This window comes from Eufriesea mexicana, unplaced genomic scaffold, assembly GCF_001483705.2.
Source record: "Eufriesea mexicana isolate 0111107269 unplaced genomic scaffold, ASM148370v2 scaffold395, whole genome shotgun sequence".
Lineage (NCBI taxonomy): Eukaryota > Metazoa > Arthropoda > Insecta > Hymenoptera > Apidae > Eufriesea > Eufriesea mexicana.
In genome coordinates this window covers 1094864-1161623 of record NW_016908583.1, presented here as the reverse complement: position 1 = coordinate 1161623, position 66760 = coordinate 1094864, and the positions used below count along the sequence as shown (strand labels likewise).

The 66760-nt window shown below is 30.5% G+C and overlaps 12 protein-coding genes across 22 annotated transcripts in view; 5 read left to right on the top strand and 7 right to left on the bottom strand.

The window, feature by feature from the left end:
* Positions 1 to 6146: 6146 nt before the first annotated feature.
* On the bottom strand, positions 6147 to 8000 carry LOC108545320 (Multiple inositol polyphosphate phosphatase 2). The gene is made up of 8 exons (XM_017896866.1): positions 7829 to 8000; positions 7430 to 7740; positions 7230 to 7355; positions 7013 to 7157; positions 6832 to 6932; positions 6661 to 6770; positions 6389 to 6583; positions 6147 to 6315 (listed from the first exon to the last, which is right to left on the bottom strand). The coding sequence occupies exons 1-8, from the start codon at positions 7998 to 8000 to the stop codon at positions 6147 to 6149; spliced, it is 1329 nt and encodes a 442-aa protein (XP_017752355.1).
* A 134-nt stretch (positions 8001 to 8134) lies between these two features.
* Positions 8135 to 10299, top strand: mip40 (Myb-interacting protein 40). The gene is made up of 6 exons (XM_017896828.1): positions 8135 to 8177; positions 8937 to 9015; positions 9128 to 9266; positions 9337 to 9555; positions 9837 to 10020; positions 10126 to 10299. The coding sequence occupies exons 2-6, from the start codon at positions 8937 to 8939 to the stop codon at positions 10297 to 10299; spliced, it is 795 nt and encodes a 264-aa protein (XP_017752317.1). The 5' UTR covers positions 8135 to 8177.
* Positions 10300 to 11746: 1447 nt separating this feature from the next.
* Positions 11747 to 16610, bottom strand: LOC108545307 (ankyrin repeat domain-containing protein 13D). 3 transcript variants are annotated; one of them, XM_017896851.1, is made up of 15 exons: positions 16332 to 16610; positions 15452 to 15587; positions 15249 to 15373; positions 15051 to 15096; positions 14834 to 14977; positions 14620 to 14691; positions 13993 to 14173; positions 13683 to 13908; positions 13479 to 13607; positions 13244 to 13394; positions 13003 to 13164; positions 12773 to 12876; positions 12600 to 12688; positions 12486 to 12489; positions 12090 to 12239 (listed from the first exon to the last, which is right to left on the bottom strand). In XM_017896851.1, the coding sequence occupies exons 1-15, from the start codon at positions 16428 to 16430 to the stop codon at positions 12174 to 12176; spliced, it is 1734 nt and encodes a 577-aa protein (XP_017752340.1). In that variant the 5' UTR covers positions 16431 to 16610; the 3' UTR covers positions 12090 to 12173. The 3 variants fall into 3 exon arrangements, with proteins under 3 accessions (XP_017752338.1, XP_017752339.1, XP_017752340.1); XM_017896849.1 differs by lacking the exon at positions 12486 to 12489 and having other exon boundaries at positions 11747 to 12239; positions 16332 to 16430; XM_017896850.1 differs by lacking the exons at positions 12486 to 12489; positions 14620 to 14691 and having other exon boundaries at positions 11747 to 12239.
* Positions 16611 to 17085: 475 nt separating this feature from the next.
* ksr (kinase suppressor of ras) lies at positions 17086 to 21896 on the top strand. The gene is made up of 16 exons (XM_017896847.1): positions 17086 to 17410; positions 17945 to 18088; positions 18170 to 18317; positions 18399 to 18662; positions 18754 to 18907; positions 19012 to 19190; positions 19293 to 19556; positions 19664 to 19803; positions 19909 to 20032; positions 20093 to 20301; positions 20359 to 20535; positions 20786 to 20971; positions 21070 to 21203; positions 21281 to 21418; positions 21496 to 21625; positions 21744 to 21896. Exons 1-16 carry the CDS (start codon positions 17258 to 17260, stop codon positions 21894 to 21896), a joined length of 2697 nt encoding a protein of 898 aa, XP_017752336.1. The 5' UTR covers positions 17086 to 17257.
* Positions 21897 to 22269: 373 nt separating this feature from the next.
* On the bottom strand, positions 22270 to 23472 carry LOC108545324 (lys-63-specific deubiquitinase BRCC36). Its single transcript, XM_017896871.1, has 6 exons — positions 23313 to 23472; positions 23013 to 23217; positions 22841 to 22929; positions 22671 to 22775; positions 22485 to 22587; positions 22270 to 22412 (listed from the first exon to the last, which is right to left on the bottom strand). The coding sequence occupies exons 1-6, from the start codon at positions 23427 to 23429 to the stop codon at positions 22270 to 22272; spliced, it is 762 nt and encodes a 253-aa protein (XP_017752360.1). The 5' UTR covers positions 23430 to 23472.
* A 1322-nt stretch (positions 23473 to 24794) lies between these two features.
* Positions 24795 to 29998, top strand: LOC108545305 (uncharacterized). 3 transcript variants are annotated; one of them, XM_017896845.1, is made up of 16 exons: positions 24795 to 25028; positions 25307 to 25572; positions 25666 to 25876; positions 25951 to 26267; positions 26352 to 26561; positions 26630 to 26809; positions 26877 to 26991; positions 27054 to 27244; positions 27338 to 27680; positions 27799 to 27913; positions 28469 to 28571; positions 28642 to 29102; positions 29274 to 29463; positions 29535 to 29710; positions 29774 to 29843; positions 29950 to 29998. In XM_017896845.1, exons 1-16 carry the CDS (start codon positions 24960 to 24962, stop codon positions 29972 to 29974), a joined length of 3042 nt encoding a protein of 1013 aa, XP_017752334.1. In that variant the 5' UTR covers positions 24795 to 24959; the 3' UTR covers positions 29975 to 29998. The 3 variants fall into 3 exon arrangements, with proteins under 3 accessions (XP_017752334.1, XP_017752333.1, XP_017752335.1); XM_017896844.1 differs by having other exon boundaries at positions 29271 to 29463; XM_017896846.1 differs by lacking the exons at positions 29774 to 29843; positions 29950 to 29998 and having other exon boundaries at positions 29271 to 29347; positions 29535 to 29644.
* Positions 29999 to 31487: 1489 nt separating this feature from the next.
* On the bottom strand, positions 31488 to 34661 carry LOC108545310 (F-box only protein 21). The gene is made up of 9 exons (XM_017896854.1): positions 34246 to 34661; positions 33624 to 33896; positions 33086 to 33521; positions 32859 to 32989; positions 32541 to 32691; positions 32253 to 32462; positions 32094 to 32180; positions 31772 to 31997; positions 31488 to 31685 (listed from the first exon to the last, which is right to left on the bottom strand). The coding sequence occupies exons 1-9, from the start codon at positions 34410 to 34412 to the stop codon at positions 31525 to 31527; spliced, it is 1842 nt and encodes a 613-aa protein (XP_017752343.1). The 5' UTR covers positions 34413 to 34661; the 3' UTR covers positions 31488 to 31524.
* An 816-nt stretch (positions 34662 to 35477) lies between these two features.
* LOC108545293 (F-box only protein 21-like) lies at positions 35478 to 36304 on the bottom strand. The gene is made up of 2 exons (XM_017896827.1): positions 35888 to 36304; positions 35478 to 35538 (listed from the first exon to the last, which is right to left on the bottom strand). Exons 1-2 carry the CDS (start codon positions 36052 to 36054, stop codon positions 35478 to 35480), a joined length of 228 nt encoding a protein of 75 aa, XP_017752316.1. The 5' UTR covers positions 36055 to 36304.
* Positions 36305 to 36671: 367 nt separating this feature from the next.
* Tektin-C (Tektin C) lies at positions 36672 to 38608 on the bottom strand. The gene is made up of 6 exons (XM_017896880.1): positions 38413 to 38608; positions 38010 to 38300; positions 37651 to 37923; positions 37329 to 37551; positions 36905 to 37123; positions 36672 to 36809 (listed from the first exon to the last, which is right to left on the bottom strand). The coding sequence occupies exons 1-6, from the start codon at positions 38523 to 38525 to the stop codon at positions 36672 to 36674; spliced, it is 1257 nt and encodes a 418-aa protein (XP_017752369.1). The 5' UTR covers positions 38526 to 38608.
* A 459-nt stretch (positions 38609 to 39067) lies between these two features.
* On the top strand, positions 39068 to 44020 carry Bre1 (E3 ubiquitin-protein ligase Bre1). 3 transcript variants are annotated; one of them, XM_017896842.1, is made up of 16 exons: positions 39068 to 39240; positions 39348 to 39521; positions 40048 to 40234; positions 40316 to 40504; positions 40595 to 40716; positions 40787 to 41023; positions 41116 to 41241; positions 41464 to 41637; positions 41724 to 41981; positions 42071 to 42202; positions 42298 to 42566; positions 42645 to 42798; positions 42876 to 42989; positions 43085 to 43469; positions 43546 to 43640; positions 43739 to 44020. In XM_017896842.1, the coding sequence occupies exons 2-16, from the start codon at positions 39372 to 39374 to the stop codon at positions 44018 to 44020; spliced, it is 2874 nt and encodes a 957-aa protein (XP_017752331.1). In that variant the 5' UTR covers positions 39068 to 39240; positions 39348 to 39371. The 3 variants fall into 3 exon arrangements, with proteins under 3 accessions (XP_017752331.1, XP_017752330.1, XP_017752332.1); XM_017896841.1 differs by having other exon boundaries at positions 43067 to 43469; XM_017896843.1 differs by lacking the exon at positions 41116 to 41241 and having other exon boundaries at positions 43067 to 43469.
* A 5979-nt stretch (positions 44021 to 49999) lies between these two features.
* LOC108545361 (ATP-binding cassette sub-family A member 2) overlaps positions 50000 to 66760 on the bottom strand; it is a 24468-nt gene continuing 7707 nt past the window's right edge. For 4 of the 5 annotated variants that reach the window (XM_017896930.1, XM_017896929.1, XM_017896926.1 and 1 more), the window contains exons 2-26: positions 66500 to 66674; positions 65656 to 65953; positions 62321 to 62442; positions 57320 to 57493; positions 57038 to 57219; positions 56738 to 56942; positions 56509 to 56584; positions 56190 to 56343; positions 55870 to 56056; positions 55651 to 55794; positions 55424 to 55574; positions 55267 to 55340; positions 54735 to 55187; positions 54299 to 54648; positions 53809 to 54215; positions 53479 to 53739; positions 53132 to 53399; positions 52879 to 53053; positions 52463 to 52799; positions 52055 to 52329; positions 51831 to 51977; positions 51372 to 51751; positions 51073 to 51280; positions 50648 to 50987; positions 50476 to 50579 (exon numbers count right to left, since the gene is read on the bottom strand). In XM_017896930.1, the coding sequence (XP_017752419.1) occupies positions 50476 to 50579; positions 50648 to 50987; positions 51073 to 51280; positions 51372 to 51751; positions 51831 to 51977; positions 52055 to 52329; positions 52463 to 52799; positions 52879 to 53053; positions 53132 to 53399; positions 53479 to 53739; positions 53809 to 54215; positions 54299 to 54648; positions 54735 to 55187; positions 55267 to 55340; positions 55424 to 55574; positions 55651 to 55794; positions 55870 to 56056; positions 56190 to 56343; positions 56509 to 56584; positions 56738 to 56942; positions 57038 to 57219; positions 57320 to 57493; positions 62321 to 62413 (5145 nt within the window). In that variant the 5' untranslated portion in view covers positions 62414 to 62442; positions 65656 to 65953; positions 66500 to 66674. Of the gene's footprint in view, positions 50580 to 50647; positions 50988 to 51072; positions 51281 to 51371; positions 51752 to 51830; positions 51978 to 52054; positions 52330 to 52462; positions 52800 to 52878; positions 53054 to 53131; positions 53400 to 53478; positions 53740 to 53808; positions 54216 to 54298; positions 54649 to 54734; positions 55188 to 55266; positions 55341 to 55423; positions 55575 to 55650; positions 55795 to 55869; positions 56057 to 56189; positions 56344 to 56508; positions 56585 to 56737; positions 56943 to 57037; positions 57220 to 57319; positions 57494 to 62320; positions 62443 to 65655; positions 65954 to 66499; positions 66675 to 66760 lie in introns of all 5 variants that reach the window. The other variant, XM_017896928.1, reaches the window with a different exon arrangement.
* On the top strand, positions 58519 to 59985 carry LOC108545363 (tubulin polyglutamylase complex subunit 2). Its single transcript, XM_017896931.1, has 2 exons — positions 58519 to 58801; positions 59381 to 59985. The coding sequence occupies exons 1-2, from the start codon at positions 58558 to 58560 to the stop codon at positions 59983 to 59985; spliced, it is 849 nt and encodes a 282-aa protein (XP_017752420.1). The 5' UTR covers positions 58519 to 58557.

Genomic DNA, 66760 nt, shown 5'->3' with positions numbered 1-66760 from the left:
AGCAACGTGGCGTTACGCGAGTGGGCGTTAAAGATGAAGAAGGGAAATATATCTAGACTCGAACACCCTCGCTGATCAATTCCATCCACGTTCACCGCGGGAACGTAAGTACGTTCGAACGCTTATGGCGAATATTTATGAAAGTACACATCCGCGCAGTGTCCATAACGGATGCAGAATTTTACGAGAAGGCAGGGTGTCGTAAAAACCAGACGGAATCCTTCGCGACACGGAAGGACGGACGCCGGGCTAATGTAGAACGCGCGTCACGCTTTAGTACATGGAGTTTAGCAATGCGTCGCTGCAACGTAGCGACGTCGAACATTAAACTGCATCGTGAGCAAGCCAGTTCATCCTGCCGAGGTAGTTTATCGTTGCAGGATTTCCTCCTTTCGTCGTTTGCCCGCCGCAGCCTAATGGGAAACATTTACTCCGAAGGGCTAGGCTAAACCGCCTCTGAGCCGACATTCAGCCATTTTAGAGGATAGATCCCCGTGGAAGATCAATACTCGTATAACCCCGTTGTTGAGTTGTTTAAGCTTGTTTAGAGTGATAAACAAGTACATCGAGATAGGTGAAAGGCTCTATTTTAAAGCAGCTTTGATAGAACGATCTATTTGGTGTCCCAAAATTCACGCAAAGAACGACAGAAGACACAGATTTTTAATTAATAATTGTAAATATTGCTCAACAATGAAGACGCATTGTTATTCCATGTAGCGTTCCTGTTTTGATAACTCCGAACTGTCAACTGTCACGCTATTTTTGTCTTTTTTTCGTGAGCAACACTTTATCACACAAATGGTGAAAATTCAAATCCTTTGTGAATTCTGGAACACCCTATATATATACTATATGTACATAGTTTGAGATGGAAGTGTTTCCGAATGTTCTTCCACCTTGAACAATTATAGTTGAGGATTATAAACTGAAATAACACATTGTTATTTGTAGATAATTTTATTTCACTGCTCTGGTACACAAGAAAGCTCTGTTTTATTTTTGTACTGCTATAACATATATTAGAAGATAGGAAGGTAATCAGAAGGGAAGAGAAAGTCTTAGGACCTGGTTTACACTGTTAAGTGAAATTATATTATACGAGATACTTGTCTGGAACGTCATATTTGTATAAACAGATGGTTAAGCGAGTACTGTGCGTTCGAGAAAAGAAGGTGAGGATGTAAACACGCTATGCCTTCTTTTCTCGAACGCACAGTACTTACTTTCGCAAAAGCATTGATCGATGAGCATCCCTCGGGTGTCGAGTGAGGGGTGGTCACCGCAGTTTCGAATTTATTTTCGTTCGATTTCATAAAATTTACTATGCGCTGTTACGCGATAACGCACAGTACTTACTTTCGCAAAAGCATTGATCGATGAGCATCCCTCGGGTGTCGAGTGAGGAGCGGTCACCGCAGTTTCGAATTTATTTTCGTTCGATTTCATAAAATTTGCTATGCGCTGTTACACGAAACCACATTGAACTCGAAATTTAAAGTAAAGCACAAAATTTGATTTTCTTCGGAGCATCGAGCTTTCGCGATGATAAACTGGACGCGATCAATTTAAAAAAGGTATCTCCGGAGAGTTGATTCTTCCTTTGAAAAATGATGTATGAGTATGTACGTACGAGCGCAAAAAATGTTCAATATATCGGCGTTTCCCTCTCGTCCAGACGACCCTTCGGGCGACACGAAAATATCACTCGAAAATTCAACCGCAAGCGCGCGACTTTCTCGTTTAACCGGTAACCACCGGAAGGGAACGGTCTGCTGCGTTGCAAGTGAATCTTTTAGCCTGTCGAATGCGAAATCGTAGCTAGACAGCTGCCCCTAGAGTCCCTTCCGATATATTTCATTCCTATCTATATTTCAACCTAGAGGTCATTTCTTGCATAGCTATCGGTGACCTTCAGCCCAACACTTTCAATGTCAGGTATAAAATTATTACGCAAGCGTGACAAGGATCAACAGACAATAAAAATATATGAAGGTCGCTTTAAGGTCACTGAAATAATTTTATATTTTAGTAAAATCAAAATCAGATTGATTGGAATTTATTTATTTAGAAATTCTTCGAATTCTGTGCGAAATATAATATTAGTCACGTGGTTAGTTATAATCATAAGATTTGACATGAAGAATCGGTGACAAGTTAGTCTTGTCATTGTAGTATAATGGGTTAACCATGAACTATGTAAAAATTTCTAAGCATATCAGATGAGAAAAGAATAGAAGAGTGGAGAATGATGGGATAATTCAAACTCCGTATCCCCTTACAGCGACTTCCGTTTCTGCGTGGGGAAATCTGATCGGCATCAGCTCCTTATAACGCCGGAAAAACGCTGATCCCTGGACACACAGCGTCCGGTTAACGATGCAACTCTGTCCGGCCAGAGGTAAATTGAAATTGGACTCAGTGACGTGAATTATTATAATCTCGGGGTCGTTTGGAGCCCCCGCGGCCATTTTTCCCGGACTCTCTTCTTTCGCAGCGTCGGTGTATAAAATTCAGAGGCAACATTTCCATTTGCGTCCCACGATCATCGCTTGTGTTGCATACGTTGATCAAAAGTTATGCGAACGTTTCAGGTCTACACGGTGCGAAACGGAACGTTTCACCGCTTAATTTTTCGCCAGACTGTTACGAACGTCGCTTCTCTTTCTCCCGTCGTGAATCACGACAGGGATAACGCACGATCTTCGTAATCTTGATGTATGATACCTCTAATTATCACGGTCGATAATTTTTTTCCTTTTTCTTTTTTGTGGTTCCTATAAAAAATTCAAACATTTAAAAATCTAGACATTTAATAATTCTCCATCTCTTCCTTTTACCGAGAAATCGAATAATTTATATAATCTCTGAATCGATGCTGATACGCAGATACTTTATCTAATGGTACTGTATAATTCTACTTTACCGATCAGTGAAAGTAGAACGTCGGGGATATAAAGCCGATTAACATTGTCGGTAAAGTGGTACTACAGGTCAATTTCGATCTTATTCGTTAGATGGGAGCAATGGTCATAGTCATTCTTCTAATTCCAGGCAGTTTATCTGTCACTTTAATAGCGTGCGATAAATACGAAGACAACGCAATATGTGCTGGAAGAAATATTAAAGCAATCATTTCTATGTCCCATTAATTCAGATGCAGGAAAAACCGACTAATAGTTGGATATAATACTTAACCTAGATTTGTCAAACGTAGCAAGAAATGGTGACAGAAAAGCAAGAAAAATTGAGAAATAAATGGAAAGAGAATGTGTGACAAGCAGATAGAAGTAAAACGAGATTGCTGGGAAATAGACGAAGAAGACAGAGAAATTCCAACTCTACGCGGAGCAACGCGTAGTCAGTGATTTGCGACTAGTCCTTTGGGTATTTCTGTGGCCCCGTCAAAATAAATTGTTGTTTCCTCTTGAGAATTCGCGGAAGACGAACGTGGTACCCACGAATGCCCCGGACAATATCGTTAGTACCTTCGAGAACTAAGGGAAATCTTCTCTTTCTCTTTCATCCGTCTTTTTCTCTCTTTCTATGTTTCCCATTCATTGTCTCGCTCCGACCACGTCCAACAGCAAAATTTATGATACGTCGCACATTTATATACCCACACCCTCCATAAATTTTGCTTTACGCGCATGTAAGTGGCTCCACTTTTGTTCATAGATTCCTACGACTGTCAGATTTATACCCGCGTACGTGCCACGATTCGATGCCCAAAACATGGTAGGGGCGGGTACGGAAATGGAAGGATACTGTCCTGGTATTATGCGATAAAGCTACCAAATTATCCGTGTCTATAGTACGCTGTAAAAAATAAACCATATAAAGAATTATCACCATTCCAATTATTTCGTTGTTCTTTCATGCATTTTCTTTTGACAAATGGCACACGAAGAAATTTCGAAAATTTGAATGACACGAAAATTAAAATGTTGGGAAGTTCTGTCTTACCTTAATAGTTAAGTGAGAGTTTGTCGAGTTTATCGATATCCATAATTATCGTCGAAATTCAAAAATAAGTCGCCAAGCGTACTTTCTACGCATCATTCTTACATTTTTGCAGCAAGTTCTTTATCCAGCACGAATTTGCTATACGGCATGGTATTCTGTTAGCTTCTTTGAAGAAGAAAATATTCGTCGGCAACGTGTATAGGATGTTTTACCGCCATGCAGCCATTGCTCGGTTCTGTAGCCTGATCAGTGCCGTAACTACGCGTAATCCGAGTACCAAGTGGAATCGAGCTAATATATAACAAGCTACGAAAAAAAATACAATTCGTTATAACTTTATAGTGAAACAACATAAGTATGTATATATATCTGTTTTTTGTATTTATAACAATATTATTTATTCATTGTTTCAGTCTTTGTTTGTGATTTTTTACTGTCCAAATTCTAGAAAACCAATAATATATTAATTACTAATTAATAATACTTAAGGTATTATTATTGAAGACACTCTTGAAATTAATAATAAATATTGTTTACATATAATTACTGTATATCCTTTTATGTTATTACAATAAAAGGCAAAGAATTAAAAAAAAATTATCGTTTGAAATTTGCAGCAAAATATGATATATAATACGAATCCTGTTAATAAATAAACTCAATATGCCCCTAATGTAACCCGTTGATACCGCACTGATTCCCTCAATAAGATAGACAAGAATGAAAAATCGAGCGTCATTCGATCAGCGCCATCTATTATTTTGGACCCGAAGCTCAGAAAAGTAACAGGAACATAGAATACACGTGGAGGTTGACTAAACCTCGACACGTGATAGACAAGGACAGCAAGCGATTAGAAAAGAATAGAGAGGATACGAAAGCGAAAAATCATATATTTCCACGTTTCTGTGATTAATTTATAAACTTTTGTAGTTGCATCGTAAAGCTGGAACTGTAGCGAACATTCCTATATATTTTTTGTATATAATTTGTTACTAATGAGTTTGTTATTAATAATTATTTCTTGGCTTTCGTGATTTAGCAACAATGGCCGGCATGATTGTCAGTGAAAATATTTAATTATGAACAAAACTAAAACTAAAATGTAAACAGAAGTAATATGTGAATGTGCCTAAGAGTATGGTATTTATGATGCGTTCATGAATATTCACAAATTAATTTCCTAAATGATAGTAATCAATAACAAACTATTGGTATCTTCGGCAACAGTTCAAACATTCCGTGCGATAATTATTAATAATTAATTAATTAAGGAAAAATTTATTTCCAAAGCTAGGCTGGAAAGTTCTTTAAGGATGCGCCTTCAGGATGCAATTATAAAAGTTCATAAATTAATCGTAGAAATTGAATAATTCGTTAATTCATCACTGCCGAATGAAAAATTAAACAACAACGATCAACGCCATTTATGACTTTGTGACTAGAACACAAACTTTTAGTCCAAAGTCAGAGATGGCGTTAACCGTTGTCACTTAATTTTTCATGTGTACCTCCTCGCATTCTGTGTTCCTGTTACTTTCTTGAACTTTGAGTCCAAAATCATACATGGTGTTGATCGAAGTCGCTTAAAATTTTATTGATTTTATTTGAATAGGTTACTAATTCTGGTTATGTGCTTCTAATACCTCCTAATAAATTAATTCGGCAGTTGAAAATTAACAAATCACCAAGTTTCTGTAATTAATTCATGAACTTTTATAGCTGCATCTTAAAATTGGAACTGTCAGCAATATTCCTATATAATTTCCGTACATAATTTGATGCTGATTAGTTTGTTATTAATATTTATTTTACTGTGGTCGTAATTTCGTAATAACAACCGGCATGATTTTTGGTTAAAATACTTAATATGTGCGAAACTTGAAAGTAAAATATGAACGGAAATGTTACGTAAACATGCCCAATCTTATTGTTTTTATAATGTGTGCATATGATTCATAAATTCTTTGCAGTGGACAGAAAAATCTGCTGTCAATTTTCCAATATTTTATAACAAAATTGTACTTCTGTATTTTTAAACATTGTTTATAAAATACAATAAATTAATGCGCCAATAAAATACGAAAATAAAACATTCGATTCACACACTTTATTTTATTCAAATACAATAAATAGTAAAAATATATAACAAACTATATCATTCAAGATTTTGTAAGATTTTATGATGATTCCTCTATCGAACACATAGCTTCAAATTGGCACTCTTCTTCTTGGTCAGGATAAAGTGCCTTCATAATAGACAGTGGACATGGCACATTTATAGGACAACCTGATAAATATAATGGTCTTTCCTGATGCATAAAAAGAACGCTTGGAATTCCAGTACAGCTAAAATACACAAAAGAACATTAGAATTGTATGATACTTATATTATATGTAATACATATAAATAAATAATTACTTATATAAAACAAATGCAATATTTGATGCAAAAGTATCGATAATTCCAGTTCTCCAGGCTCTGTCTTCTACGTATAATGAAAATAAATCGTGTGTTAAATGTTGATCATCTTTAGCAACCCCTAATAAAGCCAATAATTTCAAAATAGTGCCTGAATGAGTAAAATATGCCGACACCAATGGTCCATCAACTAATCTATAAATTAGAGATAAAACTTTAATAATGTAGTGTTTGATATGAATAAATTTTAATAAGAAAAAATATATTCTTACGCAAAAAAATTAAAGACATCTCTCAAAGCAGGACAAGCTTGTTCATAAGATAATTTATAGCCATACCCATCATTCCAATAATATTTTAAATCGTCAGCAAATTCGAGTACCTAAAAGATATTAATTAGTTTCAACATTTTTTAATAAGTACTTTAATTTCAAAAAACTTACTTTGAAGTCGTGTAGTGAAAATATTTTACACCATGGTGAATCAAAATTTCTTTCCCATGCAGTTTCAAATCCACACATCAAATACATCAAATATACATTTTCTGAAATGTAAATATTTAATACATTTAATCTGTTTTTCCTACCATCTTTACATTTTGGAATTATTACATGTATTACTTACCATAGTCAACCTGATAACCAGTACGTATAGAAACATTTGCTAACATCTTCTTATAAATTTCACTTTTTAAGAATTTTTGTTTTTCTATTTGTGAATTCAAATTTTTATCTACTTCAGAACGCCAACGTTGACAATGTTTATAAAACTATAAACTTAAAACAAAATGATCAAATAACAGAAAATTATGGAACTATTAAATTATTTGATTGTAAATTACTCTTAACACAGGATCCTTATGTTCTGCTTGTGGATATTGAACTTGATAACTATTGTATCTTCCAAATAAACCAGTAGCAAAGTACTTAGCACTTTCCTCTGTACGTTGAGTAGCAGTGTACTTAAACTAAAAGTTAATATTTTTATTTAATAAATATAATAAGAAAATATGTTGAAAATAAAATATTTATTTTTCTTTACCTTGTAAATTTGATTATTATAGATCTCTGACATAATAGTGGGGAATCTGGATTGATATCTTTCCGCAAGATCAATCATTTCAAGTTCACCTTCTTCTGTTAAGTTCATAACATCATCTTTGTTGAAAGTAATTTTCCATTGTTTGAATAAAGCTGCATCTTCTTCTGTAAATTGTGTTTTGTTTCCTTCATAATTATAGAGAATAATTTTTTGTAACTCTGGCAATTTTTCAATTATGGATGATATATATTTCCTTCCAGGATACCTTGTACCATGTCTTAAAATTAACCATATCTTTTCTGGAATACAACCTGTAATTAACATTAATAAAAAGTTTTTTGTTTATATTAAATAGAAAGGAAAATAAAATTTAGTTCTTTATAAAAGAATAAATATTACCTAAGTATTCAGGAGGAGAATCATCCTGATATGATATAAATCTATATGGTGTTTTTGTTCCCAATCTACATCTATAATCTTTATTATTCAAAAAGCAATTGTGTGCCAGGATGAATGTTACACTTATTGCATTGATAATAAAAAGTACCTGAATATTTAATAAGCACTGCATGATTTAATAACTCCTTCTTAGTTTTTGTCTATCAAAAAAACATGAAATTTTATTTAATGTATATTATTAAAGCATTGTATATATTATAAATCTCTTTAACAAAAATTTACATAAAACTATTCAAAGCAGCTTAACCTTTATATTGTACAACCTCACAACACCTACATTTTTTAACAAGTATTCTAGAATAGTAAATTCAATTAAAATTATGCACATTTTAACACTTAATATTGATTAAGACGAAGTTTGATAAATCTTTAATTACTATTTTTCATAAATTTAAATCGTACTGTAAAGACATATATATATATAACCAACTAAATTAATAATTGATGTAAAAATAAAAGATTAAAGAAAAATCAAATTAAAATAATTTTATAACAACATACTACTAATAAGAATCGTTGAAAATTGACTAATCCAATAATAATAATCCTATATCATTAAGATAGAAATTAACGATTTTCACTAAGCATATAACATTACTGAAAAAAGTTCGTACTCCTATATTCTATCTTTAATAATTCATTATTCAATTAAAATGACATAACTTTCACTAAAGGAATTCAAAATAAAACGAGCATAAAATTAAACATTATTTTATCTTTTCTTTACATCGAAATATTATAAAATTAAATTTTAACTTATGCTCTAACCTCGTCTTTTGAATTGCCTATGTTACAATATTTATTGATAAATAAATGAATATTAATTTATCCTATCTTTTCTTTGTAATAATAGTTAATTTTAATTCATATAATTTTTATAGTAAAAAAAAAAGTATGACTTATATTATTTAATGTTTAAATAAATTAAACTTCTTTGTGTGAAGTATGTTTGTAACAAATTATAAGCTATTATGAAAATTAGAAAAACTATTATATAGATGTTTGTATGGTGTAATAAATGCTATAATTAAATAATTTTATAATTTAGATGGGGAAGAAAAGAAATATTCCACCAACACCTATACCGGTACCTAGTCGTGTAAAGGTAGAAATAAAAGATGAATTAGGTAATAGAAAGTATTATTTATATTTAATCATTTTACTAGTAGTTAATGGTGTATTACAGTTCATTTTATTAATTTCATATTATAATTGATATTAAAATATGTTTTATTATAGGTGATAGTGATGTATTGGTTGCAAGGGATCGTTTAAAAGGAGCTCTCAGAGAATTGTTGCAACACAGTGATACAGGATCATCAGCAGATTCAAGTGAAGAAAGTTCTACACAAGATTATAAACATCAAATGAAAAAGATGTAACTTTTTTTTAATATGTATAGTCTTCTGTTTGTTATTTGTTATTAATCAATGAATTCTTATTTGTAGTGATAACATGTATAGAACAAAATCAATGGGTTTTCAACAACCACGTAAAGTACGACGTCGTAGACAAGTGCAAATGGATACTGCATTTCATCACACTTATGTAATGAAGTTATTTGATAGAAGTGTTGATTTAGCACAGTTTCAAGAAGATACACCACTTTATCCCATATGTAGAGCATGGATGGCAAATCAACCAAGAAATCCCAATCTTGTTCCCAAGTAAGTAATAGAAAACAATTATAGAAATGCAAGTATTTAAATGTTATTCTTTCATTTAAGTTTTATTTTATAGTCTTTGATTACTTTGATCACATATTATAGTTAGTTTCATACATAATGATAATAACATTGTCATAATTATAAGCAACGTTATTCGTAAAATAATGTTACTTATAATATCTTAGAAGAAATCATACAATTGTCTCATCACTGATATTTATATATATATTTTCTAAAAATTTTAGAAAATGTTGAATAATTTATATACTGTTTTTATTTAGGATACGTAGTCCAAGTCCAGAAATAGTAAATGAAATCAATATAAGTAATAACATATTGGACAGTAATGGAGAAGTTCGTGATGTTTATTATTTACCACCTCCATTACCTTGTGAAGAGGCTATACCTAGGAATCGTATACCCTCACCAATAAATAGAGATAAGGAAGAATTGAATTTAGATTATGTAAGATATCTATTTTGATAAATTTGGCTGATTTAAGCATCTAATATAACATTATGACTATTAGTTGTATCATGATAAATACATGTTATACATAATATTTTATAGGATGGTCAAACTCTAAAATCACGAGAAACGTTGTTAAGAGAACATCGAATTCATTGGAATACTGTGCGTAAAAAGTGGCATCAGCAGGCATATAAAAATGAACAACGTTTTACGCAAAGTGGAAATATATTAAACACTATATTTAAAAGGTACATAATAAAGATATTAAAATGATGTGGATAAATAAGTGGAATAACAAAAATATTGCTCAGATTATATTTTATACTGTGAAATGTAATTTTATTATAAAAAGATTACTCTTATTTCAGGGCACAATCAGAATTTGAGTAACCTATTACCTGACAGATTGATCACTGTCATCTATTGGTAATAAATATAATTTTTGCTTAAGTGTCATAAATATTTCTTTTTTGTTCATATTTTTCTACACACGTTTTATTTTATACATGGAATTATACCTGATATATACTACTTGTAGAAATATACCTTTTATTACAATATAATTATTGTACTGCAATTACATTTTGTTAAGAGTAATTGTGTTATTTATAAAAGAAATCCTGTGATAAGGAATAAAAATTTTTATAGATCAATGATATGTAATATAATCATGTCTACTTTTTATTAAATTGTTGGTATACTAATAACAAGTTAATAATTTTTTCTCTTTTTTATTTCGTACAATTGTACTAAACATTTCAACGAAATTACTCGTCCACGACGAATAAACTATAAGGAATAAATAATACATTTTTAATACACTGTCATTTTTAATACCATACACTATCCTCAATTAATCAAAACGCTACTTATATTTATTTTATCACGGGTATAAAAAGGAACTTGGAATAGTTTTAATTGCCCAAACATTAAGAGAGGCAGTTTTTTTAGTAGGTTATTACATAGAACATTAATTAAAATATTAATCCGATATATATCCTTAGATTTTGATGCTAGAAATTTTTGAAAATTCAAATCTAATTACTAGAAGTAAGGACAAAACGAATAACCGTTGAAGACTTGAGAATTACAAGCTTTCTTTTTGAAACATTAACAACCGTAACTTATAGTACATACTTTCAACGAGATTTTATCTCTGTTTAATATAATTTGATTCGAGCATATTTTGCACAGCGAAAATATTTTGACCTTTTTGTCAGAACAATTGTAATTTTCAAGACTTCTGAGTATATACCATAATATATCATTATGTATATATCATGTTCCTCCATTACTATTTAATCTTTTCATTCATATAAAATATAGTTAAGAAATAAATAACATAATTTAAATCATTTACTTTCATAGTTAATGTTATATTACCTCCACTATTTGACCTGGATTTCCTAACTATAATATATATAATACATACAATATATGTACAATATATTTATTTTATATATATATAGCACATACAAATGTATGTATATTGTATGTGTATATATATTGAAAGTTCATATCTTAAGAATGGTTTATGCAAAAGATACGAGTAGGTAGTGTTTTAAAAACACTTTGATATCAGCTATAATAGCATGCAGTAAAAAATATAAATTCCAATTTAAAAACTTAGAGTTGATCATAGTCAAACTTTTCAAAGTTAACGCAAGTTTCAAATAAATATCAACATGATCTATCCCTCTTTATATCCTACAACGTTCGTTTGAAATATTTCTCGGTATTTTTTATGTCGTAGGGATATTTGCCTGGGAAGATTAAAATGGGACACCCTGTATATATGTTATAATAACAAATGTTTCTTGTAAACAACAAGTTTACTTATTTAATGTTTTATGAATTGTAGGAAATGATCTCGCACTTAACAGTCACATGATGTTTGCGAAGGTGGAAGATTTCACATAGTCGTGGAAGTATAGTTTGAACAAATTTTTTAATGACTATTGCACATTTTTAAAGTTCACTTGTCTGTAAGAGATAATTTCAACACTTGCCGGAACGTTTCTTCTTCTAATAATCGACGCTGTTCCTCTTCCAATTGTTGTAATTCTGAAAGTCTTAATGCCAGTCTTAATTGTTCCGCTGTATCTTCAAGCGAATCAGCGTCTTCTACGTCATTCGTCTTATCCGAGTTACTTTGACCGCTCGCACACCCAGTAGTACTGTCCTGGCATAGCGCCAGACTTGCTTGAATCGCACTGTATTAAACACGAAAGCAAAAATTTACAATTACTTATTGAAAAGATATCTTAATAATATTATCCTATGCACATTAAATTATTACGTCATATATACAAAAGACAGGGCATCAACGTAAATTAAAAAACGTATTTTTTTCCCTAACATTTCCTGCAATTCCTTGAATTTTCTGTAAAAATACGTATATATATTGTTAAGTAAAGTATTCATTATGTATCTAATATTTATAACAATCCATCACCCACCTTTCTGAATTTGAATTGTTGGGCAAGAATACATGCAAAATAAAATATTTAGAACTTTTAAAATAAAAGCAAAATATTTGCAACAACATTCCTATACACGACACATTTCCATACCTCTGTAGTTGCCTTTCTTCTTCTGTTGTCATATTTGGTGTCGTGGGTCGTGATGGTTTTTGCGCTCTTAAGGCCTCCCATATATCAACCTTGGTAAAAGAAATTACACTATTAGAATTCACTTATATAGGACTCTCGGTAAAAACAATTTAAAAGGATTTAGGTATTTATACCTCATCACGTTCACTTCCAACTTCCAATAAACTTTGCTGAATAGCAAATTGTAATAAATCGTCTTCTTCTTCCATACTAAATTGTGTCCGAACTTCAGCACCCGCTAAGTAGGTGTAATTACATAATATAAATATTAAGTAGATACTGATAATTACATAATATAAATCGTACTTAAAATGTACATTTACTATCTTTTTTAGTATTTAATTTACACAAATATAAAACTTACCTAGTTTTACATATCCTACAGGTGCTTCAAAACAAATGTCATCAACCAAGCAAGTCATTCTATTAGTTTCTTGCAAATGCCCTACATGTGGTACTTCTTGATCCATGCCAAAAATATTTCCGAATGTTATCCTTGCATTTAATATATGAAAAAGTGGAATTTCTACGAAAAAAAGAAAAGGTACATAATTGTAACATTTATGAAATATGATTCCCATCATAAAAGATTAATTTAAAATTACCAATTTTAACAGGAAATCCAGCTGGTAACTGCATTTGAATGAAATCTTTTAATTTCGCAAAATGTGAACTAGATATTGCCATAAGATCAACAATTGGCATGATCTGTTCTTGAAGACTTAATGGATACTGTTCACTAAGCCATAAAGTTGCCTGTAGTTGTATTTGATTATATTTATTATATATATATATATATAGATATCAGTTTAATATCATATTTTACTTGTAATGTAATACCTTAAATTTTTGAATTTTTGTATTAACTTCCTTTGGTCTACCTATATCCCTTCCACTTAAATCAACGTCTGGATCAAAATATTCCTCAGGTGTTATGTTAGAAGGATTTCCAATATTGTTATATTCTTCCTAAAACGAATAGTAAATCAATTTTATTATGATCATACAGTATATGAAATGAGATATACGAAAAAAGAAAATTACACTAGTAGTAGCGCTATTACTGTTCTCTTGTTGTTGTTCCGCCATACCAAGAAATGATTGAAGAGGCGTACGAGGAGCACGAGCCCGTGCCTTGTCAGGCTCAGATAAATGTTCTAGTCGAGTTTTCGTTATTAATTCTACGTTGCATGCACTAAACACTTTACACTCATGTCCGTTAACTACTTCACTTTTATCAGAACGCCATCCCCATAAACCAGCTTTATTGCTAATTGGACATAAACAATTGTTAATAAATACACATGACTGTATTAGCTGTGACAAGCTAGAGGTACTGAAGGAGTATAATTACCGTTCAAAACTAATTTTATCTGTATCTATATATGTAGTAACTATCGGATTCGTAAGTCGAGCTAATACACCTTCTTCAGAAGGCTCCATTAATTGCATATCGTCAATATCTACGAGTTTAATATGTTCAACATATACTTTTCTTGTTTTGTGATCTACTTCCATCATTGTTGCGCCATCATCTGTATAAATAGAGTTTATTTATTTTATTATTAAAAACATTCAAAAAAATTTATTAAATTAAAATGCTCTATTTAACTTTATAGTTTCCTATTATTAATTATATAAACACTAATTAATAATTTTAAAATATCTTTTTCATTTAAATACATTAAACTACTAAAAAAATTCCATAAAATATACAATTTTTAAATAGTTATACATATATAATGATATATTAATTGTTATCACACTTAATATCTAAATTATACTTACCATACAAAATTTCAATTTATCATATCAGCTTTTTAAAAGTAATAAAATTGCAAGGAAATGATAACAAATATAAATAGAAACAAATACATGTATAAGAAATATACAAGGAAACTTTTTTCTACTTTGTAAAAATGTTCTATAATATTCTCTACAATTCTGTATACCACATTAATTTTAAGAGTAATTCTGTCACCTGACTCTTGACCCATCATACTGAACACATAACTCCGTTCACATCTAATTGCCACAGGTACATTTGATGCAGCTTGCATTTAATATATATGATTAAAGAACAAATAAAAAATTCTACTATTAATACAGAAGAAAAACATATAAAAAATTCTGATGATTAAAATGAACTTAACATATATTAACATTCATGCAAAAAATCACATTTAAATACTCACTTTGTCCTTTAAAAACATAACTACGATTTCCACGTTGCCACTTTTTATGGTCAAATCCTAATAATGTTGTATCAATTCGCACATTGCTGCCTTGTTTATATACTTTGTATGTGTCACTTGGACATATTCTGGAGGCAAGAGGAACTAATAATAAATTAAATATTAGTTTAATGCTTCTAAGTGAAAATAATTAGAAAATTATGCAATATGTAGTTACCCCAACTAGTAAACTCCCATTTCATTTCTACATAAAAATCAGGTGCCTAAAAATATTATTTGATTTTAGTTTACATATGTAAAAATTACTACCAACCATGTGATTGGCTCATAAAGATTTTTATATTTATGCAAATGCTCATTAATTTGTAATTATTTTCAAATAATATCTCAAAAAACATATTTATAATCAACTCACTTGTTTAAGTTTATGAAGCAGTTCTGGAATACCAGCTACACGATTACAGTATCTTTGATAATCCCTATGTGCTAGCACCATTTGTATTAGCTCAGGATTTCCTGTGCCAACTGCTTCTTGAACCACTACAAGAATGGTAAAATTACAATTTTAATATTAATTAACTTGGTAGATTAATAGATAAAATTATATATGGTAATTACCAGTCCATCCTTGAGTGTTTTCCGTATTAACATTAGCTTCATGCTGCAATAATACTCCAACAGATTCAATATAACCCAAAGTCACAGCTAACATTAATGGTGTTCTTCCCCTATTATCAACTTTTTCAATGTCATGCTATAAAAAATATCATATTATTACTATGTAAATATGGAATAATATATGCTCAATAATTATTAAGATGTTTAGAATATATTTATTTAAGTTTTGCCTATATATACATATACATACATATATATATAAACATTAAAAGACATTTTAGGTTTTTCTTATTATAGATGACATTCAGTGCTGTCAATATTAATAGTTAGCACAATAGTCCTTTTATGAGCTTTGTCAAATCTATCAATGTTATATTGAACATATAATATCAAAAGTTACAAGTCAGTGAACATTTATGGTTTCTAACTCATGCAAGGCTTCACTCATCAGATTCTATGACAGTGTATCAAATGATTTTCTTAGATCAATATGATAATATGTAATTGCTTTTAATAATTTATAAATCATTAATTAATTTGTATCACAAAGCTAATATCTTACAATATAACTAGAAAAGGTAGAAAATTCATATCATATTTGATAATTAATATAGAAAATAATTTCTTCATTTAAATATCAATAAAGATATTTTTATACTTTCTTTTTCATCTTAATTACAAAGCACTTTAATACCTAGTATAAAATACAAACTGTCATCTGTCACATATTCATTTCATAAAAAAAAACAATTGATAAATAGTTAATTTTTGTGTCTTTATTGTCACCATCTGTTTAATCACAGGTACGACATACAATAACGTTTAAATGCAATCAATGTTCGAATGACACTTTTCTTTTTTTTTCTGTTTTTTTACCAACCAGCTTTGTAGATAATTCCTCTTCAAGTTCTACATAATTGTTATTCCACACAAGCCAATGCAGCGGATAATTTTTTTGTATCGTGTCTATATTCACCATTTCTACAATGTCTTGTTAACGCTAACATACAACACCAACAATTATTATAAATTCCACGTCTCGGACGCACAACACAAAATTTCGTCTAACAAATACATGACACCGAACGAGTAAGCAACGAATGAATTTGATCATTCATCGACCGGGAAGAGAGCTAGATAAGAAACCTCGAATATCATATTGAATATACCAAATGAACGGAAGAAATGTTGCAAGTGGCGCTTATATATGCTCAATCGAGCAAACGTTCCAAAACCAATGCACTTTAGTTTCTGTTTTAAATAGCCCCTTAACTTTTATCTATCTATACTTTAAAATTAAATTTAGTCAAAAAGAAATTATTTACCTATATATGCATAATTTTCATGATATTAATATTAAGCATGAATTTGTTACATATTTAAAAAAATTGTTGCTTAATAGAAAAGAATGTGATAGAACGACATATTCTGTATCATTATATATTATTATACTAATTGCAATATTTAAACAGTAAATCTTTCAAATATAACATAAAAAATTAAACGTAAAATTAAATATATCATTAAAAAGATATTTCACAAAGCAAAAAGTGATCGAAGAGAACAATTTTGCGAACGCAACAGTATCGCTCGAATGAACGCGCTGAGATCCCGGATTGTCGGGCACCGATTGACGTCACCGATAGGCGGCCAAGATGGTTGTCAATGTTGATAAGTGGTTTGGTTACACGGAGAATCAGTAATAAAGCCGCGACCGATAGGTGCCTCGTGCGAGCGAAATTATGCCTGTGAAATAGGGATCGGCCTCGAATAGAACGAAACAAAAGGCCGTCATCGTGGCGCGGGATGGCGGACGGTGAAGATGCGGAACAAGAAATTCGTCGAGCGTTAGATGTCATTCAATCTATGATTGACATCTCTGCTGAACGACTCGAAGGCTTGAGGACCCAATGTTCCACCAGTGCAGAACTCACTCAACAGGAAATTCGAACGCTCGAGGTACATCCAAGAGCGTGCAATCCTTTCGATCCTTTCCTATTCCTTCTTTTATTACCTTCAGCACCATCGCCTTGACCTCGTGAAGGGTTGCTTTGTGGTTATCAACAAGTTGCAAATATATTTCTTTATTGACTTAGAAATTAAGTCTATATGTTTGTTGACAATTTATGCACGCGAATATTTCAATATTTTTTTCTTTAAAAATACTAATTTTTAGTTCTTTTATTATGTATTCATGGTAATGATTTTAATAAAAATGAAGGACTTGTGTCTTACATCTCCTAGAATTAGATGTTCCTTAATACTTTAGAAAAACTTGTTTCATTTTTTAAATAAATTTTAATGAGTCTAATAAGGAGTATTTTAAAACTTTTTATTTATGGTTTAAGAATGACTGACTAAATTATGTTTTTAATAATCATAAGGTTAAACCAAAAATGTAATAAAATAACATAATCTAATGCCAAAAAGTTATAAATCTTATGCCTTTTTTTATTTATTTTGTATTATTTATGTGATCAAAATGAATTTCAGGGAAAACTTATCAAATTATATTCAAAGCAACTTGTAAACAAAGCCAAATTGGCTTTAGAAGAGTCATTACCTGCAGAGATGAAACAATATCCATCTTTGCAGCAATGGTTGAGAGTAGTGGGTCTTACTCAAGAATCTATTCAGGTATAAATTTTTAACAATGATTTTTATAATCTTATTTGAATAATAATTTAATTTTTCAATTTCTATGTTAATGAATTTTAGATGATTTGTTCTAAAGCTAACTCGCTTGAAGCTCTTAAAGAGAAATCTGAGCATGAGTTAGGTAGTATGTTGGGAGAAAGTAATATTAAACACGAAGAAGAATTACGTAGATTATGTAGGGCATTGCGCAATCTTCGTCGATATATGGGTAATAATTTAACTTTGTAGTAATTAACAAGATTGTTATTAAATATACATTAGGATATACATTTTATATAACATTATTCAGATGTTCTCCTAAGGGGAGATAAAGATAACAGTGATATGAATTTATATTGGGATTCTTGGGATAGTCATCACTTACGCACTGGAGCATCTCCAAGGCCAGCAAGATCCCGTACAACAAGATGCTCTGTTCCTTCAGAAGACAGCATTCCATATCATAATAATAACAACAATCTTAACAGTGATATATTAGCACAAGCTTCTTCCGTTACATCTTTATCTTCAACTAGTCCTCCTTCTACCCCCCTTTTACAAAGACCAGGACGTGGTAAGTAGTACATTCAGGTGTTCCTTATTTTTCTTATTAGTTAGAAGTATAGTGTGAAACAGTTGCACGAAATTTTATTTTTTCAAAACAGGAATTAAATTTCCAACAACTCCTCCTCCTTGTAAAAAACATCAGATAGGTTTACAGAATACAATATCACAACCAGAAGTGTTTCCTTTAACTAAGTCAAAGTCTCATGAATCACAATTAGCAAACCGTCTTGAAAATGGGGATACAGCTTCAAGGTAACATAATTTTTAATAACATTTCTTTTTGTTACTAGGGAACATTTTTTTAACTGAAAAAATAGGAAAGTTAATATTTAATATTGTTTTTCCTATTTTTGCAGTTGTGGGAATGATCCTGTTGGTTCTGTAGGAAGAAGAAACCGTTTACCTACAGAATCAGGATCTTGTAGTAGTAATGCAGACATCACAGCAGAAAATCTACTGCTAAATAGTAATAGTCCTGTTAAGTCACCACCTTATTCTAGTGCAGAAAGCGATGATAACAGTTTTAAGGGAACAGGTAAGTATAATTCTCTATTTTAGAAATTTTGTGTGGTGCGTGCATGCGTGCGTGTGTGTGCGTGCACGTGTGTGAAATTGTTATTTTTTCAATTTTTGATAGTAACAAGTCTCCAAGTGCCAAAGTCACCGCGTACTCCGACTGTAACCCGGGGAATGGGCCATATAATTGCTCACCGCTTTACCAAAACATTTAAGATGATGACAACATGCGACTATTGCGATAAGCAGATGTTTATAGGCACTGGTTTGAAATGCAAAGAATGTAAATACAAGTGTCATCGAGATTGTGAATCCAAAGTACCACCGTCTTGTGGCCTACCTCAAGAACTTTTTGACGAGTTTAAAAGAACCGTACAAGGTGACGGTACGTACCTACAATATTTCTTTTTTTTTTTTATCAATATTTAAAAATCTAGTTTTATCAAAATTCACGAAGTGTTTTTGTAAATTATTTTAAAATTTTAACTTTAGGTATGGTAAACGTTTCTCCAATATTAAGCAAACCTGGTATAACATCTCCTAATCATCATAATTCAAATTTATTGAGCTCCTTAAATCGAAGAGATCGAAAACGATCGCATCCACATTCTTCTATGAATATACCTTTTCAGGTATATTAACTATGCTTTCATCTTTCTTCTTTTTTTACTTTATTTTAATTTCTTTTAATATTAAGGACTAACTGCAGACATTAACTTACAATCTTGTACCTATAGGGCGCAGATTCTAGTTCAAATACCTCGAGCTGTAACAGCTCAACGCCTTCTAGTCCAGCTTTGCTACCTGCCAATACTAGCCAAACTCCACAGGCACCTGCCAAACAACAGTTCCATTTTCCAGGTAATTAAATGAAAGCATTTTATTATGATAAATGATAAATTCACGATGTGTTTTTTTTAGATGTTCTGCTCAATGAAAAAGGTGTTACATTAGAGACTCATCGACTGGAAGGAACGACTATGTCAAGTGATAGTGAAAGAACAGTGAGCGTTTCAGGATCAGGTAGCGTTAGCACAGATTCAGAACGAACACCGGTTAGAGTTGATTCGCTAGATTCTCAAGTCTCTGATGGAGAACCAGGAGACAGTCGTTGGCCACGACAGAATAGTGTACGTAATTTTAATGTTTTTAAATATTAGTATATTTGAATCGATTTGACATTACAGTTATCTATGCGAGAATGGGACATTCCTTATGATGAACTAAAAATTGGAGAACCTATAGGTACTGGAAGATTTGGTACAGTGTACAGAGGCTATTGGCATGGTAATGTTGCAATTAAAGTCCTAAATATGGACTATTATTTAGACGATGACAAAACGTTGGAAGCGTTTAAATTGGAGGTATGTATAAATAAATATATATCTTATAATTTATGCGTTCCTATTAATTAAGTAAATAAAGTTAATAAAGAAATAACTAGAAAAATAACTTCTTTGAACACATATGTATTTGGTTATATGTAAAATGAATTAATTGATTAACCATACTATAATTGAAATATTTCTAATTTATATACACTTATATTGTAATATTATCTTTTGAAATTACTTGACAGTCATTATTGAAATTATATTCCATTTAAATTTATAGGTAGCTACATTCCGAAAAACTAGACATGAAAATCTAGTTTTATTTATGGGAGCTTGCATGAAGCCTCCGCGTTTGGCGATAGTGACTAGTATGAGCAAAGGCATGACTCTTTACACTCATATTCATTTGCGTAAAGATAAATTTAATATGAATAAAACCACTATTATCGCTCAGCAGATTTCTCAGGTATATGCATTTAAAAAAAAATAGATGTAAATACTAAAATAATGATACTTCCGAGTATCATTATTTTAATGAATTTTAATATGATTCTTATTATTTAGGGAATGGGTTATCTTCATGCTCGTGGTATAATTCATAAAGATCTCAAGAGCAAAAACATATTTTTAGAAAACGGAAAAGTTGTAATTACTGATTTCGGTTTATTTAGTGTTACGAAGCTTTGTTATGGAAATAGGTAAATTTTTTATTGAATTATATCTGACATGAAATATCATCATACATTTATATTTATTGATTTTCATTTACAAACAGAAAAGGAAATGCATTGAGTATACCACCAGGGTGGTTATGTTATTTAGCTCCTGAAATTGTTCGACGATTAAGACCGCAACAGAATCGAGATCAGGAAGAATTACCTTTTACAGAAGCTTCTGATGTTTATGCATTTGGGTTAGTGTAAAAATATGATAAGATATATAATTTTCGGTACTGTTCCCTTTTTAAATATAATTTGAAAATTATTATAGGACAGTATGGTATGAGCTTTTATGTGGAGAGTGGCCATTTAAAGGACAACCTCCTGAAGCAATCATTTGGCAAGTTGGGAAAGGAATGAAGCAAACTTTAGCTAATTTGCAAGCCTCCCGTGATGTAAAGGTATAAAGTATAATTAAATATTATTTCATGAAGTTTGAATTAAATATATTTTCAAACTTTCCCAAAAGTTTATAAACTTTATAATTATTTATTACTAATATTTTTTATACATTTATAGGACATCCTAATGCTTTGCTGGTCATACCATGCAGAAAATCGGCCCGACTTTGCAAAATTGTTAACTACTTTGGAAAAGCTGCCTCGCAAAAGGTTAGCACGTAGTCCTTCTCATCCTATACATCTTTCTCGTTCTGCAGAATCCGTGTTTTGAATACATTTAAGTCTATTTAAATACACTGTTGTTCTCGTAGTGTAAATATAGAACTGTGCAAGTATTGCCAGATCTTTGTTCGTGAAAGGTAAAATAAAAATAATAACTGAAAAATCGTTTCGTTTATCCTTCATTTGGACTAACAAAATAATTAAAATAAACATGTGAAAAAATTAATGATATTTTATTTCTTATGTAACACTACAGTTTGTATATAGAACATCATTTTATCTTCTATAACAATAAATAGTACGAAAACTAACCAGGATTTTATTGCTATAGAGTAAAAAAATACTGAACTTAATATATTTTTATGACACATAACACATAAAAAATGGAGAAACATTGTTTTTCATCACAACTAGAACTTTCATCAGTTACACACTTTTTGTAGTTCTTGTAGTTGTCTTCGAAGATATGCAGCGCGTAATTCATTTAAAGCTATCCTTTTCTTGAACATTAGTACTAATGGCTTAGTAATTATGTCCGTTATATGAACTAATGTTCGTGTCCTTACTGTAATTAATAATTAAATTAGTTTCTTTTTTAGTAAATAAAAGCTTTAAACACTAAAATAAATAAACCAACCAGCATTATTGTGTATGCTGGCAAGAATATCCTGGTGATCTTTGTATGATTCTGCCATCTCTTCTTCTTCTTGTACCAAAATTTTTAATAAATTTGTCATTGTCTAAAAAATGTATATAAATTAAATTAATATTGAAATTTAATCGTAGATAAAATTAACTAAATTTGTATTATTTAAATGCTTACTTTTAAACATGTATTTGATATTATTGGCGTATGTACAATTTCTAATGGAATTTCTATTGCTTTGTCATTGTGAGATTGGAAACAAATTAAAGAAATTTCCTGTTCCTATGAAACATTTCATTTAGAAATGTGAAAATTATAGTTATTATAACCATTTATTTATTATTTACCTTAGATTCTTTACTTTCTGAAAATACTGAAAATATTAAACCCACGAAACCATCTTCTAATTTCTGGTAAGCTGTTTGAGTTCTAACATCTAAAGAACCATTTGTTATATTAAAATTATATTTTTTATTATAATCTATTATTATATCAACATAACACAATTTCTATACTAACCAAGATGTGATGGACAAACTGTAATATGGGGATGAGAATGATACCATCCAAGTACACGCACAGGACGTTTTAATTCCTCACATAAACGATCTGCTTCACTAACAGCTTTTAATAAATGTTCAGGTGAAATTTCTACTCTGTCTTTCTTTTTGTCCAAACGTCTCAAAATAACAACTGCTACAATTTTTGCAACACCAAGTACTGTCTAGCATAAATTATTAATGAAATAATAGAAGTTTTTTCATATACATAAAAGATATAAGAAATTATATAAAATAAAAAATATACTAATGAACATACATCCCCAATTAATAACCCCATTACTTCAAATCTTTCTGTCGACAATGCATGCTGTAAGCATACCATGTATACATCAGTCTGTAATTCTACTTTTGTTAATGGAAATCCAGCCATCATGTAAATCTTAAACTTAACTATAGTTCAATATTTAATATAAATGGGAAACCTGCAATTATATTATTTACCATTAAATTTAAATAATTAATAACTAATATAAACAATAATAACTAAATAAACAAGAAATAAATACCGCAACCATCATCTTTTTTTATTTTTACTTAAAAAGATAAATATATAAATATGTGGAAAAAATGTAACCTTTATTATTATTTACAATAAATTTTAGATAAACTTAAAATCAATTATTGCTAAAATTGTAATTTTAAGTTATTATTTTCAATTATTTTTTCAACAAATTTGTAAAGTATTTATTTTATTAACATTAAAAATGACTAAAAACTTGCATCCGAATTATACACATGAATAAATATATTTATATGCAGAGAAGCTTTTGAGTGAAAATAACAATATTGTTTAAATTCCCGTACTTTTCTTATTATATTTTAACGTATTATTATACCAATTATATTTAATAGAACATCACAATATCGAAACTAAACTTTCTCACTAATTATGCTTTAATGTACACTTATTATTCAAGGTAAAATCCCTTTTTACATATCATGTTTCAGTTAAGGTAGGTGGCGTTAAAGATTTTTTTTTTTTAACAAAGATCATTTCTATTGTATCTATATACAATTAATAAATATATACATCATGCCACATTATACATTATATGTTTTCAAATCAACGATAATTACAAATATATACAAATCTTAAAAACAATAATAAAAAGGTATAGTTATAGAAATTATTACTAGAGATATTCTTAAATAAACAACATAAAATCATTTTTAGTTAAATAAAATCATTTTGATTATATAAGGAAGATAATTTATCATAACAAAGGATTAAATATTAAAAGATATATCAGTTAATATTATAATTTAATACAATCAGATTAATTTCATATTTTACTTATTCTGTATTCAAAATTAGCTTATTAACATTATAAAATTTATTATTGCATTTATAGACCAGAATATTGATTAAAAATATTTTTTATTTTTTACAAATTCATTTTACTTGTAATGTTACGTGTAATGATTGACATTTCAATTTAAGAACAGTTTACTTTTAAAAATCATGTACTAAATGTAAGAATATATAATTTTGCGTGCTGATATTTTATTTTCTGTATTCTTTTCATATATAAAATATATAGAATATTTAATCAAAAATTGTATACTTCTTTTAAATAGTTCCAAGATAAATGGCTTAACGGGATTAGATGTTTCCTGCACTGCTTGCCATAGATTACTTTACTTCATGGCGAATCACAATTCATAACAATATCGTATTCTTCTCGACAAATTTCTAAGAGTACCTGGAAAACATTTTGTATATTTAATTAATGAATAATCAACAATGATTAATAATGAAGACATTTCAAAAGTAACATTTTATTGAATCGGTTATATAGTTGGAACAAAACCGTCCAAAATGAAATGTCGGTATTGTGCATAACTTTCAGACCTAGCGATTCATGCAACGATCAATAATACCTGATTAATTTTTTACTAATAAATGCTTGACAGAATGGCTAGTAGAGAAACATCAATTAATTCAAAAAACTCGGATGATCATAGTGTTGAGGTTCGTAGATTTACAATATAATGCTTTAGATATACATAATTGTTTTTAACAATATGTATTGCAAGTACATACTTTTTATTATCTCATTCAACATTTAGTAGCATTAAATGAGCAAGCAAATTATATTTTAATTCATATAATAACAAAAATTACATGCTAATTTCAAATGTATTATAATTATTATATATTTCTATTATATTAAATTATATATATTATTACAGTAATAAATTGTTTAATTTACAATATGTACCTATTATAAATTTGATTTTATATTTTAGACATTAGCAGAAGTCTTCAGATGTTTTATTTGTATGGAAAAACTAACAGATGCACATCTTTGTCCCCATTGCAGTAAATTATGTTGCTATACATGTATTAGAAGGTGGTTGACAGAACAGCGTCCTCAATGTCCTCACTGTAGAGCTTCTTTACTTTTACATGAATTAGTAAATTGCAGATGGGTTGAGGAAGTAACCCAACAGCTTGACACACTTCAAGCTGTTGGTATTTCAAACTCTAGGCATGATGACTCCAATAGAGATAGGTAATATTTTATTTTTAACTATTAGTTTATTATTCTCTCTTATTTTAATTATTATTAATGTCAATATTGATATTTATATGTATTTTTAAACAGGTGTACTGTGCATCGTGAGAAACTATCTGTTTATTGCTGGACTTGTCGTAGATGTATTTGTCATCAGTGTGCTCTTTGGGGTGGTACTCATTCAGGACATACTTTCAAGCCATTAGAAGAAGTATACGATCAACATGTTACACAAATAAAGACAGAAGTAGGTCAATTGAAAAGAAGATTAATGGAGTTAATAAGCCTTGTTCAAGAAGTGGTATGTTTAAATTTCATATAAAATACAGAATATTTTACAATCAAAATAATAATTTGTATGTCATGCTTTATTAGGAACGAAATGTTGAATCTGTGAGAGCTGCAAAAGATGAAAGAGTCAGAGAAATTAGAAATGCGGTAGAATTGATGATAGCGCGTTTAGATTCTCAGTTGAAAGCTAAATTGTTAACATTAATGGGGCAAAAAAACTCCTTAACATTAGAAACAGAGCAACTAGAAGCTTTGTTGCAAGAAGTAGAACATCAGTTGCATACTTGTACACGTTCTGAACTTATAATCAAAAGTGCAGATCTTTCGCGAATGATACATCAAGTACGAAAAAAACCGATGACAAGTTTTGTTACTGCTCCTGTTCCAGCTGATTTTCATAGGTATAGTATTGATACTTGGCTCTTTAATTTAATATTTAATATTGTCTAAAGATTACAATAATTTATATTATTTTATTATTTTAGCGAAATTGTTCCGGGATATGATAGCGCTACATTCGCAATGCAAAATTTTACACAATTACAATTAAAAGCAGATCCAGTATATTCTGCACCTTTACATGTTAATGGATTATGTTGGAGATTGAAAGTATATCCCGATGGAAACGGTGTTGTACGTGGAAATTATTTGTCAGTTTTTCTAGAACTAAGTGCTGGCTTGCCGGAAACATCGAAGTACGATCTTATTTTTATGATTTTTAATTAATTTCTTTTATACAAAAATAATTAGTACATTTTTGCAGATACGAATATCGTGTTGAAATGATTCACCAAGGATCTCGCGATACAAATAAGAACATAGTTCGAGAATTTGCTTCTGATTTCGAAATTGGTGAATGCTGGGGTTATAATAGATTTTTTAGATTAGATTTGCTTGCAACTGAGGGATACTTAAATACTGAACTGGATACTCTTATATTAAGGTATGTCAATTACATAATACTTCTTTTTCAATATATTGTTTAATTATAATATAAAAATAAATAACAGATTTCAAGTACGTCCACCAACATTCTATCAGCGTTGTAGAGATCAACAGTGGTATATCAGTCAATTACTCACGGTTCAGAATCAATATGCTACACAGATTAATGAATTGAAAGAGGTAATATACAAATATAAAATATTCAGTTATATATTTATACAAAGATTTATTTATTTTTACAGAGATTAGCAATTGAAATATCACGGAATGCTATGGCAGCAACTAGAGTATCCAGTGGAGCTACATTATGTGGATCAACAACAAATGTGTCACCTATGATGATGCAACAACAGTCACAGGTTGCTGGTGAACCATTGCTTAACTCTAATTCCATTCGTTCCACTGACACATATCAAAATGGCACATCTACAAGGTAAATTAATTCTTTTTTTCCAAATTGTTATTTTTAGAAAAGTGAAATAAAATGTTTTAAGATTTGAATAATTTCATGTTATTTTTATAATAGATCAGTACAAAATGTTCTTCCTGGTGGAGGGAATAGTGGAGTTTTATCAGGAGATCAATTAATGTCTATGTGTGAATTAGGAGAACCTTCGAATATGCGCCCACTTGGTTCCTCTTCAACGTTATCGTCTATTTCTTCAAAAACAAGTTTAAAACAACATAGAATAAATAATTTAAGTGTTGTCGAAGCTGAACCACCCAATATGCATAGTACAAATGATGGTTCTGTGGGAGATTGTCCAGCTACAAATACACACTCTCCTCCTCCCTCCTATTCTTCACCAACGGTGCTTAATCAACAACCGCTGAATCTTCTTTCTAGTAGCAGCAGTAGTGATAGTGGAGTAAGATATTTAGAATAAATTAAAAATAACATAATAAAGAATCCTAATAGACACTCGAATAATTTAAGTTTTATTGAATTTATATACTATTTAAATTAACAATTTATATTTATTATAGGAATTAAGTGAACACGATATATATATGGATGAATGTGAACATAACCAAACATATTTAACACTTGTGGATGATAATTCTAATGACGAAAATGATGTAGATGATGAAACAATGTCAGGTAATAGTATAGATTGTTATAATTTTATTAAATGTAGTATATTCAAAATTTGTAATATATTACTCAAACAAGCTATATGAAATGTTGCTGAATTTTTTATGTACAATGTAACGTAGTAATATACTAAACTAGGTACAAGTTCAAACAGAGGTTCTGTAGATGATGCGCAGAGATCACGGAAAAGCAAGTTAGATAAAGGTGTTGAAAATGAAAAACCTACAAATGAGAAAGCAGACGAAGATTTTGTGATAGAGAACCCTACTTTCCATACTCCCAATCACTTTCAAGCAATCTTATGAGAAATTTCCTGTCTTTCTGAATTAATCTCCATCCTTTACATTTAATTTTATGATGAGAAATAAATATTCCTGTATATATGTATACTATAATAGTTCAAGTTATAAAAATTTTATCTTAGTCCAATCATAATGTTCATATTAGCATCTTATTCAAAATAATTGTTATAAATTCCGTGCACTTTACGTTATCTATGGTATCTTCTAACAACTATAACACTTAACTATTTCAATGCGTTTATAATATCGTTGTTTACAGGGGAAAATGACGTAGAAGTTGCAGAGTCATTAACATTATGGATTCAGAATAAGCAGCGGACAAAACAACAGAACAATCGAGAAAGTACAGGAAATATTTGGAGGTACATTACTGACTTTCAAAATGTAATTGTTTTATAAGATAATTTTAAACAATTCAATTCATTATTATAGATTAGGAGGTGATAGATTAGAAGATGAGATAATGGTCTTACATTTATTTGAAATGCAAGATCGAAATTCTGCCTGGACTTCACTATGCTTTAATCAACATGTAGACGATACTTGTGATTCAAGAACATCTTTGACAACTTTGCAACAGCATAATTCCAACCCCTTACAACCAGAACATGATTCAACGTGTAATGAACAATTTGCTGACAAATGTTCTACATGTCTCTCTCATCTTTGTCAACCTCAAATGATATGCAGCCGTAGACCAAAATTAAATCAATTACCCAATATTTGTCAGCAAGAAGTTTCCGGATTAATAGCTTGTGGAAGCCAGACAAGATCTGAACCCACAACTCGTTCAAATTCAATAGACTGTGAGGAAGAACTGCCAAAAATATCTGTGGTCAATAAAATTAATCACGAAGTAGAAACATCAAGATCAGATTTGATAGTGCCAAATGGTAAATTGGTAATTTATAATACATTATAAATTTATGTATAGTTTATTTATATATGTATATATTATAATATATTATACATTATAATATGTATATATGTACATTATAATATGTATATATTATAATATATATATATACATGTACAATCATATAAAATATATACATTTTCAGTAGTATTGGATAGCAATAAAATTGTGTCGAAACATCTATTATCACGACGACAATCTTCACCGTCATCATCCACTAACGTTAGTATTATAAATAACGAAAATAACAAAATATTTGAATTTGAACAATTGTTAGAAACTTTTCAATTGTCTACAATATCTCAAAAAGACACTGCCAGTTGTTTTAATAAATTAAGGTAACGATTTTTTGCAATTATCTTTAAAAGTTATATGTACTTTTTAACATTTGAAACTATTTCATAACTAGGAAAAATATTTCATTAGAAGGAAAATCTAATAATTGCACCACTGCCACTGTCAAATCTACTACACTTTCGTTAGCACACGATGTTTCATTATCGTCCGCAAGTAGTGCAGCAACAGATGTTATTCCAAGTACTAACAATTATAGTTGGGCACCAGCGTTATATCAGCATAAACACGGTAAGTGCAATTATTTCTGCAGATAAAGTATAAAATATAAATATTAAATCACTTTTTCTTCAGGTCAAAAAAATGTTTTAGAGGCTACTATGCAAGCATCTTCTGATCCTTCCAATAAATGTACCGCGGAAAGGTGAATATGATTCAAATTTTGTTAATGTAATATTACTTATACTTCACAATTTTATAAATATAAAATACATATAAATACAAAATTGAATATTACATTATTATTGCAGGTCATTAGAAGAAACTAACTCGTGAAGTTTACTTTGAATTGCATCTGTCACATTTAACGTTACAAATGTTCTGTGATTTTTTATTTATCTAAACATTACAATAATTAATATTATTAAAAATGATAGAAAAATAATAAAAACAATAAGAATCGGTGACCTGACATTTGAATGTTTTGATGTGGTAAGTGTAATACTTCATTAAAATCGATGTTTTGTAGCAGGTACTAAGTACTATAAAAAAATATAAAATATTGCATGTATATTTCATGTAATAGTAATTCAGTACTCACTATAAATCAGTTTTCTTAAACCTTAATCAAACTAATATAAAACTGACCGTTTTTTTCAGCTTAAGAATTATATATAAAAAAAATATATTATGTATATAAAATACACTAAAAGTGTTGTTATACGTAAAAAAAATTCCAATTTACTTAGATTTGAATATTAATATATTGTATAATATTAAAATACTCAATACGTTTATCTCTGCAGATGGTTATGGTGTTACAAGTATTATGAGAACAAATTTTGTATTGTTTTTATGCAACTGCTTGTTAATATACAGAAAGTGAGCACAGCCCATGACAGTAAAATAAAATAAAGAGCATAAGTAAATATATATCCTTTACTATATTTTATCTATTATGTACTTACTTTTTATTGTAAGTATATATCCTGTACTGTTTTATCTATTACGTATTTACATTTTGTTCTAAGTATAGTCGATGGAGATAATATTATACATTCATAAGTATACATGTTTCAGTTGCCAAAACAAAAATTTAAGGATATCTTAGGAGCTCGGGATTAATCGAAATTCAGAATTAAGTGAAGACTTTTTTCAGAACTTTTCTAGTATACTGCCGTGTGTATAGTATGCACCGATAGATGCATCCAAATCACTAAGTATCCTTATTTACAACTTTAGTTTACCAATGCACAATATTATTTCCACTAACAATATATGAATAACATGATAATACATAAATAACTTTAAACAATTTTAAATTACATTGTGTTCAGATATTACCCATTAGCGATATAAATTTTATAAAAGAAATATATGACTTAATTACTGTTTGTAATTGAAATTTGGCGCTTATTATATTTGCATGATACTTGTATAACAAAATGTTAAAACACGAATCATTTCTAACTCTTATTATACATAATAAATACATTCATACATATCTATATCACATAAATAGGGTTAAGAGTCAGAAAGAGCTCAAAGTTTTTAGAATACTTATACAGCATCATTACATATATAATAAACAATATCTGAGATGTCAGTAGTGTGTGTATGTGTATATATATATATATATATGAGAGAATTAGACACATGATAATTTGTACAAGTCTTATGCTTCACTAAATAAAGTTTTATATATATCGTTTTTTTACTTTTTTGTTTACAGTAAATATTTAAAAATTGTTTAAAGTAAAAAGATTAAAGTATAGACTACCTGATAAAATGAAAATATGATTTTTTTTAGTATTATGCATAGGATATATAATAAGGAAAAAATAATTGTTTTATCTTACTATTATCTTGTATTCCCGCAAAGGAAATTAAATTGTAACAAGTAGTTCGTTACAAATTTGTTCATCTTCTGGATATTCTCTTGCTTTTTCTTCATTAGGTATATAGTGAGTACCACTAAACTTGTAAAAATACCTACCAATTGCATAATGATTTACCCATTCTGGATTGGGGGCCAGTACTAAATTTTCTAATAATAAATACATATGTTACTTAAAAATATTTTGTTTTTCTTCTTACATAAAATAAATTTATCAGTAATAAATAATATGTTACCTTGAGCCACATAATGCCATGATCCATCATTTACCAATATATTATAAAATGGTTGATTTGCACTTCCCAGTTCATCTACATTCATTTCACTTCTCCATTCTGTGGTCTCCATAAAATGAACATCCCACCCTGTTATTACACACAAGTATCTAAATATTTTGTGTCTCATTATCAATCCTACTGCATATTTTACATTTGGAGTTCTTCTTTTTGGTTTCACTTCTTTCTGAATAAAATGCATGAAACACAAATCACTTATAGATATTTGCAATACAAATTATTATTGTTTGAAAGTTTTAACAAATTTTAGTATTAAACTTACCTTAGGTTTTAATTTTTTTTGACATTGAAGCGCTAGAAATGCTTGTGAAATAATATTTGCCTGTCCTCTTGACATTAACTCTAAGTTCTAAAAATTTGAATAAAAAAATTTGATGCAAATATGATTATCTTTGTAACACACATTAATTTCATAAAATACCTTCACCGCATTTTCTAATATTTTTGCTAGTTCAGTTAAATCCATATATCCCAAGGTATATATTCGACCTAATTGTAAAATTGTGTTTGCATCATTAGGTTGTATCATATATTGAAGTTCAAGAACAGAGCGTAACGTTGCAGTTCTACCATTTGCATGAATATGTTGCCTAGCAGCTATTTCCAAATTATTTGCCATTCTTGTTACTACCTGTTAAAAATTGCTGTTATATTATACATTCAAAGAAGAATGTAGAGCAATGACACACAATTCAAAGAAACTATAAACCTCTATAGCAGTTGCAGCCTTATGAACATTATATTTTTCTATTGGACATTTTGAAACACCACCAATTCTAGGACAACTTTTCTTAGTTAGAAATTGACCACCATTAAAGACATCAATATAAAAATTTTCTGTATCCATAAATTCTGGATCACTGAAACAAAACATATAGTAATAATGAAAAAAAACAAATAATATATATGAAACTCAAAATCAAATAATTTATTTAATTAGATTAAAATTACTAAATTTTAATTACATAAGTTTGAAATGATTATATTCATTAATTATAAATCATATTTATATTAACTAGAGACTTACTATGTTTCCTTCCATCGTAACAAGAAATGAGATGGAAAACTAACAGGCTCACAACGTATACCAAGTCTTCGGGCAACACTTTCAAATACTATTGCTAAAGTTATAGGAATCCCACATCTACGTTCCAAAACCTAATAAAGAAATGATATGTATATTTAGAATTTATTTTATGATGTAACATAATCTGTTATCTACTTTATTTTTTATAATAGTTATTCATGACTTACCTGATCTATAAATGAATTTTCCAAAGAATAATACATTTCATTATTTCCATAGAAACCTAATTTTTCAAATAATATTTTGCATAATGCATCTGTTATTTGTCTTGTTTCTGAAATATTCCATTGATTATCATCAATAATATTATTTTTCCAAAAGATAAATCTCTCTGTTGGAACTGAAAATATAGAATGTGCTGGATATTGTTCTCTGAGTAGCTGTTTAGTTTGTTCTGCAATATTATCTAATAATGATGATATTGCTAGGTATGACACATGTTTTTCTGGTTGACTCCATTGAGCTACAAGAGTTGCACCACGTTCTAAAGTTTGTTGTTTTGGTGGTAGAGATATAAATTTTAGCCACTCACTCTTCAAATGGGTTTGTTTCAAATATCTAACAACTTTGAGCGCATAATATCTATGTGTTAAATTGCTGTTTCTATAGAAATTTATGACATATTATTACTCAAATAAATTAACCATTAAATTAAATTACTTATTAAGTTCTAATATAAAATATATTTATCATTGATGTACTTACATAGCCGGGCGTTTAATTAAGCTAACAAGTTCGTCTATTAGAAAATAATACGTTAAAGGATGAACACCTTCTTTTAAACAAAACAAAGCATCAAATTCTTTAAATTCAGAATTAGATAATTCTTCCTTTGTATAATGTTTACTGGACATACAGGATAAATGAAAAAGCAATTTGGATCTAACATCCAAACTATCTTTTATTTCTTCTTTCCAATTTATTATTTGGTCCTCTAATTCCATGCTTGTATGATATACTTCTTTTAAATGTGGCCATCTATCATACAAAAAAAAATAAAATAAAATTATAAGTGCTTAAAATAAAAACACTGATAAAAAGACTGTTTAAATTATAAAATATTTTATGCTTATAATCTTTGCAAGCATAATTTATAAATAGTACATATATAAGAATTTATATTTCAAATTAAAATAACTATTTGTGTTTCATTTACTTGTATCAATAATATAAAACAAGTTTGTTTGATTTAAAATTAATTATAAATGTCATGGTACTCTAAATAAATATAAAAATTTTAATCATTTAAGGCTAACAATGAGTATAAGTCGTTTAATTTTTTATTTTAGCAATAATTTTTTGTTGTTCAAAGTAACAAATAGTATACCTTTGAAAAAATTTAATCTTCCAAAGTTTATTACTTTCGTTGACAATTTTGTACAAACTTCTGCATGTTAAACTGAAATTAGCTACATCAGAAAAGTCGAGACTTTTGTCTTCCAAAATGCACACAATTATTTCTGCAGGTAGTAAGATTATTGCGTCACTTGCCATTTCTTACAATTTTTCTTTATAATGTGAGATTAAATTGAATTTCCTACACGTAAGACACAATCATGAAATTGTGTGGGACGTATTTCCAATATGCATCTGTCATTACACTGCCTCACGTCGAGAGCTTTTGTCAAGAATACAGAAGTTGACACATTCACAAAGTGACGCGAACAGGGGGGAAAACCGCACTAATACTGTTACTTTTAGATAAAACACTACCACATAATGGCAATAGTCAACCAGCCAGTTGCAGGAGGTTATAAGTATTAACCAATGGGAGCTATATTCTTTTCTACGTCAATACACGAACTTCCAATAGTAGTTCTTTATTAAAGTACATTTGATAAACTAGAGAAAGATATATATATGATACCTGTGACATAAATTATTACTTATCTTGTTGAAATCCGATGTATCTAATTCCAAGTTATATAAAGAAATATTTAATTCTCTTTTTTATGTACGATAATTTTGGTATAATTCTATTTTTTGTAAAGAATAATGTTGCTAATTTAGGTAATAAATTAATATTCTAATTACAAAAAAATACTGCTTCACATTGTTTGCTATATTTTGTTATATATAAATTTCAATAACATTATTTAACTTTAATTAATTTAATATACGTGATAATCCATACTTTGACGAAGAGTCATACAATCGACTTCATCAATTTTTAATGTATTTGTTTTAACATTGATATCTTCTTCGATTTGAATTTGTGTTTTCAGTAAATAACGCAATGATGCTTGAGCCTAAAATAATAGATGTTGATTGAACAATTATATTACCATTATCATCTACGATTAAATGACGAAATGATAAATTGTAGAAAACGTAAAACATGAACCTCGAACATAGTGCCTTGTAATTTTGACACGACATCATGTAAATCATGTACTTCTTTTACAAGATTAGTTTCGACCAAATCTCGTGTAAGTTCTAATCCTGGTCTTTGACAACGATTACCAAGTCTCGTATGTGCTAAAGCTAAAAAGCTTTCTTTTTCCACGATTGATTTCTCTATACGCGTAATATTTTGTTTCATTTCTGCTGCTTGCCGCATTACTTTATTTGGTCCTCTAATTCCATGCTTGTATGATATACTTCTTTTAAATGTGGCCATCTATCATACAAAAAAAAATAAAATAAAATTATAAGTGCTTAAAATAAAAACACTGATAAAAAGACTGTTTAAATTATAAAATATTTTATGCTTATAATCTTTGCAAGCATAATTTATAAATAGTACATATATAAGAATTTATATTTCAAATTAAAATAACTATTTGTGTTTCATTTACTTGTATCAATAATATAAAACAAGTTTGTTTGATTTAAAATTAATTATAAATGTCATGGTACTCTAAATAAATATAAAAATTTTAATCATTTAAGGCTAACAATGAGTATAAGTCGTTTAATTTTTTATTTTAGCAATAATTTTTTGTTGTTCAAAGTAACAAATAGTATACCTTTGAAAAAATTTAATCTTCCAAAGTTTATTACTTTCGTTGACAATTTTGTACAAACTTCTGCATGTTAAACTGAAATTAGCTACATCAGAAAAGTCGAGACTTTTGTCTTCCAAAATGCACACAATTATTTCTGCAGGTAGTAAGATTATTGCGTCACTTGCCATTTCTTACAATTTTTCTTTATAATGTGAGATTAAATTGAATTTCCTACACGTAAGACACAATCATGAAATTGTGTGGGACGTATTTCCAATATGCATCTGTCATTACACTGCCTCACGTCGAGAGCTTTTGTCAAGAATACAGAAGTTGACACATTCACAAAGTGACGCGAACAGGGGGGAAAACCGCACTAATACTGTTACTTTTAGATAAAACACTACCACATAATGGCAATAGTCAACCAGCCAGTTGCAGGAGGTTATAAGTATTAACCAATGGGAGCTATATTCTTTTCTACGTCAATACACGAACTTCCAATAGTAGTTCTTTATTAAAGTACATTTGATAAACTAGAGAAAGATATATATATGATACCTGTGACATAAATTATTACTTATCTTGTTGAAATCCGATGTATCTAATTCCAAGTTATATAAAGAAATATTTAATTCTCTTTTTTATGTACGATAATTTTGGTATAATTCTATTTTTTGTAAAGAATAATGTTGCTAATTTAGGTAATAAATTAATATTCTAATTACAAAAAAATACTGCTTCACATTGTTTGCTATATTTTGTTATATATAAATTTCAATAACATTATTTAACTTTAATTAATTTAATATACGTGATAATCCATACTTTGACGAAGAGTCATACAATCGACTTCATCAATTTTTAATGTATTTGTTTTAACATTGATATCTTCTTCGATTTGAATTTGTGTTTTCAGTAAATAACGCAATGATGCTTGAGCCTAAAATAATAGATGTTGATTGAACAATTATATTACCATTATCATCTACGATTAAATGACGAAATGATAAATTGTAGAAAACGTAAAACATGAACCTCGAACATAGTGCCTTGTAATTTTGACACGACATCATGTAAATCATGTACTTCTTTTACAAGATTAGTTTCGACCAAATCTCGTGTAAGTTCTAATCCTGGTCTTTGACAACGATTACCAAGTCTCGTATGTGCTAAAGCTAAAAAGCTTTCTTTTTCCACGATTGATTTCTCTATACGCGTAATATTTTGTTTCATTTCTGCTGCTTGCCGCATTACCTATATATATATAAATATTTTATATTTCTAAATATTTTTTTTAATAAACTATAATTATACTAAGCAATTCAACGATTTACATACATTTCAATTAGCCAGCACATTATGATATTCATGTATATATAAATATATATTACCGATCATTTTTATAATTTTTGAATAAATTATGCAAAATAAATCATTTAATTATTTTAATAGCACGCACCTCAGAGTGCTGTAATTCTAATTTGATTTTCGCTTCTTTCGTTTCTGCAATGCGACTTCTAAAAGCATCATCAGTAGCATTTTTCTGTTCGTTTAGATCATCGATCGCTTGTTTTATGATTGTATCGATATAACAACGCAGTGGTCGAGCGCTATTTACCTCTTTCGAAGCGGAGATAATATTATTATTAGTCTGTATTTCCCATTCGTTTAACTCGATAGTTCTTAATATATAGAAAACATTTTTTTTAATATAAAACTTGATGAACTTAAACAAAATTGATGTTCAGAAAAATGGAAGAAATAATAGAAGTGATACCTACGATGGATCAAGTCGTGAAGTGCCATGATAAATGCTTAAATTTAAACTAGTTTCTTTCAAAGATAAATTATGCTTGTCGATACATAAGTTATTTTCTTTATCCCCAAGTTCGTGGTCCATGTAGTAAAGGGTTGCTTTTAACCGACGTATTTGTTCTTGAGTTTGTTCTAGGGTTCGAACTAATAAATTTTCAACGTTTTTAATCACTTCACACTCCTTTAATAATTCTTTTTCAATATCATCGTGAACTAAATCAATTCCTAATCTATGTTCTCTGTAATTAAAATGATTTTTAAACATTTTATTTTTATAAAAAATTAAAATCACTATTAGCTATGGTGTTGGATTCGTAAATCTGACCTAAAAATGAGGCATTTTTCGCAAATAACAAGAGCGTTTTTTCTCACAGATGATAGAGCGTCCATAATACGCTCCTTATACATCGATAAAGCATCAACTTCAAGAAGAACATCTTTTCTTATATGTAGTAGTTCCTCCTTATGAAATTCAATATCTTCAATTTTTTCTTTTAATTTATGATCTGTTTCTTCCTTATTATTTCGCACTGTCTCAGAACTTAATTCGCAAACACGTTGGGATTCATTAAGTAATCGATCTGCTAATTCTTGCTGTGCTTCCGAACATCGATACCTGATTTATTTAAAAAATAATTTTTATGTATAATTTTTTTCTTTTTAGTAGTGAATTTAATGAAATAGGAAACATTTGATATTATTTTTTTTCTTTAATTGGATATTCATACCTGTGGTGATTATTTAGATGCCATTGATGCAATGTAAATTTCAGTGGAGGTGGAGGAACTAATGCAGGTGCGCGATTGTTCAGCATTTTATTTTTCGGTTTGCTGTTGTACATCAGCAAAATGTTGTGCAGCCAAAGAAATAGTGTTCTTTTAAAGTGGCGGGTTCATAGGTTTGATCTATATATGGATGAGTCAGTACAAGAACAGTTTCTATAGAAACGTTTAACCTATTAGAAATTGATTTCTTTTAATTCATTTGTAACAGAGAAATTAAATATTAAGCATTATGCAAACATACTGTCTATAAGGAAATAAATCGTGTATTTTATATTAATTATTAAATAGACTATTTTTAGATTAAATAAAAAAGTATGATTTAAATATGAATTTAACTTTTACATACATTAATTCATAAGGTATTACGTTACTATTAATTTGCACTCTTTTTTTAATCGGCATGATAATAAGTGATGTTATCTATCCTTTTGGTTCACTCAGTATACGTCAGATGGACTTACAGTATAATTAAGAATTGAAATGGGAATGTAAGTGGTAACTGTGTTTCTCGTCTACCTGAAGTTTGTAGCCACGGTGAATGTCGATGTTTTCGCGTTATTTTTTGATTTGCCGCGTATGCAACGCCGTGATACAATGGCGGCTTCCGTTATAAGCACGTACTTTTTGTCGACCGTTTTCATTAAAATGTAAAGATCTGTCGAAAGAGTGCTCTTTTCGACAGGTTTTAGAGGTCTAAAAATGACATAGTGATATTGAAACTGTAAGGTATTTGCTGAGAGGATTGCTGGAGTTATTAGTACACGTTTCGAGGTACGAATTCTTTTGATCAATAACAAAATTTCAGAGGCTGTGAACGATAAATCAGGTACAAAGTATTCGCTTCTTGCTTTAAAAATTTTTCACGTTTGGCTTTTCAGAAAGAGAAAAACGCTTGCGGCAAAATGTCAAAGCGACCTGCAGATAGTGGGGATTCTGGTTCCCAGCCACCTATTAAAAAAGTTCAATTCGAACCGATTTTAATCGGACCTATTTCAACCCTCGAGGAAATGGACATGAAAGTTTTACAGTTTCAAAATAAAAAATTGGCCCAGGTTAGTTCTCAAATATGTTATTATACATTTACAAAAATGTGTGTAAATTTGCAATGTTCGAAAAATATTACCCATGAAATGTTACATTTCAACATATCAATTTTTTCATAAAACCTAAAATGTTGTTTCTTATAATTCCAAATATTGTATGTTATTTTGTAACTATCTACTATAAATGTATATATTGTTTTGAAAAAACTTCATTAATAATATATAAAGTTAATTTATTATGTAAGCATGTGGTAGTATTGTTCCATAACTAGTTGTGTCTTATTGTTAATATGAAATGCATCTTATGATGAATCGATGAACAGAAACAGTGTATTAGTTTAGATAACATTGTAAATTTTTGTTGTAAATAGTTTGATACTTTAATATTATATCATTATCTTTTAAAAATTCTAACTATTTAATTATAATAAATAAAAAATGATTTTTTTAGTTAGTTATCTTTTTCATATTTTTGTTAATTTAAAATGAAAAATTATATTTAATATTTTTATATTATGTTATTTTGATCTTTTAGAGATTAGAGCAACGTCATAGAGTAGAGGCAGAATTAAGGCAACGAATTGAGCAGTTGGAAAAACGGCAAATGCAAGATGATGCAGTGCTTAATGTTGTTAATCGTTATTGGAATCAATTAAATGAAGATATACGCGTATTACTTCAGAGATTTGATGCTGAAACAGCTGATGAATCAGAAAATAAAAGTAAAAGAAAATAGTGAAGTACATTTATTAAATGTTTAGATACCTGTAACTTGTAATGAAAGTGTCAATGTATAATTATAGATGAAAGTGAAGCTACAACATCATTTCTCATGCAGCTTTCATCATGGGACAAAGAAGAACTAGATGATAAATTAGCAAACCGTGTTCAAGTATCCAAACGTGCAGTTTCTAAAGTTGTACAGGCATTTGACCGTCTCTCTCAAAGAAATGAAAAGATTACTCTTGCACTTAAAGGAGAGTTTGATGGAGGTACTTTATTTTAATATGTTGAAAAATAAAAATAAAAATAATGTATTGAAAAACAAAAATAATATAGTAAAATAAAAAATGACATTTTAGAAGAAGCACCTAACATTGATGAAGTTGTGCGTAGAGCAAATGCTGAAATACAAATGGAAAATAGGAATCTTCAAGCAATAAATATACAACTTCATGAAAAATACCATACCATATCATTAAAGGTAAACTAAGTATATTTATTGTAATGAACTTTATTTTTAATTATGTAGTAATAAGTTTATTTTGTCATAGATGTCAGAATTACAAGATACCATAACAGGAAAAGATACACTTGCTGCAGAACTTCGTAATCAAGTGGATGATCTTCAATATGAACTAAATAAAGTACGAGCACGCAATGATAAATTGGAACATCATCTTGGAGAAGCAATTGAGAAACTAAAAGCATTCCAACAAATACATGGTTCAGATGAAAAAGGAAGTAATAAACCTAATACCCTAGTTGCATCAAGTGTATCACAAACAAAGGTATAATATGCTTTACAATGAATAACTATTATATTTTGTTGTATACTGATGTTCAATTAAAGTCAGTATATTTAATTTTTGCGTTGTTATAGCTCGAAGATTTGCAAAGAGAATTGGAAGAAACCAGAGAGCTAGCTAATAACAGGTTACAAGAATTAGATAAACTGCATCAACAACATCGCGATGCATTGAAAGAAGTAGAAAAATTAAAAATGGATGTGAGTTCTTTGGTTTTTGTACGCATTTTTATAGCGCTCAGTATAGAATGTAAATTAATATCCTGTGCAATAAATACTCATGTTGTATTTGCTTTCGCTGGTTTCTTGTGTTTTACTTCTTTATATTCGAATAAAGTACACGTAAAAAATTCAAATGGAAAGACTATTTTGATATTATGTTCAAATATTGGTTTTATTTTGAAAAATATTTTATATTTGCAGATACGACAACTTCCTGAATCCGTAATTGTTGAGACAACAGAATATAAATGTTTGCAATCACAATTCTCTGTACTATACAATGAATCGATGCAATTAAAAACTCAATTAGATGACGCCCGTCAGCAATTGCAGTCCAGTAAAAACGCTCATTTACGTCATATTGAAATGATGGAGGTAAGTATACTTTATATACTTTTCTTTTTCTTTTTTTTTTTGTATTAAGTTATATAAAAGTTATATTAAGTTATTAATATCTTTAGAGTGAAGAATTAATGGCACAAAAGAAATTACGAGGAGAATGCATACAACTAGAAGATGTTTTAGCTCAATTACGAAAGGAATATGAAATGTTAAGAATTGAATTCGAACAAAATTTAGCGGCAAACGAACAAACAGGACCGATAAATCGAGAAATGAGACATCTCATTACATCTTTGCAAAATCACAATCAACAACTTAAAGGTGAAGTTCATCGTTATAAGCGAAAATATAAAGAAGCTTCATCAGAAATTCCGAAAGTATGTATATCATTAATATTAAATTTTTTAAAGAGAATAATTAAAAGAATTAAAAAAATGTATAGTTGATATCCGTACTTTATCATTAGTTAAAGAAAGAAATTGAAGAATTGACAACTAAATTGGGTCAACAAACATCTCAGGAAAATAAAGAAGGTAATAATTCCGATGGCAGTGGAAAAGAAGAAGATGCATCGAATTCTCTTCCAGGTTCTACACAGGTATAATAGATTACTTAAATGAGTGTATATTCTTACAGTATATTATAAAAATGATTTTTTAAATATATAGATGATAAATGTTTGCATTAATATAGATAAAGGAAGAAAGTGGAGTTTCAATAAAAAGAGAATCTGGAGAAGAAGAAGTAGAAACTATCGAAGTTGGAGAAGGAGAAGGAAATAAAGGCACTCCGGATTCTTTAACCTTAACTTCTCCAACTTTAAAGAAAGAGAAGGACATTAAACGTGAAAAAGATATAAAGAAAGAAGCGATTAAAACTGAACATCGCGATCCTGCTCATCGTGCCAAAGATACGAAAGTAGCGGAATCAGAACTAGTTAGAGATCTAAAAGCACAACTTAAGTATGTCCTATATACATACTTATATTAATTATTAATTTATATTTATTCATTATCTCCACTTGATTGCTTTAATTGTAGAAAGGCTGTGAATGAAATGAAAGAAATGAAATTATTATTAGATATGTACAAAGGTGTCGGAAAAGAACAAAGAGACAAAGTACAACTAATGGCAGCTGAACGAAAAACAAGGGCAGAATTGGATGAATTACGCCAACAGATAAAGAAAATTCAAGTACATATTTATAAATAAACTTTTAATTAAGAATCTCTTATTTTTAAAGATTTTAATAATAAGTTTATTATCTTTAGGAAAGTAAACGAGAAGAACGTAAGAAGTTGGCAGATGAAGATGCACAAATAAAAATTAAAAAATTAGAAGAACAAGCATACACTCTACAGCGTCAAGTTGCTTCGCAAAAGCAGGTAACTTTATATATTTGATAAATTTTATAAAACATGAATCTTATTTAAAATTGTGAACTATTGGTAATGCTAAACAGAATTGTGTGTGGTTTCAGGAGGAGGAAGCTCTTTTAAATGAAATGGAAGTAACTGGACAAGCTTTTGAAGATATGCAAGAACAGAATTCTAGACTAATTCAACAATTACGTGAAAAAGATGACGCGAATTTTAAGCTTATGACAGAAAGGATCAAAAGTAATCAATTACATAAATTGGCTCGAGAAGAGAAAGACGTTTTAAAAGAACAAGTTTCTACTTTAACAACACAAGTTGAAGCTGCAAACGTCGTCGTTCGTAAATTAGAAGAAAAAGAGCGCCTCTTACAAAATTCGCTTGCTACTGTTGAAAAAGAATTAGCTTTGAGACAACAGGCAATGGAAATGCATAAACGTAAAGCTATTGAGAGCGCTCAATCTGCAGCTGACTTAAAACTTCATCTCGGTAAAAGATTTATTTAAAAAACTATTAATTATTTTATATCGATATCTTTATGTATTTTTAACGTTATCTTGTTTAGAAAAATACCATTCACAGATGAAAGAAGCACAACAAGTTGTAGCTGAAAAAACTAGTTCTTTGGAAGCAGAAGCATACAAAACAAAAAGATTACAGGTAAAATTGATTTATTAAATAATCAAATTATATGAAATTTAATTAGATGAAATGTAGTTTAATTAATCTATCGCTAATACTATAATGTTTTACCACAGGAAGAAATAGCTCAATTAAGACGCAAAGTTGAAAGAATGAAGAAGATAGAACTTGCTGAAACGTTGGATGAAGTAATGGCTGAGGAACTTCGAGAATATAAAGAAACGCTTACTTGTCCTTCTTGTAAAGTTAAACGTAAAGACGCGGTTCTAACAAAATGTTTTCACGTATTCTGTTGGGATTGTTTACGTACACGGTACGAGACTAGGCAACGAAAATGTCCAAAATGTAATTGCGCTTTTGGAGCTAACGATTATCATCGTTTATACCTCTCCACATGAAGAAGGAAAGTTTAGATTATTAAAATTCATGTGATGTCTCTTAATTCAATTGTGTAAATCTTTCTTACTGTTATGATGTGCATTTTTTCTTATACTTTCTATTTATTATCATGATCATTGGAAAAAGAAAAATATAATTGCACATACGAAGAGAAGAGGCTGAAAAGAAACAAAGTATGTAAAAAATTGCTACTATTTCGTCAAATGTAATATAAAAAAAAACAGTGCAGCATTTTTTAATTAGTTTGTGGTGACTTCGCTGAACCAAGTATAATTTTCATAAGTTCTGATCTCATATAAAGTCAAATCTTGTAAAAGGTGTCTTTTTCCTTTCTTTGACGGTAGCACAATGAACAGAATACTAAAACAGTGAAATGTATTATAATTTTATTAGTCCTAAAATTCAGCTTGGATGGAATTTAGTCACAAAGTTAGGAATATTTGAATTAAAATATAGATTGAATTTTTAAGAATGATTAAAAATGATAAGAAATAGTAGATATATTGTAATATATTATAAATAGACATTCAAAGTACCGTAATTTCATGAAGAAATGAAGATATTTGTTTGACAATTATTATTTTATAAAAAGTTCTTATTTAAGATATCGAAGAAGTTTTAGTTTCATAAGAATCATTTGATACTATCTTTCCTGAATGACTGAAATGTTAAAGAGCTAGAGACATAATTTATTATAACGAAACCCTAGAGAGTACGCAAAAAGTAGAAAAAAATGCTTAATTTAGAAATCTTTATTTCTTCATTTGAAATATTCTTTTATATTGTGCCTAATATAGTGTCATCTTTTTCTACTTTTGTTAGTAAACATTTCAGTTTTACGAAACGCGGAAATGAAAATATTACTAGTATATATCACATACTGCTATCTATATAAATGTTGATTTAAGAAAATAAGATTAAATGTAAAAATAGAATGCTGATCATCGTTAAATGATGTAATTTACAATATTTTGTAACAAAGACCAAAAGATGTGTATCAATGGTTTAAAGCATAAATAGAAGCTTTTAAATCACATTTTTAATGATTTATAATAATTGATTGTATCATATTTTTAAAAGAAATTAACAAATGTATCAAGTTATATAGTAAAAGGTGTTTTTCCTGACTTACATAAAAGAAGCCTATTGTTACCTTAAATTTTTATGTGTAAATTTAATAAAATATATAAAATTTTCTTTCATGACAGAAACATAATTATTTTTCACGTTAAAATATTAATGGGAATAATAATAAATATTTGATAAAAGTTTGTTAATACACACTTTGATATTCACATACTTAACTATGAAAAATATAGTTGTATTAAAACTTTTGAAGATCTAAGAAAACAAATTTATATTATGTATATTTTCATAAATTTTTATAAATAAGATTTTATTATGTTGTTGTAATGAATAGAAGTTATATCATTGCATTTATGTAACTTATCATAACAAATTTTGTATCTATTATTTATAATCTAAGATTATTTTTAAACTATAAATTTGAAAATAATTTTAAAGAAAACAAGATATTAAATGTAAAAATAAATTATTATAAATTACACACATACATGTTTCTTGTTAGTATATGCTTATTAATTTAAAAATTAAACTTCTTGGAGAAGCTCAAATTGGCTACAATGTTTCATAAAGTTACTGTACATGAAATAGTTATTTAGAAATTTGTTAAATTCTGAAAATGTCGAAAAATATAACATTTAATTAAAGTTTTATGAAAATCGAATTTACTTGTTATAATATTACATTCTCCTCACATGAATGAATATTTTATTAATTATAGAACTGATAAAAAAATTAGCTAATTATAAATAACATTTCGTTTGTAATTTTGTAAACCGTCTTGTATACATATATTTATTGCAATATAACAATAATACAATAAATTCAATATTGTAAATTTATTTATCCGAAGCGAGGACCTAACGTCCTTTTACAGAGTTAATTATTATCGTTATCGTCGGCAATCATTAGTAAACAAATCATCTAAATACCTTATTAAAAGAGGCTCGCTATTGTTAGTGGGTAATCGGAAATCCTTTGATACATCTTGCACTTCACGAAATATACGGCGAACACTTTTTATTATATGCAAGTTTCTGTCCGACAAAAAGCATATAGTATGTACTTGACCTACATATACGTATATATATGTACGTAAAAACTTGTCGTGTAAATATGAATGGAGGACAAATATAGTAGTAATTATCTAATGATAGAATTCGTGCTATCTATATATTAATTAAAATTCTTCTTTAACTAATTTTCCTTGTATAACATAACATATAATTAGTTTATTTACAAAACCCTGAAAATCAAAGCCAAATAATTTAAAAAAGCTAGTGTGTTTTAAGTTTTATAAAAAGATGATAGAAATTTATCTGTCGTGTAAGAAACTCTTTAGTAAAAATTAATTGTAAAGTGCTACAATAAACAGTACCAGTCGTTTGTCTAATTGTTCACGTTAATACAGTATTTCCTTTTTTTTTAACTTCTCAGCATCTTTCAATACGTTATTACAATTAAATATTTGTATAAAAAATGTCTTGTTATAAGCAAATAATTTCTAATTACTTCCCAAGATAGTAATAAATACATTAAATTTGTTATATATGAAAAGAATATCAATTTCAAAAATGTAGTACCATCGAAAAGGATAAATAAAATAAGGAGATTTGAAAATTGGAAGCAGAAATACCGCGTAATTGTAACAATTTTACTTATTCAATTGTTTGTTTCTAGAAACAACTGACATCAGATAATGCAGAACTTTCGAGGAATTAATCATCGTAAAACCTGCGACATTACGTTATTGTGTTTATAGTACATTCTACGAAAACAAAATTTTCCAAAGGAAAAGCTACTTATCTCTATGTTTTGCTAATTAGTAGATATACATAACAAACACTATCAATTAGATCGAATGTATATCGTCCTAAATTACTCTAAAATTATATATTAAACAACAATGGATCGATTTGAGAAGCAAGAAGCTCTTCGATATTTTATGTGTTTTTTCCTTCTTGCTTTTTCTCCTCTTTTGTTTTGTTATAGTTTTAAAAAACATGAAACGCTTGAAGAAGGACACTTCGTAAATGTTTAACTGATCTCTTTTTATTGGTGAAAAAGCTTCCATTTAACCAATCGATTACATTCACTTTACACAACAAATATGTAGTTCCGCAAAGTCAACCGTTCATCGACAGGGTGTATTCAACGTGTTTTACTGATGATAATCGCATTTTTTTTTTTTTTATTAATAATCGTACCTATATATGAGTCTCTTTCTCTCTTAATGTCTTTGGGTGTATGAGTGCATCTATTAAAAGCGCGAAATCCTTATCCGATGACCGGTCGCGCGCGCAAGTGCATGAGTGCGTGCATGCATGTGTGAATGTGTATGTATGCTGTGCAAGAATTTTTCTTCTCTTTGTTTTCATTCCTTTGTTTGAACGAAAGACGGCCTAAGAATGGCTTCTGAATACTATTTCGATACGAATATATGTATATATTATTCTTATAAAATCATAGATACCAATGACAATCGATTTTATATTCGATTTAAATGTCACGAAGTTTGACTATGTGTGCCCTGTGGTCATTATGTATGTCAACTCTCTATGTACATTTCAATAGCTATTTTGTAAATAAAATATAAGATATGACAAAACTTTAAATGAGAATGATAGAAATCACATTCAAATAAATAAACTTCATGAATAATTTAAGCATTTTTGAAACGAATTAAAGAGTTTGCAGAAAAAGAGATGATTATATGGATTATCAATACTATACTTCTATGTTGATTTTACGATTTATCTTTTCTTTCAGAAATAAGAATATAATTTTAGATCAAATCACACATTTGTGATAATAAAATTATGTATTCATATATAAATACTTGATGTCTTTTATTTTTAGAACTTCATTGTTTCGTTTAAAACAAAATTTATATAATATTATAGTTAGTTTTTAAAATCTGAAAAAATCGAAGAAATAGTGATCTAATTTTCACAACAAACTCTTTAATTACATAAATATAAATATAAATTCATATACATATACTTTATTATGTATGTATATACATATATATCGATCGATGAAAAAACTCGGCAAGTATGAACATGCCGTAACAGGAAAAGCCAAAAAGTTGTGATTAATATGAGCAGAGAAGATATATTATGTAGGTACAGCTACAGACAAAAAGAAAAAATAAAATCACTTAGTGTGAATGCAAGTTATGTTTACCCCTTAGCAGCAACAGTATCTGTGTTTAGGAATGTTTATAATATTCCCGTACATCTCGTAATTGTGATATACTTAAAACATAATTGTGTTGTTAAAAAATGGTATACATACATATATATATAGTATTTTATATAAATATATAAATACACATGTATTTATATATTTATATATATTCTCATAAAATTATCTATAGTTTTTCTTTCATTCATATAATCCCATAATTGACTAAATTTTATATTAATGTGGTATTACCTAGAACAAGAGTTGTGCGTACACAATCTCTTATAAATGCACTCATGCGCAGTAACGCACGTATCTGTTTTTCATTTTACATTTCCTATTATACATATTATAAATATATTTATGTAATATATTTATAATATGAATTGTTCTTACAACGAATTTTATTTACAAAAATTAATATCCCCTTACAATGAAATTTTTATTTTTGTCTACCTATGTACTATAATCTACAAAATATTTCATTCAATTCTCCAAACAGTGCCTTTACTGTTCCTTCCGTTTGATTTTTTTCGAATTTTTATCACGGAAGATCGGGTGTACGCACATGAATATCTAAAAAATTCCTTTCCTAATTGCTATCTTGAGAGAACGTATTTTTTCCTAACATTTCAATAAAGTCTTTTTTTATAGACTTTTCTTTTTACCTTTCCAAAGAATCATTTTTAATAGATATCAGGCTTTTATTTATATGCTTGAAACCTAATCATATGAAATAAGACATCTAGCCCTTTTGAGTTCTACTTATGCAGTCCATTTTTAAAAAGGGTTTAATTTAATATAGCTTTACATAATATAATGAAAAATTATTCTCTGTATTAGTTTTATTTTTCCTTTAGTTTCAACTCATTTTGATTATATTGTTTTATTTACTCATAATTTGCAGCAAAATAAAGTATTGTTAAGAAAATTAAAGACATCAGAAAATTAAGTTACATTGAAAGAAATTTTTAAGATATTTATAAATAATTTTGAAATAATAATTTCTTTAAAATAAATTATTACGTCATTTATGGACCATTAAAAATTTTCTGTAATATATTTTGCTCAATTCAAATTGTTCTATTGCGTTCTAATTGCTTCTGCCATAAAAGTTTCGCATTAAATTATTATCATCTTACGTGCTATTGAGGCAAGATTATCAATCTATTAATCATTTCTTTTTCGTTATTCAAGGCTTCGGTAGAGACCATATGCGAGCTGGAAAAGTATTAATAAATACGTACTACAAACTACGTTATATGCACAAATTAAATTCCCCAATTGTAAACTGCGAAGTTTTCCTCAATATAAGAGCACCATCTCTGAACAATGATGCTAATTTTTATAACAGCGCTCGAAATAATCACGAGCAATTATAAATATCACTAAAATAAATAGACCTATACAGGTATGTTCCTACGTTTATCAATGTAAATAGGTAATTCATTGAATTCATTGCATTTAAAAAGAATTTAATATCGATCCTTGGATCTTTGTTCTCTTCCCTGTCAATAATGCTTAGTAATATACTTATAATGATGATAATAACGTTCCAATTCCACAGCAATATTAATTCTGAGACCTATTTGTAATATTCGTAGGAATCGAATTATGGACTATATTACAATATAATTTCAAAATTATGAATATTACTGTTAAATTATATTAGTACTGCTTTTTTACCGACAATCGAATAAATCGTTCATAGTTTCCATTATTTACAGTTCAATTAATTTTACACGTATGTTCATTTATCTCACGACAATTACCTCCAGGAAGTCACTGTTAATTCTGACGAACGTAACAATACGATACATCGGCACAAAAAAGGTATTTAATTTTTTTAGCAATTAGGTCGATCGATGTATACCGTTAAAATACGTTTTCTTTCACTCACAGACTCGTCGGGTGTCAAGACAGGATTTATATGATGTCTTCAAATATTGCATCCAAAGATAATATAAAGTCCCTTCGTAACTGTTAATATGTTCTTGGTATTTAGAATGGAGAAATAGTCTCTGTCTGCGTGATTTTCAATAGTATTTATGTGGAAACACTAAAGAACAAATCACTTCTTCCAATAAAAATAACTTTTTTTTACACTTTTTGCACAACTTGAGCAGTTCCATGAATATTTCACTATACAACACATGCGAATAAACACACTTATCTGTGTGAGTCATCATTCTCCCAAGTTAGATTCGTCATAGTGTGAAAATTTAAGAAAAACCTGTTCCAAAGTAGTTTGACTGAAACTGTACTCTTCAATATCCAACTCGAGCTTGGCTAAAAATTGAAATTACAATTGAAGAGAATATAATGTACGGTAGTTTAATCGTTTATTTAATGTTTACCTTTCTCTAACTGCATAAAACACTCGGCCAGCGAGTTAACAGCATGTTGAGGAACAGCAAAAACTAATCTGTCGGTAAAACTTTCTTCGAGAGTTGCATCTGGAAAAAGACTGGAAACAAATTCTTTCAGACTCGTAATCCTGTCACCGGAAGGTGTCGTAGGTGTACAATCACCGCCTAAAAGTTTCATTTCAAGGGTATATCCTGCACCATACAAGTTCTTCAAATGTTGGGTAGAACCAATGCACCTTAACTCTCCTTTTACCATTATACCCACTCTAGAACATAGAGCATCAGCTTCTTCCATTGAATGAGTGGTTAGAATTGCTCCTCTACCACCCTGTTGAAAAAGATTTTATTAATGACAGAACGATTCTTAATAGATGTGCATGTTTTAGTAAATGAAAAGTTTCATAGAGACAAACCTGAAAACTAGCAAGAATTGTATCCCATAAAAACCTTTTTGATTTAGGATCCATTCCTGCACTAGGTTCATCCATTAGAACAACCTTTGGACCTCCAATCATTGCCATAGCAAAACTAAGTTTCCTTTTAGTTCCACCAGAACATTCTTGGCTTTGTTTGTCAGCATGTTCGTGAATTTGTAAAGCAGTAAGATAAAAATCCACGATTCTGTAATATGAAGCTTTGTTTTGTTTTGTAACTATTCATTAAATATTTGTTTTATAACTTTAGAAATATTAAAGTAACTCGAATTAATCACCTGCTGATATCCCTCCACGGTACACCACGAATAGCGGCGTAACATTCTAAATGTTCCCTGACAGTAATATTCTTCCACTGAGCATCATGTTGAGGGCAGTAGCCCATTTGTCTAAAAGCTTCTGACATATTGGTAGTAATATTATAACCACCGATTTGCACTCTACCTCGAGTGGCCGCTTCTTCTGCTATGATAATTTTCATCGTTGTCGTTTTGCCAGCACCATTGTGGCCCAGTAATCCGAACACCTCGCCTGGTTCAACCGCTAACGAAAGATTTCTTACAGCAACTTTTCGTTGTATTTGACTAGATTCTTCATCTTGTTTTGAACAGCAACTGCATGATCCTGATTCCTTTTGTCGATATTCTTTCCTCAGATTCTAATAAATATGTAATTTCAATTCTATGATATGTACATATTATGGGAATAAAAATAATCTATGCAATAAAAAATGATACCTGTACAAGAACTACAGGTGGTTCCTGAACGGATGATGAAGTAATGAGATTTAAAACTTTTTGTTTTTCAGCTTTAACGTCTGCATCTTCATGTTCTCCAACATCAGAATTCTCTATTATTTCCTCGCCAATAGAGCCACCATTACGCTACAAGAATAGAAAATATTTATATAAAATCATTTTATATTCAAATTTTCAATGTATTATCTCAATTATACACTAACCAGAAAATATTTCAATATATCACGGACGTTACCACCACTCTTTTTAATGTCCAGTAGTAAAAGCACGAAAAACCACACCGGGCAATGCAGAAGCACGCCGAAGGCCATTAAAATGATCTCCGTGGTTAAATAATCGGACATAGTCAGATGATGGCAAGCAGCATTGATAGAACACATTAGATGTACTCTTTCTACATAATATACTGCAGCATATGGTACGTACAACGTGTTCAGTAATGAAAAAATTACGTGTAAAGCGAACGTTGCTGTGCTACCTAAGAAGTTTATCAATCAATCGATTATATATTGGACTATTTTGTTATTTTCATATTAATTTATAAATCAAATTCTTAACAAAATGTTAAATGATATCTAAATAATTTACTGTTTAAAGAATGGATAACTTACTAATGCCCAGCATATCAAGAACCATAACTAGTGTAAATGGAATAACTCCGATGTAAGCTGTAATATTGGGTAAAATACTCTGAGCAGAATCCATCTTATCAAAGATGTAACTTAAACACGCCAAGAACAGAATGGATGATGGATAATAAAGCATCAACAGACCGCTAAGGGTAATGAGTGCTGGTTTTTCTTGGAATTGAGGCAGGCCAAAAAGAAATATGATGCCAAGAATACACAAATAGATGAATGTCATCTGGCCAACAAGAGTAATAAAATATGTCAAGAAGTATGTAAAAAATGTAAGACCATTGGTACGAAGTTGATTCTTTGCTTTTATCTAAAAACATAATTTTGACAACAAAGTAAATAAAATATTATTTTAAGTACATAATTAATATATAAAAAAGGGATCTCACTTCACGATCGTAGACCATGTCTACAATTAAAGTTATTGGTAACAATACAAATATCATTCCAATAAGCATAGTAGAACTCGCTGTACCAATATTAAATTCCTGTGGTTGAGAAGTTTGTTGGAAAGGATGTGTCTTAACTTCAATCGGTTTTAAATTATTTTTATCAGAAATCAACCTAATCAAAAGTAAAAAAATGAATTGTACATATAGTTATTTGAATGTATATAATTTATTACCGAATTATTGATTGTACCTGTAATAGGTGTTTGATAGTAGGTTCATTAAGATTGGTAAAGAATGTTGCATAGTGTCGTTATATGCGACAGTCAAATGGATTTTGGGTAGATTATACTCATTGATATTAAAAACAGCTATATGTGGTGAAATTTGTAACAAATTTGCAAAACTTCCATAGTATTCTTCAATGTACTTTACGTCTTGGCTTATACCATCGATTAAATCTGTAATATCGTGATCGGTATTATTTGCATATAAAAGTTTGGTTTCATTTCCATAAGTATCTGTAAAAAGAAGAAAATATTCAATTCTAATAGCAATTATCTTATATATTATTAGTGATTTAATTGTTTTAGAACATACCAGTGTTCAATTTAAGAGATTGCATTTTGACTTCGACTGTTTGAATGCTTTTCAAATGGAAGCCAAGAATTAACAAAAAAAGGGACGTAAGGACAGTGCAGCATAAAAACTGAATATTCCTAAAGACCCTGAGTATCCTTAGGCGAAGCATAGCATACAAGGTTTGAAGGAAATTAGGCCGAATTTTTATGGGGTCTAATCCGAGGCCGAGAACAGGAGGGTTTCTATCACTATGAACGTCATCCGGTAAATCTTCTGCCTCTACAATAAAATACAATCAAATTTACGTGTTATGAATTTTATAATATATTGCAAATATTAAGAATGTACCTTTTGCTTGACCGTCATTCTGAACTGTAACACCTTCGTTCTGCAAACTCTGATAAGAAGTGCTTTTAGATTGCAACGATAAAGACCTGCTTAATGCGCGATTGCGCACCATTTTTTTTGATAAATTATCCACGGTATATTCAGGACCTCCATCCTTTTCTAAATGCAGGAACACCTCTTCTAAAGTAGTCATTGATACTCCATAACTACTAATACCCAATCTACTCGAGCGAGTTTTAATCTCGTGTTCTATAGCTGAGAAGAGTGGTGCAAAACTTTCCACTGAATTATGTGGTAAAATAAAACTCAATTCACGACCATGGCGTCTCGCTTTTTCTGCTTTTGAGACGTGAGAAGTTACTAATCTGGTAATAGCATGTTCTCTTGCATTTCCTTCAAGTACGAGCCTGTTAAATTAACATTGTTAAATACATTTTTATCAAATACACTTTATTGTTATATTGTATTATTTAATAAACATTTAACATACGTTAAGTGATATCCAATACCGAATTTATTTTTTAAAAATAAAGAACTGCCACAACATCTCAGTTTTCCTTTACTAATAACAGCTTTTCTATCTGCCAATATATCTGCTTCGTCCATAAAATGAGTTGTTAACAGAATCACTTTCCCGTGACGTCTAGATTGTAAGATAGACCACATTTTTCTTCTGGAGTAGGGATCAACTCCGGCTGTAGGTTCATCGAGAATAATAATTTTCGGGTCACCAATAATGGCAATACCTACAGACAATTTTCTTTTTTGACCGCCACTCAAATTTTTCGCAAAAGTATCTGCTTTCTCAATTAAATCAATATCTTTTAGGGCTTTTTTCACCTAAAAATAATGATATAAAATAATTTATTATTTTTAATTTATGTAAGTAGTTTTTATATAATTTGTTAATGTTACTTTCACATTACCTCGTGTTCAATCATCGATCTTGGAATACCACGTACAGCGGCAAAAAATTCAAGATGTTCGCGAGGTGTAAGAAGATCAAAGAGGATGTCATGTTGTGGACAAACGCCAGTCATTCTTCTAATCATTTGCATATCATTGGAATCTCGAACATCGTAACCGAAAATCAAAGCAGTACCAGCGGTTGGTGCAGTGAGACCAGTTAATATATTGAAAAGACTTGTTTTGCCAGCTCCATTGTGTCCAAGTATCGCCGTAATTTGGCCTTCATAAATCGTTAGATTGATACCATTTACGGCTTTAATTTCTGGCTTACGACATTTTTGATAGGATTTATAAAGATCAACTATCCTAATTGCTTCACGACCTTTCATCTCGCGCACTACCGGTTCAACGTCACGGTTAGCTTCTTCACCAGGAATAAAAGAGTTCGATTCACCATTTGATGATGGTACCTGCAAATACAACTGTGAATATATTTTTTTCTACATTCTTTCATATTTGATGCTTTGTATTAATGTTAATGAAACCCACCCGGGATGTTTTCCTTTGACACCAAAATCCAGGCGTAAAGCAAAACCAGGGAGTTCTTTTTGTTCCGTATTCAGCTAGATTAAATATTTAATAGTTAATTACTAACTATTTATTAATAATTTAAGAAATATAGTAATAAGAATTTTAAAAAACACACTTGGTATAACAGAGTCAAAATAGTAAGCTAAGCAAGCATAGAGAATTATGTCCAAAGTCATCATAATAAGACTTCCACCAAAAGGTATACCAGGACCTGACCAAAGATTATCAAAGTTAACTCCTTCTCCTTGTAGATCTAGCACAAGAGCCTGTAAATGAATACCAATACTTTTATTTATAGAATTTCCTTCTTTCATTAATTCATTATTTTCATCAAATACAAACCTTATCCATAGCTAACGCAACGCCTGTTGGACTAAGAAGAGAGATTAACCAAAGTGGAACTGAACTAGAATCTTTTATGAAGAGTTGGATAAAGTACAACAAGCTCAATATCGTTACTGCAAAATTGCCAAGTACACCGGCAGTCTGATAAAAAAATTACGATTAATTTAATAGGATAGTAATGTAATAATAGTAAAGCAGTATCAATTAATTACTTACTCGTGATTTGTCGAAGAATGGTGTTATCATAAAAGCGAACATGATTATGGAAAAACTGTAGAGTACCACTAAAAGAAATATCGGTAGAAAGTGCGTATGCTGAAACATTTGTAGTGTAAAAAGTAGAATTACTCCAACAGCAGAAAGCAATAAGACAAACACACCGTAGATAATGAACCATGATAACCTGGAATAACATTAATCTTTTTATTTTAACTACTCAAATTTTCATATAAGTAAATTTTTTATATATAAATTTAGTACATACTAACATTTGAAATAAAATTCAATTTTTTAGCTCTTATGTAATATTTACCTACCAGAAAATTGAATCTTTTAGGCCCATTATCTTCATTTCCTCCTTAATCTTCTTCTCTTTTTCACCAACTATTAAGATTAGGAGATAACCGACGAATAGTGAAAGAGTCAGGACCATGAGAGGAGGTATAAGAACTCGAAGAGCCAGCATCCAATCTAAGTAAAAGTCATTCTTAGAAATATGCTCGAGAAAAAAAAGAACTTGAGTAAAAATTTAATTTCTAAACCAAATTTTATTCTTATAAATATGAATCTAATATATCAATATCTGCACTAAATATGAGAAACCACGATTTATAATTTAACATTCTATATTTTTACCTGCAGTGAAAGCTTTTTTAGGGAACATTTCCAGCTTCACATCTGGTATGGTAACATCAGTATTCCCTGTGTCTAGCTGCAATTTGTGAATATGCAGAATTTCTATACTTATTACTATACACTTTTTATTAGTACTTAATATAACATAATAATAATTTTATTAGAATATATATCATAGTATCACATCTTCGTAGTACAAATTTATTAAAACGAGAGGCTTAAAACATACTCTTATTTTTGTGATATCCATTATCATTTGTAATGCCAGGAAACCTGAATGTAGATAATTGTTCACAGGACAAGATCCACCAGTCTCTATCGACAATAAGCCACCCATCCAGTGGATCGTATCCTTTCGGCAAGTAACTGGGGCGGAATACAATTCAGTCGGTGAAGGTGGATTCGTGTATGATGGATTAGTTCTTATCTCGTACCTAGGACAATAAATTACGATATTGTAATTAAACATTTGTCATATAATTTTCGCTTTTCTATTTGATCACTTTAATTAAATACTTTTAATTCTTACAAAAGTTGCTGAGATATAGGTTGAGAGTCTTCAAAAATTACTGCTAAGGGTACGCTATATGGGTCTCTCCAATAAGCCGCTTGTAAATCATCCTTCGTGTCGAATACCATAAAATTTAAGGGAAGTTTGCCAGGATAATCCCACATTGATAACCACAAGGCATTCATTGAATTTAAAAAGATCTGAAACGAGGATAATATCGTAAAGGTAACGAATCGTTTGTACTATATTATTACTGAGGAATGCCCTATGGACAAAATTGTTAATGGTAAGAACATATACCAGAGTTTCTGTCGAGTTTGGAACCACGGCTATCGTGTTGTTCTTGTGACCATTGAACGTTTCAAATATTCCAGCTTCTTGCCTTTGCGTTGTCATCGCAGGATAGTTTGGATTTGGTGGCAACACTTTTAACAGGATTAACACCCCTAGGGTGCAAAGTGGGAGAAATATCTCCTGTAAACAATGAAATATTCTTTAAATTATATTAACATTATTCTTCTGTCTTTTAGAGGAATAAAATTTGAATACATTTGAAAGATGCTTAATAATAAATTGTTAAAGTAAAAGGGATCAAAAGAAAAACTAGCCGTATGGGAAAAAAGAAAAAAAGGAAAAAAAATGATTTTTCAGAAAATAATATAGAACAGATGAAAATTTTTATTCCAGAATCGAACAAGTTCTCAACCCTCAACCGCCACCAGCAGTTGTTCCCTTTTGCCTATTGTTAATAATGCACACGTTAAAAATCGTACGCAACGACTTCGATTGAATAAGGGCGGGAAGGAGGCGTACGGTAGTTTCTGAAAGGGATCTCCCCCCGTGCGTGCATAATAATTATTCTACCTGCACCCTCTCCCACACCTGTCGTGCAACGTGAACCTGCGCAGGCGTTCGATACAACCTCTCATCGGTCTGTTTGAATATGGGAAAAGTGGATATTCTGGTTCGCTTTCGTATTCCGTCACCATGACGATCAACAACGACCAGACTAGTCCGATTCATCAGTACTATTATTCTCGGCTTTACGGTGTTCACAGGCGAGTTGGGATTTTTTTTCCGTAGATCAGAAATTTTCGTTCAAAAAAGAATTTGCGTGCGGAGAATTAATTTAATATATGTTTAAAAAAAAGACATAACGGTGAAAAAGTATCCAACCATGATTCGGAAGGATTAAAAAATTTAAAATTATCTGTATTGTACGCACGATCAAAAATTTTTATAGGAATAATGAAATAATTCTTTTTAGGAAACCTCTTTGGATCTGCCCATGTTTCTAAGGTCTCTCGTTTCCGGTAAAAAATTCAATTTTAATACAAATCTGATTCGTTTCGCGTCTTCGCGAACAATTGTAAATCTCATTGCTGCATAATTTCAATAATAATATGGTGCTTTAAATCGCTATTTATCAATATCGATGCAATCCAGCTGAACGATAAAGGTTCAGATATTTGGACGACATATTATACTCGCTGCTGGCTTTTTTATTGAACACTGAATATTGAAAAATAAATAACTCCATGTCGTTTTTTGTCGATATCGTAACCGAGGATTCTTTTTACGATAATCTCACGCTGGGGGTAGTGAAGATTCTCGAAAGTTTTCCATATGTGAAAAATGTCCGAGTCGAGCGTAGAAACGGATGTGAAGCTACGGCCATTACCAGCTGGGAGCAACGCCATTGTTGTATGCTCCCAGAGGACATTAGAAACTTCTACGCCTCGATCGACGGCTTCCTGCTTCAGTGGGATCTCGAGATAGCAGGTAAACCCCGTCTAAAATTATCCATGCATTCCCATCATCCTCTTTGTCAGCCTTCATCCGCTATCATTGCTTCTGATCCGTGTGCTAATAATGGTTACTTGGTATTTTCATTTCCGTATTTTAATAATTACACATTTTTTTCTATTGTCTCTGCCCTCAAAATAATTATTTTTTCTATTCCGTGTAATTTCAAGGTAAATTGTATTAAGATATTTATCTTCATCACTCAGAATGGATAATTAATTAATAGTTAATAAAATAATAAATAAATAATAAATAGTTAATAATAATAAATAATTAATAATTCATGACTAAAATAATTGCTACCAGTTTGAAAGGTTATGCAGGCTAACTTTCACCATCATACCCTTGCAATCAAAAACGAAACAATTATTATTCTACATTAACATATTCATGTCCATCGATATTCAGATATTCCATGTAATTAATTAACCAAGTACACTGATCATGTGCAAAATTACAGCTAATTTACAAATTTCGTATTGAATCAAAGCAACCGTGACATCGTCATCAATTATTATTTTCCATCTATTCTTGTGATGTATCCATTACACACAGGTGAAGAATTTCCTGTTGGACGTATGGAAATTGCCAGCCTTTCTTCTTTAAAACGCTATTCGAATAATCATAAAGATTATCAAGCAGATTCCGCGAAGCCAGAATCCTGTAGTGATCCTCATAAATTGGACAATGAAGTCACTTCCAGTAGCTCGATTGATCTCGAGAACACAATTCCGATGCATATGCGAGGGAATGACCATGATTGCAAGATGTTTGAAATCGCAAGATGCTTTCCAGAGAGTGGAATGGCTAAGGTTTACTTGGTATACCGCATGAAACCGGAAGCAGAGTTGCCAACAATATGGTTACATTCTGAAGATACTAATCAATGGTGTCACTTGGCAGATAATTTTACTGTGTACTTTCGTATGATGCTGGTTCATCTAGGTTTGCCATTATGGCAGTGTTGCCTGTCTGGCTTGTCTCTGCCTCCGTGGATCGAACAGGTTTATTTTCTCGTTGGTCCTCATCTCCTTCCTTCCGCTGTCGAGCCCACAGAGACTATTTCTACTTCCATGTGGAACAACGGACCCACAAATGTCATTGACCCGGCTATTTTTAAGGGAAGAGAAGGAAAGCAAAAAAGCTCCAAGAAAAAATGACTAACTTGATGTTATTGGAGTCTGTACTTAAACAATATTTTATGATAAATTCAACCGATATTTGCATTTAGTTTCTGTTGTAATTTGTGAAACTTTTTGTCATTATAAAAATAAATTTAAATCCTTATCTTTCCTGATATATATTGTTGCACTTTAATGTAATTTCAAATGTAAGTATATGAATATAAATATACAATTATAGAAGGTATGAGGAAACAAGCTAACTAAACTTGCATCCAAAACATTTACATTTCCAAACATTCTTCTGATGTTCTGATGTTCTAACGTAGATCAATTATAAAAATGATATATTCTCTTCGTTTCTGTGTCGAAATTTATCACGCAAACGATGAAAACATTCCGGTATGCAAATTTATTTTAGAAACTTCAGGTGATATGCACAAAGAGAATTTTGTCATGATCTTTGGTGAAGTGTATTAACGACGAGACGAGGAGGACACCATCGTTCTCTCTGGTCTGTCTCCAAAACCAATGGAATAGAAGTAAGGAAAAAAATTTGGAAAAAACAGAAAATTTTGATCTTTTTTCCTTTTGTCGTCGTTTCTGGACATTCACGACGACCCTTGGCCCAGTTGGCACAAAGCTAACGCAAAAACACCCAATGAAACGAATTGGCAATACGCCCTCCCACGTTGGCAGACGTGAATGTCCACGGAACGCAGTCACTTCGTCGCCGTCCATGGAAACTATCTTCGCATCTTTCTCTCTATTGTGGCTGGTGAATTCGAATTGCAGCTCTACTGGCATTCAACGTACACGTTTCTCTTCTCCACCATTTTTTTCGCCTTTTCCATTTTTCTTTTTTTTCCATTTCTTCTTATAATGCATATTCGATTTACTCCATAGCAGACTATACGTGGAATTTACCAATCATATGTAAATTTAACTAGATTTCTGAATACTGTTTCCAAAATACTTCTTTATCATAATTCCAGTATTGGTTTTCTATTTAAGTAATATTTCGTTTCCATGTTAAAGTTCATATTTCTGCGAAATCTTGTTGGGAGATGATGACATGCTTTTCCCATCAAACATTATCCTATATAGGATACATAAAACAAGCTGAACAAAACTTTGAGTAGTCATTTTGAGTGTTGGAAAATAGAAAAATGGCACATTATTGTGTGTTCAGGTATATTTATCGTTAACTGAATATAAAATAAAATCTCTTTCCACAAAGTGCCATAAATATTAACACAAGTAGTGACTAAAGTCTGTTTTATACAAAATTATCGGTACATAAAATCTTTCAACTGACTCGACAATAGTGTGTTGAGATTAGCAATTATTGAAACAAACATGCTCATTAATAAACGATGAAAATGTGCTCTTTTTCCAATTTCCAATGCGGATTGTCCTATTTAATTTGTTTCTTAACGAGTTATATGTTACTAGAGTGTGTTTTCTTTCGGTATAGTCGCGTGTTACGTTCTACATCAAAAGTTCTGCACCAACTTGTTAAGATAAAGGGCAAATCGAAGAGAAGAGAGGAAAGGCAAGCCTAAATATAGCTCGTTAGAGGTAGAGAAAATCGATTTATACATAAAATAAGTATTCGTGTCTATACTTAGTCCTGGCCTCCCAACGCGAACCACTGCTCGATTAAGACGCCTCGTGCCATAAAATGGCTAAACCGGTGACATAAAAATCCAAGAAACTACAGTCGCATCCATCTATATACGTGCTCTTCTGCAATATGCTTTGGGTTAGGTTGCTCATTCTCCGATAATCGGTAGAATATTAGCGCATAGATTTTCGTTAACGCAATGTTTGCCAACACGTTCAATGCGAACTTAAAGACTTTCGATAGAGCCTTAAAAGCAGATTAAACACCTGCATTGTGATATTTAATTATACAAGTGTAGCAACTTCGACAAATCAGTTTCATCCATTTTTCTTCCAGTATTTGATCAGGAGTTCCATCATAAATCATCCGTGATCCATATTGTGTTGCATTTGATAAGATTAAAGCGATGGCTTAGATAATCCTTGGATGAATTTCAGGATCTTGTCTTCCGCTTTTTATTCACTTAATCAAAGTTTCATCATAAATCAATTGTAATCCATACAACATAGAATTCCAAACAATCGAAGCTTAAAAGATAAAGCAGTAGCTTAGAAAACCAGAACCAAATTTTGCAGTAAAGAAGAAAAATATTTGATCAAAGATCTAATAACTGTTACACCGAGAGATACGTCATATTTTTTCTTTTTTTAGTTTCAAGGACCGTCGATGAGTTTTCCTTGACCACAAAGAATATAAAACATTGTTAAATCAATTGTTAGAGCGTTAATTGCTTTATGGTTAACATACCACTGTAGTCTTCAGCTTCTCGCGCTTCTTCAGCAGAAGATTCTTCACGAGCATCGCTCGCAACTGAGAAAAATAGACCCCGCACGTATTCATTCTGTGAGATGTACTCGTTTTTCTAATTTCTGCAACATAAAGGAAGACTAACATGATGCATTGGTTTATACACGCCTTATTTTGTAATTAACCGATTTACACGCTTAAGATGTATGTGCAAAATTTATAGTAAAATGAAATTTCTCAAAACTCAGGAATAATTAACATAATAATTAAAAACGTGGTTTATAGAGCTTTTAGAAAAATATTTAAATAGTAGTCAACTAACATAATTCAACTTTTAAAGAAATTATTCTTTAAAACTATCATTCCATTTAACGCCCTATAACACTGAACTACTAAAGTAGTCAAAATAAGTGGTTTCCGGCTATTTCTGTAATTACTGAAAGCATAGCTATTTTTGGCGAGGTTAGTGTTAACTCTTATCAAACTACGAATGCAATTACATATACCTTTTAATTTTGCCTAAATATACCTAAATATATAATGCACTATATTTAGGTACACATCAGCAATCGGTAGATCTAGTGATAATGTCACGTGAATTAAAAAGGCCACAACCAGACAACCATCCATCTTTTCTCATCTTCTATTACAACTTACGACCACACGAATACTCTTTTCCATGCTTCCATTCAAACCTTTAAAGCTTTTACTTTCACACGACTTCTCTACCCAATTATGACTCCATCTCACTGATCATAACCGTATCAACGACCTCTACAATCCCAAACCAATTCATACGAATCCTTAACCCAACCGAACTGCTTGAAACCATCCATTCTCTCAACTTATCACCCTAAATCAAATCCTATCGGGACAGGAATGTCCCTTCTTCGTATCCTATCTCCAAGTTATCGTTATCCTTGATTACTCTCAGTCTCGTGTAAATTCCCAACTTGCGGGAGATCCATATCCCGCGGTATATCGGGTAGGCCAACCGCGGAAAAAAGATTCTTATTGATTAACATCCAGCTGCGCGGTTTGGCCGATGATTGGCCCCCGGCCGTGACGAAAGTTTTCGCTTCGACGTGGAGCTCTCTTTGTTGGGAAGTCACGGGTCTCTAACATCTGCCTGCCGTACACACATACATAGGAACAGCCGCGATGTGGTCGATAATTCGTCGTTTGCACTATTTAAGCGTTCGCGCGTGTAAGAACGAGCAATGTTCCACCGAACATGTCAAGGTCTTTGCATAATTTCTCTATAGTGACCTATGGGAGAAAAGAAAAATAGTTCATTAGTCAATGTATGGATATGTGAGACCGGAAGAGGGAGATCGAATGGTGCTCCCTAGTGCAAGTTGTTAGTCTGAGTTTCTAGTTCCGACTTCAGGCACGTGATCTCTTAAGTTATGCATCTTTCCCGCTGCAAACACTCATTTCAATGAGTCCAATTAATCGTAACATCGCGTTCATGCTGACTCGTTTCGCCAATCTAAGAAAACCAAATTACTCGCGCTAAGTAAATATTTTCGCCTCAGATACGCGCAACTCCTTGAAACATGAATTTTCAGGAATTCGTGGGAAGTATGTCTGATCTGTTCACAAAAATGTGAACTATCTCGAATTTCTCTCGGACGATTTCAAAATTGATATTCATGGATCACGAATCCATTTGTATGTACGATCTGCAGAAAAATGAAGGTTACGCGTAAAATCATACGTGATACAATTATAAATAACGTGCAACGATAACATACGATGCAAACAGCTGATAAGAATTCACGTAGCATTCTTTTCTTTAGGTATCATTGCGTCACTAGATGGCTGTTGCATAACATTGACTCCATTCTACGTGTAAGTCGAACTTTTCGTCGGTACCAGAGCAGTCCTTCTAATTGCGGTCGAAAACTTCTCCGCCGAAAGATAAAAGCGGGAACTTTTTAATCTCGAGCTCAGACACAGATCTCGAGATTTAAACGAAATAAATCGAGACTGGCGGAACATCCTGCACGATTTTTATTCGATTCGTTGCATCTTCTATGCTTACAAATTTTGCACTATCTTTCCAATACTCAATTTTCTCATTTAGATTCTTATAACGTTTAAAAAAATCTGTAACACATTATAAAAGATGTCACGGAAGCATCTTTGTTTCTTATATAAGATCATTATTCTTCTATTCCTTTTTGCTTAGCTAAAACTTCAATGAATTTCATTTTCGAAAACTTTAATTGATTGAAGATGACTTGAAATGACTTAAAGAAGGTTTGAATAGATATCTAACGAATTAACTTTCTCGTTCTCTCACGGACAGATTTTTCTTGATCTTAATGACTCTGCAATTCGTGCTGCGAAACAGGAATGCTCGACGATTAGTTGATTATAGTGTTTCAAGTAGCCTGTTAGACGTTTACACCTACAACAAACAACACAGGAGTGCATGATTCATGGATCTCGAATCGTAAAAATTTCAGTACTTGGCGATAAAACGAATAACCAGGCGCCTGGAATCTAATTTAATCGATGACTAACTGCGTTCCACCGAAACTGTGACAAGTTTATCGCTAAACCTTTGTAAAAATCAGTATTCGCTTTCTTCGCAATTGTTTGCGCAACAAAGAGCGTGTTTTTTCACGGCCAAACATTGCAATCACACCGACAGTAATTTTTTATATCGTTTCCAGAGCGTTATTTTTAAAGCTTTCCCGCCTTCGTACACACTTCTTGTAGCTCTAAAAAGTCGTCGCGACAAACGTAAATAGGGATTAGTTTATTCAGTTTTGTACTGTTGGTTTTCTGTTCGAGTTAGAGAGATCATTAAATAACGCGATTAACGAATCATCGACCCTAGACATCATCTAATACCGGATTATATCGATTTCTCAAAGATACGGAGTATTTAAAGGCATTAAAGGAATTTACCTATTTAAAGTATTAAAAGGAATTCCCTACCAGGAAGTCAAAAACTAAATACTAGGTCAAACTATTATCCCACGGACTCACACTCTCTGCCTATAAAACTGCATTTTTATAAACTACCTTACAAAAAAAAAAAGAAAAAAAAGGTGGAGGAAAAAAGCAACCACCAACCATACCCATTAACAACTCCCACTCGACAATAAAAAAAACGAGGTCATTCGATACCTTCCATCGACGAAGGTGTAATGAGAATATAGAAACCTCGAAATAAGAAATAACAACAAATAAAAAAGGAAAAAAAATATATACTCTCACGTGTCAGTCATGGATTTAACAAATGAGAAGCTAAAGGAAAAAAGGTAAGAAAAAGAGCAAAGTACACGCCATTTCCTTATGGCAAGCATGGAAGAACTTACGTGAATCACGTGCTGCTCGGCAGGTGTATCGAAAAGGGCGACTCTAATCGGCCATGCCCTCTTCCTGGTCGAAATTGGCAGCGTAGCCTGTGTAGCCAGAGGTAGCAGTGCCGTGGCCGTTTCTACTGTACTCGATTCCGATCGATCGTGACTCGCGAGCGAACGTACTACAAGTTGCGACAAAGGCATCGCGATGAACGACGATGGTGCGATCGGTGCATCGCCGGTGTGCGTTTGTGGTGCCGCTGCTCCAGGCCATCCTCATCCACGGCACCGATCACCCGCGACTTTTCTCGCGCTGAAATTTACCAAATGCACGTTCTTACAGACCCGCGACAAAACACGTCGATCGCAGTAGAAACAGGATCACGGGTAACAAATTGTCTGAGTTCAACGCGGTATATGCACACCGGATTTCAGCTGTTCGATGGGCCAATATCGGTCATTGCACTGCCTACTCACGACGACCAGGTAATTGGGTTATATTAAATATAATAGCAAGCATTTCTTTTACTACAGGCAAATTACAATTCGAGGCTTTTGTGCTATAAAGTCACATTTATAACGCTAGAACTATAGTTAGCATTGGATCCGTAGATAACACTAGACCTACCAAACTAATCAAAATAATTGATCTCAGATTTTTCCTTCTTCAAATTATCGCAAATGTGCTGTTTTACTTCGCGACTTTTCTCATGATTTACGTATGATCAATCCTTCAATTTCTATCTATTTTCTTATTCCATGTTTGCTAAGAATCGTTTACGCGCGTTTCGTTCCATCAACCACGGCTGATCATTCGATCCAACCGTGATAGATTTAGTATCAAAAACAGGACACTCACGTTCAACTACGGCAAAATCAATCCAGGCCCCGATCGACGAACGCGATTCGTTGAAGAAGCAAGCCAAGAACCAAGGCGACGACGTCTTTCGTAATGGACTCTTAGCCCTTCCGGTTTGTTGCATCCATGTGGACTACGCTCGATGGGAAGTGGAACCGGGAGGTTTGCCTTTCATCTAGGAATAAATAACAACGGGAAAGCTCTTTTACTTACGCGTTATAGCTCACATCGAAGAATAAGGAAATTTAGTTCTACGTCGGA

Bases quoted from the DNA above. Each gene is read 5' to 3' on its own strand.
- ksr (XM_017896847.1), top strand. From the start codon at position 17,258: ATGGCGGACGGTGAAGATGCGGAACAAGAAATTCGTCGAGCGTTAGAT. The intron at 19,191-19,292 runs GTAAGTATAATT...AATTTTTGATAG, and splicing joins TAACAGTTTTAAGGGAACAG to TAACAAGTCTCCAAGTGCCA. The intron at 20,033-20,092 runs GTAATTAAATGA...TGTTTTTTTTAG, and splicing joins ACAACAGTTCCATTTTCCAG to ATGTTCTGCTCAATGAAAAA.
- LOC108545293 (XM_017896827.1), bottom strand. From the start codon at position 36,054: ATGGCAAGTGACGCAATAATCTTACTACCTGCAGAAATAATTGTGTGC. The intron at 35,539-35,887 runs GTATACTATTTG...TTTGTATGATAG, and splicing joins AAGATTAAATTTTTTCAAAG to ATGGCCACATTTAAAAGAAG.
- LOC108545363 (XM_017896931.1), top strand. From the start codon at position 58,558: ATGTCGTTTTTTGTCGATATCGTAACCGAGGATTCTTTTTACGATAAT. The intron at 58,802-59,380 runs GTAAACCCCGTC...CATTACACACAG, and splicing joins GTGGGATCTCGAGATAGCAG to GTGAAGAATTTCCTGTTGGA.
- LOC108545307 (XM_017896849.1), bottom strand. From the start codon at position 16,430: ATGGTGAATATAGACACGATACAAAAAAATTATCCGCTGCATTGGCTT. The intron at 15,097-15,248 runs GTGAGTTGATTA...TAATATTTTTAG, and splicing joins TGCTTCATAAACTTAAACAA to GCACCTGATTTTTATGTAGA. The intron at 14,978-15,050 runs GTAACTACATAT...ATTTATTATTAG, and splicing joins ATGGGAGTTTACTAGTTGGG to TTCCTCTTGCCTCCAGAATA.
- LOC108545305 (XM_017896844.1), top strand. From the start codon at position 24,960: ATGCTTGACAGAATGGCTAGTAGAGAAACATCAATTAATTCAAAAAAC. The intron at 26,810-26,876 runs GTATGTCAATTA...AATAAATAACAG, and splicing joins CTGGATACTCTTATATTAAG to ATTTCAAGTACGTCCACCAA. The intron at 29,103-29,270 runs GTAAATTGGTAA...ATACATTTTCAG, and splicing joins AGATTTGATAGTGCCAAATG to TAGTATTGGATAGCAATAAA.
- mip40 (XM_017896828.1), top strand. From the start codon at position 8,937: ATGGGGAAGAAAAGAAATATTCCACCAACACCTATACCGGTACCTAGT. The intron at 9,016-9,127 runs GTAATAGAAAGT...GTTTTATTATAG, and splicing joins AGAAATAAAAGATGAATTAG to GTGATAGTGATGTATTGGTT. The intron at 10,021-10,125 runs GTAAGATATCTA...AATATTTTATAG, and splicing joins AAGAATTGAATTTAGATTAT to GATGGTCAAACTCTAAAATC.
- Tektin-C (XM_017896880.1), bottom strand. From the start codon at position 38,525: ATGTACAACAGCAAACCGAAAAATAAAATGCTGAACAATCGCGCACCT. The intron at 37,124-37,328 runs GTGCGTGCTATT...ATATATATATAG, and splicing joins TAGAATTACAGCACTCTGAG to GTAATGCGGCAAGCAGCAGA. The intron at 36,810-36,904 runs GTTCATGTTTTA...CTATTATTTTAG, and splicing joins TACAAGGCACTATGTTCGAG to GCTCAAGCATCATTGCGTTA.
- LOC108545320 (XM_017896866.1), bottom strand. From the start codon at position 8,000: ATGCAGTGCTTATTAAATATTCAGGTACTTTTTATTATCAATGCAATA. The intron at 7,356-7,429 runs GTAAAGAAAAAT...ATTAACTTTTAG, and splicing joins ATAATAATCAAATTTACAAG to TTTAAGTACACTGCTACTCA. The intron at 6,584-6,660 runs GTAAGAATATAT...TCTAATTTATAG, and splicing joins GATGTCTTTAATTTTTTTGC to ATTAGTTGATGGACCATTGG.
- LOC108545324 (XM_017896871.1), bottom strand. From the start codon at position 23,429: ATGATGGCTGGATTTCCATTAACAAAAGTAGAATTACAGACTGATGTA. The intron at 23,218-23,312 runs GTATGTTCATTA...AATTTATGCTAG, and splicing joins TGGGGTTATTAATTGGGGAT to ACAGTACTTGGTGTTGCAAA. The intron at 22,413-22,484 runs GTTGGTTTATTT...TATTAATTACAG, and splicing joins CAGCATACACAATAATGCTG to TAAGGACACGAACATTAGTT.
- LOC108545310 (XM_017896854.1), bottom strand. From the start codon at position 34,412: ATGGCAAGTGACGCAATAATCTTACTACCTGCAGAAATAATTGTGTGC. The intron at 32,990-33,085 runs GTAAGTCATGAA...TTTCTTTATTAG, and splicing joins AAAATTCATTTATAGATCAG to GTTTTGGAACGTAGATGTGG. The intron at 31,998-32,093 runs GTAAGTTTAATA...CATTTTATTCAG, and splicing joins AAAAAAAATTAAAACCTAAG to AAAGAAGTGAAACCAAAAAG.
- Bre1 (XM_017896841.1), top strand. From the start codon at position 39,372: ATGTCAAAGCGACCTGCAGATAGTGGGGATTCTGGTTCCCAGCCACCT. The intron at 40,717-40,786 runs GTAAACTAAGTA...ATTTTGTCATAG, and splicing joins ACCATACCATATCATTAAAG to ATGTCAGAATTACAAGATAC. The intron at 42,567-42,644 runs GTATGTCCTATA...CTTTAATTGTAG, and splicing joins GATCTAAAAGCACAACTTAA to AAAGGCTGTGAATGAAATGA.